This window comes from Vigna unguiculata, chromosome 9, assembly GCF_037176805.1.
Source record: "Vigna unguiculata cultivar grain cowpea cultivar isolate G323 ecotype 2 chromosome 9, ASM3717680v1, whole genome shotgun sequence".
NCBI classification, from domain to species: domain Eukaryota; kingdom Viridiplantae; phylum Streptophyta; class Magnoliopsida; order Fabales; family Fabaceae; genus Vigna; species Vigna unguiculata.
This window is the reverse complement of record NC_140800.1, coordinates 20,599,421-20,671,509: the sequence shown is the minus strand read 5'-3', so window position 1 is coordinate 20,671,509 and position 72,089 is coordinate 20,599,421. Positions and strand designations below refer to the sequence as shown.

At 38.9% G+C, this 72,089-nt stretch overlaps 2 protein-coding genes across 2 annotated transcripts; one reads left to right on the top strand and one right to left on the bottom strand.

Annotated features, from left to right (window-relative positions):
* Positions 1 to 36,808: 36,808 nt before the first annotated feature.
* On the top strand, positions 36,809 to 37,747 carry LOC146883683 (uncharacterized). Its single transcript, XM_085666698.1, has one exon. The coding sequence runs from the start codon at positions 36,809 to 36,811 to the stop codon at positions 37,745 to 37,747; it is 939 nt and encodes a 312-aa protein (XP_085522824.1).
* A 4,364-nt stretch (positions 37,748 to 42,111) lies between these two features.
* Positions 42,112 to 42,765, bottom strand: LOC114163538 (uncharacterized). The gene is made up of 2 exons (XM_028047842.1): positions 42,407 to 42,765; positions 42,112 to 42,301 (listed from the first exon to the last, which is right to left on the bottom strand). Exons 1-2 carry the CDS (start codon positions 42,763 to 42,765, stop codon positions 42,112 to 42,114), a joined length of 549 nt encoding a protein of 182 aa, XP_027903643.1.
* Positions 42,766 to 72,089: the final 29,324 nt, after the last annotated feature.

The window sequence follows — 72,089 nt, the reverse complement described above, 5'->3', positions numbered from 1 at the left end:
CAAGTTGATAAAATTGACCCGGATTGGCCCGAGTCATGCACTATGCAAGTCCACCTGAAAGTGTTTCCCTGTGTGTTTTTTTTTTTCCTATTCTTGTTTTGGAGAAAGATTTCAAGAAAGAAATGAATTAAGATGTCGTTGGGTCTACTCCCAGGAAAGAGAGGTGCGTCACAGTGGACAACTTAAATACCAAGTCTTTCCTAGACAGAGTTTTCCAAACTAGTGTCAAAAATTTCTTAAAAGAAATTCTTAATCAAAACAAAAATAGAACTTTGCTTGGAATATATTAACAGAAAACTAGATACTACAAAATAACAAACTATATCAAACGTATATGCGTAAAATAAATAAAAATAAAAAATAAAAATAAAATAAAATAAAATAAAATAAAATAAAATAAATAAATAAAAACAGAATCAAAATAAAAGAAATACTAACCGTACTCCCCGGCAACGGCGCCAAATTTGATATCGCTGTCGTTAGGCGATCAAATTACCACTACTTTAGCAACTTCAGTATTGCCAGTTTGTAGTGAAGAAAATAGTTAGGGTTAAGATAACCCTGAGTCGTCTCACAACGAATACGGAATTGATCTCAAATATTTGATTCTCAAAAATGCAATTTAAAACTAGCAACTATAAAAATAGGGGGGGTTTTGATATGCAAAGAAAATGACACGGAAGATTGTAAACACAGTAATAGTAAATAGGTCAATTCCACTGCTTTTTCTAAATAAGATTCTTCATTGGTTATCTAGAGATTATTATTAAATTAATTATTGTTGTTGATTTACAAATAAATCAATGTAAAGACTCAATTCATTTGTTGGCATCCTCACTTTTAATCAAATTACAGTCTCAATTAAAAGTGAGAATTGTTAGATTGTCCATAGTAAATTTAATCAAAGTACAGTCTCAATTAATTTTACTATGCCTAATCATGTCTATTCCTTTGTTTCTTTACCAAATAGAAAACTTAATTAATCAAAGTAAAGTCTTGACTAATTTTAGTTAAAGTAATTACCTCTAATCAAATTAAAGTCTCAATTATTGGCAAAAACTTATTTAATCAAATGAAAGTTTCTAAACAAAATCAAAGTAAAGTCTCAATTTAATTTAAAAACCTTTTAACTCATATGATTAGCATGTATGTAGATTTAAAATCATTATTTTCTATTCGATTAAGAAGCAAAGGACATAGATAAACAAAAACCACAACAATAATAAAAATAACAAAACATATAAATTCATCTAACCTCAGAATCCATTTAAGAAATTACAGTGGAATCAACCCTAAAAGCTTAGCCCTCCATGGCTTTGATGGAATACATGATAATATGATGAAGGAAAGAAAATAAAAGAAGAGAATGAGAGATGTGGTGGAGATGGTATCTGCCAAAACCAGAGAGTTCTAAGTGTTTAAGCTGTAAGTCGTGTAAAAATTGTAAGTCACCCTTTCTGCTCCCTTAAGTCTCTTTATATAGGCTTCCACTAGACTTTGGGCTTTATCTGTCAGTTGCTAAAATCATTTATTTTTATTTAATTAATTAGCAACTTAATTCCTGTCCAATTTCCAATTCTGCCCTTCTTATTTAACCATATTTACAGTTTTGACCAGAGTTGACTGTCCTATCAGATGCTGACACGTGGCGCAGAGTGCACTTTCTCTCTCCAGACTAGGGTTTGTTGCGTTTAGGGTTTCATGGAGGCTTGTGGATGACGGCGCGGCTGCTCCTCCTTCTCCGGCGACGAAGGCGTGGTGGTGAAGGTTTGTGGACGCTGCTGGTGCGAAAATGGTTGCTGCCATGGTTCGTTCTCGTTCATGGTGGCGTGGACGGCGCTACAATGCGTGAAGGAAGAAGATGCGCTGTGGTCGTGAATCCGAAGGTTGTTGCTGTTTTGGAGATGGTTCGACGGAGGTTTGCTCGTCGCTGCTGCTGCGTCTCATTCACGGCGCGGTGGTGCGGTTCTCAGCGTCTTGGCTGCTCAAACAGTTGCAGAAACGTTGCTGGTCACGGTGGGTGCTGCTGGCTCGCGGTGGTTTCCGGCTTGGTGCTGTTGCGGGAAAGATGGAGGAGTAAGCTGGGAACTCGCGGTGGTGGCGAGAACGGTGGCGCGCTGTTGCAGTTCTGTGTGGAGATGGTGGTGGTTGCTGTCGTGGTTGCTGGTGCGTCGCCGGCGAGGTGAGGAGGTGCGGCGGCGGCTGCCATGGTGGTGGAAGGAGAAAAGAAAATTAGGGTTAGGGTTTCATGAGTGAGATGGAGGAGATGATGACGTGGTAACATCTGATTGGTTAATTTGGTGAGGGTAGGATTATGACACGTGGCAGCTTATGGTTGGCTAATTTTAAAAGGTGAGGATTGCCACATGGCATGATCTGGTTGAGTGGAGTTTAAGTGGTAGGAGGGGTGCAACTTAGTGAAAACTGGGGGTGCAGAACAGGTTTTTGTGGTCCACTTTAAAAGGAGTGTGCAAGTAAAAACTGGGGGTGCATTTAGCTCCTGATTTATTCTTTTTCAGAATTTCTTGATTTTGGACTTATTTTGTAACTTTGAATATTTTAAAATCACACTATTAATTGACCAAAAATAAATTCCAGCTGCATTAACAAACGTTAGAATATCCAATAATATTTTATGCAACTAAAATCAATTTTTACGCCACTTTTACCAAACTTACTCAATAAATCCAATAATCACAAATCCTAATTAAATCAATCTTTAAGCACAGAAAAATCAATTAAATCCCCAAATTTAAATATTAAATGAGGGCAAAAATTTGAAGTCATCAAGAGCTAAACCCATTTTTGTTGGGGTTAGATGTAGCTACTGCACTCTTATGTAATTGTAATGCTTTGAATTTATAAATGCCTCTTTCATTGAATGCTAGTCTTCTTGTTTCTTCACTTAATGCTTGCATTGATTTATCCATCCCTTGCATGATTTTTGGTTCATTGGGTGTGGAAATATCTTTTGAATGGGGCTTGTACCTAGGAATGGGGCTTGACCCATTGATTGTCTTAAACCTTAGTGCATAAAGCAAATTTGCTTATCAAGAGTTCAAGGAATTGACTTTTAATAAGGGAATTTAGGCTCAATCCATTAAGGAATTAAGGTTTGAGTAAAATTGTGGGTTGGCATTAGCATATTAATGAAGAGGATGTCAAGTTCTAGTTGCATGAGAGCATAGTTGGTGAATTCTAACCCCGGCAGTATCAAGTCATATCATTTCTAATCTTTTCCATTCACTGAGTGCCTTTAACTTCCAAAGTTCAATTTTAATCATTTATGCAAAATTTAATTTCATACATTGAAACTCAAAATATGAATTTATTCATTAGTTTAAATTAGTCACTAATTACACAATTATTTAGTATACACGAGTCTCTTTGGAAACGATATCCCGATCTTACTACTTGCGCGACTTGGTACACTTGCCAAAGTCTTAACAAGTTTTTGGCGCTGTTGCTAGGGACCCGTGTCTAATACTAGACTATTGTGTGATTTTTGACTTATTTAAACTAAATTCTTTTGTTCATATTTATTGCTTTCAGTTTACTTATAGATACACATTATTTTGGCTAACTTGTAGTTCGAGCTTGTTTTTGTGGTTGCTCTATAGTTTATGCAGGGTAGGATCCGTACAAGGAGGAATGCATCTTCAGGACCACTCCTTGCTGATCTTGAGATAGAGAAAACTGTTCGTAGAAACAATAGTTCCACGAGGAGAATACGAGCTCAAGCACAACAAGTTTTCCATCACTCTTCTGCTTCAAACACTCTTTCGTCTACTCCTCAGAATCTTGATTTTTATCTAAAAGAAGAAATGGTAGACAATCCTCATGGTGATGGTAGAGGTCGTGAAAGACACACTTTGGAAGATTATGCAGCGTTCACAGGCCATATTAACTTCAACAGTATTGCTAGGCCAACCGTCAATGCCACCAACATGGAGATGAAGCTAGCTCTTATTCATCTGGTGTAGAGTAATCAGTTCAATGGCCTGTCTCATGAGAATCCCTACACTCATCTGGCCACATTCTTAGAGATATACAATACTGTGAAGATCCATCAAGTTCCTGATGAAGCCATACACTTGAGTCTCTTCACATTCTCACTAGCAGGACCTGTAAAAGCTTGTCTAAACTCCTTTCCTGAAAATAGCCTCACTAATTGGGATGATGTGGTTGCAAAGTTTTGAGCAAATATTTTCCCCAGTCCAAGGTTAATAAGGGAAAACAGGAAATCTCAGCATTTTAACAAGATATGGATGAGTCCTTAGGCCAAGCATGGGATAGATTCAAGGGATTGCTGAGGAAAACTCCCATTCATGGGTTTGATCAACCTACACAGCTCACTCTTTCCTTAGCAGGCCTTAAATCCCAATCAAAGTTGATGTTAGATGCTTGTGCCAGTGGGAGTATCAAGTAGAAGACGCCAAAGGAAGCTTATGAGTTAATAGGGAATATGGCAGCTAATGATAATGAAGCCTATATTGAGAGAGCCCATTCTCAAAAGAAGGGTATTCTAGAGCTTCAATCTCAAGATGCTCTATTGGCTCAAAACAAGATTATGACTCAGCAGCTGGAGACCCTCATGAAGAAACTGTCACAACTTCCTTAAGAGCTCCAAAATGCCTATATAGCTCAACTCCAACAAGTGCAAAGTTGTGAGTTATGTGGAGGAAACCATACCAATTGGCAGTGTGCTATGCAAAGCACATCTCCGGAGGAAGTTAGTTATATGGGCAACCAAGGTCGATCAGGGAACTATAATCAAGGATGGAGACCTCACCAAGACATGGGCCAAGCATGACCTTCCAATAGGCCCCCACATCAACAAACTTACCAACATCCTTCTTTGTCTGATAGAACATCCAAGCTTGAAGACATGATGCGGCAATTCATGCAAATGTCAATTCAAAATCAGAAGAACACCAATGCCTCAATTAAAAACTTGGAGGTACAAGTGGGGCAATTGGCCAAGCAAGTGGCGAATCAATAAAGTAGTTCATTTTCTGCCAACACCGAACCAATCCCAAAGAGCAATGCAAAGCGGTGGTCACAATGAGTGGTAAAGAAGTGGGGTTGAATGCTAAAGGAAGTGATGAAGCCAAAGCCAAGCCCAATGATAGAGGAGAAGAAAACGATGAGGAAATTGTTGTAGAAGAGGAAGAGAATAAAAGTGAAAATAGATAAAATGAGAAAAAGAAGGAAGTGACAATAAAACCACCACCAGTGAAGACTCTCCTATATCTTCTTAAGCCTTCTAAGAAAGATAAAGAAAGGAAATTTGCAAGGTTTCTAGACATTTTCAAGAGGCTTCAAATCAATATTCCCTTCTTAGAAGCCTTGGAGCAAATGCAAACCTATGAGAAGTTTATGAAGGAAATCCTCACAAAGAAGAGAAGATTTATTGAAGAGGAAACCATAGAACTAGAGGTTGGATGCAGTGCTATCATTCAGAAGATGTTGCCTCCAAAATTTGAAGATCCTGGCAGCTTTACACTTCTAGTCACAATTGGGAGCCTAGCTGTGGGGAAGGCCTTACTTGATTTGGGTGCTAGCATCAACTTGATGCCTCTTTCTATGCTCAAGAAGATTGGGGAGTTGGAAATCAAGCCCACTCGAATGACATTGCAATTGGCAGATAGGTCAATCAAATACAAGAGTGCTAATTGATGTTGAAGTTCCTCTCATATTGGGGAGGCCATTTATGAAGACTACAAGAGTGCTAATTGATGTTGATGAGGGCAAACTCACTGTGAGAGTTCAAGATGAAGAAGTGAACGTATATGTCTTTGAAGCAATGTCTTACCCAAAAGATATTGGAGGATGCTTCAGAGTTGATATGCTTGATGAAGTGCTCATGAGCTCCAAGAAAGATCTACACGCCTCATCCCCTTTAGAGAAAGCTCTAATTGATGCATTTGAGACTCTCAACGATGAGGAGGAGAAAGAGATTGATGAGTGCTTAGCCAATCTTGATGCTTTGAAGGAAATCCCTCCTCATGAGATAAAGATTGAGGATTTGAAGGGTGAAAATAAAGTCACAGAGGCAAAAGTGGAGTTGAAGATGTTGCCCTCACATTTGAAGTATGTCTTTCTTGAAGGGGGTAGCAAAAAACCTGTGATCATCAATAACTCCTTATCACCCTCAGAAGAAGAAAAGTTGATTAAGGTGTTAAAAGTCAACTCAGGAGCCATTGGTTGGTCCATATCTGATCTGAAGGGAATCAGTCCCTCCTACTGCATGCATAGAATCTTCATGGAGGAGGATTTCAAGCCAGTGGCACAAATCCTGTGATGAAATAGGAGGTGAGAAAGGAGGTTTTGAAACTTCTAGATGCTGGGATTATCTACCCAATCTCTTATAGTGCATGGGTGAGTCCAGTGCAAGTGGTTCCCAAGAAAGGCAGCATGATAGTGGTTCGTAATGATAAGAATGAGTTGATACCCACACGAACCGTGACCGGCTGAAGGATGTGCATAGACTATAGAAAGCTGAACAAGGCCACAAAGAAGGATCACTTCCCTCTTCCTTTCATAGATCAAATGTTAGAGAGATTGGCGAGTCAAGCTTTCTATTGCTTTTTGGATGGCTATTCTGGTTATAACCAGATTGTGGTGGACCCTAAAGACCAAGAGAAGACCGCCTTCACTTGCCCTTTTGGTATTTATGCCTACAGAAAGATGCCATTTGGGCTTTGCAATGCACCAGCCACGTTTCAACGATGCATGTTGGCTATTTTCTCTGACCTTGTGGAAAAGTTCATAGAGGTCTTCATGGATGACTTCTCGGTGTTTAGAAGTCATTCGATCTTTGCTTGGCAAATTTGGAAGTTGTGCTTAAGAGATGTGTTGAAACCAATCTCATTCTCAATTGGGAGAAATGCCATTTCATGGTGACTGAAGGGATTGTCTTGGGCCATAAAATATCTTCCAAGTGCATTGAAGTGGACAAAGCAAAGGTGGATGTCATTGAGAAACTCCCACCACCAACAAATGTGAAGGGAATCCGGAGCTTTCTTCGACATGCGGGTTTCTACCGACGCTTCATCAATGATTTCTCCAAGATAGCCAAGCCATTGAGCAACTTGCTCAACAAGGATATTTCCTTTAATTTTGATGTTGAATGTTTAAATGCTTTCAATCTTTTGAAAACCAGCCTAAACTCCGCACCCATAATCATTGCACCTAATTGGGAACTTGATTTTGAACTTATGTGTGATGAAAGTGATTATGCGGTTGGGGCTGTTTTGGGGCAAAGAAAGAATAAAATTTTTCATTCCATACACTATGCTAGTAAAGTCCTTAATGAACATCAAGTGAATTGTGCAACTATTGAAAAGGAGTTACTAGCAATAGTGTATGCCTTGGAAAAGTTTCGTTCTTATCTCATTGGTTATAGAGTAGTGGTTTACACTGATCATGCTGTAATAAAATACTTGCTCACTAAACCTGATTCTAAACCTAGACTCATTAGGATTTTGTTGTTGCAAGAATTTGATCTTGAGATTAAGGACAAGAAGGGTTGTGAAAATCAAGTGGCAGACCATCTGTCAAAACTGGTGAATGAAGAGGTGACCACACTAGAGAAGGAAGTGTTAGAAGAATTCCCAGATGAGAAGCTGCTTCTAGTGTCTAATAGACCTTGGTTTGCAGAAATGGCAAACTTTAAGGTTGCTCAAGTTGTTCCTGAGGATATGAGTTGGCATCAACAATAGAAGTTGTTCAGGGAAGCAAAATACTATATGTGGGATGATCTTCACCTTTTCAAGATTGGGGCAGATAATCTGTTAAGGAGATGTGTGTCTGAAGAGGAGGCAAGAAGTATCTTGTGGCACTGCCCCAATTCACCCTATGGAGGACACTACAATGGAGAAAGAACAACTGCAAAGGTTCTACAATTTGGGTTCTATTGGCCGAGCATTTTCAAGGATTCTCATGCACATGTGAAACACTGTGACAAGTGCCAAAGAACAGGGAGTATCTCCAGAAGGAATGAAATGCCATTGCAAAACATACTGGAGGTTGACTTACCTTCCTCATTTTCTAAGGAGTATATCTTGTTGTTTGTGGATAATGTTAGCAAACGGGTGGAAGTTGTTGCCACACCCACAAATTATGCTAAGACAGTCATCAAATTTCTTAAGAAGAACATATTCTCTAGATTTGGTGATGAAGGCGTGACCACCTCCTTAGAAGCTCCCTCAAGAAGGATCACTAGAAGCATGTATAGAGGGGAGTCTTTTATTCCATCACCTTTATCTTCTAGTTGACTTATTTTGGTTGACTTGTTGACTTTGATCCAAAGTTGACCTTTGACCAAGATTAGATTAACTTAAACCAACATGCTAATCCTTGTTTGTCTTGTTTTGTAGGTAATTAAGAGAAAGTAGAGCATGGCTAGGTGGCACTTGGTGATTGGAGCACTTGGATGAAGTGGAAGAGAGAGGAAAGCAAAAAGCATAAAGCAAAAGCAAAAGTAGACATGTACCTTGTCTCCTTTTGCCTTTGTGGTTTATGCCTTAGAAGGTCACTTGGTCTCCTTCCTCTTTTGGCCTAGAATCCTCATGGGAATGCCTCCACCAATCATCTCCCTTCACTTGGCCAAGATTCACTCTCACATTAGGTTTAGGCTTTGCTAGTTAATCCTTTTTCATGTTTTTGTATTTGCTAAAGGACCCCTATGAACTCCTATTTAAAGGGTGCTCCTTGTCTTGTAAAAGGGTTGATCATTTTGTTATAAACTTTGTGCATTCAACCACCAATTTTTGTGAGCTCTCCTTCCTAGAAGTGAACTCACCTTTGCCTTATCTTGCTTGCAAGTGGCGGCACCATCACTCATCTCTAGCGCTTGGTTGGCTTAGATCCCCCCCTATGAGTGGCGTGCTTCTTCCATTCTTCATCTTCTATGCTTTCCAACAAAAAAAGAATTAACGCATTTGGAGTTCTGTGGAGAGAGTTATGATCAAATGAGTGAGCAAAGGTCAGAGCTGCCGAGAATACGAAAAACAACGTTTTCAGGTTATGTTGTGGCAATTTTGGCTTCGGTTTTGTGACTCTTTTGCTCCTAAATGTGGTTGGATAACATGTCTTTGGATGCTTGAGTCTCTTGTCATATGCTTCTTTGAGTTTTCTTGTTCTTGCTTCTAAGTATTTGAGCTATTGCGTGAGATCTATGCCTTTTGTTGTTGTATGCTCCTTGAAATTGATTTTGACCTAATTTTTTTGGGAACTAAGTGTTCAAGACACCCTAAAATATCCTTCTCATCATCTTAAGTACCTAGTTTTGAAAAGAAAAATTATTTTCATGACCAAAAACAGTTTGGCCGAGAGGTAATGTGTTGCTTGGTGAATCCATTTGGCCATTTTTACTAGGTGTTATGCTACCAAATTTTATACTTGGATTTTGGGTGATATTGGCAAATTAGTTCCATGCTTTAACTTGGTTATGATCTTTCTTGGTGTATGTATAATTTGAGGTATAATCTTGGCTTGTTCAAATGCTTTCCATAGAGTCTTTGAAAGTGCTTTTCATTGCTTTAGTCTTGTTCAAGTTTTGTCTTTAAAAACAAGTTTCCTTAGAAGTTAAACTTTCTTGTTTTTTGAGCTTTGCTTGCTTGTCTTTAGGTAATCTTTGCTTTGTCTTAGTAGTTTTCTTTTCCTTGTCTTCCTAGAGTGTTGTGGTCGAGCCACTTGTTTGAGCTTTGAAAAGGTTTTCATCTCTTTAAAGGTATTTTCACTTGTTTGGAAGGTTTTTGAGTGCTAGCCTTGCTTGTGTGCTTTGGGAGTGTGATCAAAAACACTTGGGTGCTTGAGAAGACCACACTTGGTCTCGGGTTTGGAATTTTTTTGTTAGCTAACCTCTTCCTTGTCTCGGTTTTTTGTGAGTATTTGGTGTAGGAACATGAATATGGATCCAATCTTGGAGGTAGAAGAAGAGGAGGAGTCGGTCTCACCTTATTCCCCTCCCATGGTGACTCCTATGGCCCAAGAAAGTGAACAAATGACCCTTGCCAACATCTTACATGAGATGGAAGTGAGTAGGAGAGAAACTTTTGACTAATTGAGGGCGGATAGGAGGCAAAGTGAGATCTTCCTACAAGAGCACATCCAAAGACTTGAGCTTAGGGAAGATGAGAGGAGAAGGAGGAGGTCCTCTTCCGAGGACTCTAGCCATGGTGGAAGAAGAAGAAGGCACGACTATGATGGTGGTGGAAGGCGCAATCAACTCCCACAAAGAGAACCTCCACCAATCAAGATTCCAAAGTTCAAGGGGGAGAATGACCCAAACCTCTACATAGAGTGGGAGCAAAAAGTGGACCAAATCTTCAACATTCATTTAGTTGGTGATCAAGAACAAGTAGATTTAGTAGTTTTAGAATTTGAAGATTATGCCATGACATGGTTGCATCAATTGTGTATGGACAATATTAACCAAGAGCCACCCGCGGCCTCTTGGATGGATATTAAGACTTTGATGCGCGCTAGATTTGTTCCTTCCTACTATAGGAGAGAGACTCTTTTGAAGCTCCAAAGGCTTCAACAAGGGTCTATGTGTGTGAATGAATATTTTAAAATGATGGAGTCCATGCTTCTCAAAGTAGGACTCCAATTTGAAAGTGAAGAAGAAAAGGTAGCTAGATTTGTGAGTGGTCTTAGAAGAGAAGTTCAAGATGTAGTTGAGTTGTATGAGTATTCCACCCTTGAAAAAATTTTACACTTGGCCTTAAAAGTTGAAAGTCAATTGAAAAAGAAACAAGAGGACAAGAGGAATACTTCACACAATGAATACTACTCTAGAACTTGGAAAGGAAAAGAATGAAAGGATGAGAAACCACCTTCCAAAGACCACCCACCTAGGACTAATTCGTCTAGAACCTCCCATGAAAGTGCAAACTCTTCTCAAAGTTCAAGAACCAGTTCCATCAAATTGATGAAGGCATGACCACCTCCTTAGAAGCTCCATCAAGAAGGATCACTAGAAGCATGTCTAGAGGGGAGTCTTCTATTCCATCACCTTTATCTTTGTTTTGCATTACTTTAGTTTGAATTTCCTAAGTTGGTTTCTAGTTGATTTATTTTGGTTGACTTCTTGACTTTGATCCAAAGTTGACCTTTGACCAAGATTAGATTAACTTAAACCAACATGCTAATCCTTGTTTGTCTTGTTTTGTAGGTAATTAAGAGAAAGTAGAGCATGGCTAGGTGGCACTTGGTGATTGGAGCACTTGGATGAAGTGGAAGAGAGAGGAAAGCAAAAAGCATAAAGCAAAAGCAAAAGTAGACATGTACCTTGTCTCCTTTTGCCTTTGTGGTTTATGCCTTAGAAGGTCACTTGGTCTCCTTCCTCTTTTGGCCTAGAATCCTCACGGGAATGCCTCCACCAATCATCTCCCTTCACTTGGCCAAGACTCACTCTCACATTAGGTTTAGGGTTTGCTAGTTAATCCTTTTTCATGTTTTTGTATTTGCTAAAGGACCCCTATGAACTCCTATTTAAAGGGTGCTCCTTGTCTTGTAAAAGGGTTGATCATTTTGTTATAAACTTTGTGCATTCAACCACCAATTTTCGTGAGCTCTCCTTCCTAGAAGTGAACTCACCTTTGCCTTATCTTGCTTGCAAGTGGCGGCACCATCACTCATCTTTAGGGCTTGGTTGGCTTAGATCCCCCCCTATGAGTGGCGTGCTTCTTCCATTCTTCATCTTCTATGCTTTCCATTTTTATTGTTTCTTCTTTCATTTTTCTCTTTAGTGTTGTTATTGCCGTGTGTGTTTAAGCTTGAATCCAACTCTCTTCTTCCTTTCATGAGCTTGAGAAATGAACCTTCACATCTAGATAGCATGCTATCTTAATGTCCAGTGGGAATTTTCAAAAAGCTTTCTTAAACAACTTCACCATATTCATAACTCTAAAAGGAAACAAGATAATCCTTCATCACAAATGTTTTAAGTGTTTGGGCTATGGTCACATTGCTTCAAATTGCCCAACAAAGAGGAACATGATCTTGAACCCTAAAGGAGAGGTTGAAAGTGAACATTCTTCTTCCCCCTCCCCTAAAGGTTCTTCCTCCCACACTTCTTCCCAATCTTCAAGTGAGGATGAAATCAAACCTAATGAAGGAGGTTTGTTGGTGGTTAGGCGCATGCTAGGCCAAGTGCCTAAAGAATTTGAAAACCAAAGAGAAAATATTTTTCACTCAAGGTGCCAAATCAACAACAAAACTTGCTCCCTCATAATTGATAGTGGAAGTTGTGTTAATGTGGCTAGCACAAGGGTTGTGGACAAGCTTGGCTTGAAAACCATCCCTCATTCCAAGCCCTATAAGCTTTCTTGGCTTAGTGAGGAAGGTGAGATTAAAGTGGACAAACAAGTCCTTATTAACTTCTCCATTGGAAACTACAAAGATGAGGTATTATGTGACTTAGTGCCCATGGAAGCAACCCACATTTTATTAGGAAGGCCATGGCAATTTGATAGGAAAGCTTTTCATGATGGCCATGCCAACAAATTTACATTTAGCTTCCAAGGCAAAAAGATCACATTACTACCTCTTTCACCAAGAGAAGTCAATGAGGACCAATTGCAAATGATAAAGAAAAGAAAAGAAGAGAAGGCACAAAAGAAGGCGTAAGGGCATGGCAATGAGTCCAAGAAGAGCATGATCACCCTCAAAGGGGTGAAGAAGGTAATGCTTGCCCAAAAACCCATCTTCCTAGCTTATCCTAGTGAATCTTCCCCCTCCTTCCAAAACCCTCACTTTAGATGTCCCTTAGACTTGTCATTAGTCTTAGATGAGTTCAAAGATGTTTTTCAAGAACCTCCAAAGGGTCTCCCACCCCTAAGAGGTATAGAACACCAAATTGATTTCATACAAGGCTCATATTTGCCTAATAGGCCAGCCTATAGGACTAGTCCCGAGGAGGCTAAGGAAATTCAAAAACAAGTGAATGAGTTGTTAGAAAAGGGGTGGGTGCAACATAGCATGAGTCCTTGTGCAATGCCCGTGATTCTTGTCCCCAAAAAGGATGGAATATGGAGAATGTGCATAGATTGTAGGGCTATCAACAACATAACCGTCAAGTATAGGCATCCTATTCCTAGATTAGATGATTTGATTGATGAGTTACATGGTGTAACCATATTTTCCAAAATAGACTTGAAGAGTGGGTACAATCAAATTAGAATCAAAGAAGGTGATGAATGGAAAACCTCTTTCAAGACTAAGTTTGGATTATATGAGTGGTTAGTCATGCCTTTTGGCTTGACCAATGCACCTAGTACATTCATGAGACTCATGCACCATTTTCTTAGAGAGTTCTTAGGGAAGTTTGTTGTGGTGTACTTTGATGACATTCTCATTTATAGTATGTCTCAAGATGACCACTTGCATCATTTAAGGAGTGTGTTAGAGACCTTAAGGAAAGCATCTTTGTATGCTAACATGGAGAAATGTATGTTTGGGATGGATCATGTGATCTTCCTAGGTTTCAAAATAAATCAACATGGGGTCCATGTGGACCAAGAAAAAGTGATGGCCATCAAGGGTTGGCCTCCCCCAAAGAATGGTTTAAGAATTCGTGGTCGAATTCTCTCCAAGAAGGGGAGGATGATGAAGGCGTGACCACCTCCTTAGAAGCTCCCTCAAGAAGGATCACTAGAAGCATGTCTAGAGGGGAGTCTTCTATTCCATCACCTTTATCTTTGTTTTGCATTACTTTAGTTTGAATTCCCTAAGTTGGTTTCTAGTTGACTTATTTTGGTTGACTTGTTGACTTTGATCCAAAGTTGACCTTTGACCAAGATTAGATTAACTTAAACCAACATGCTAATCCTTGTTTGTGTTGTTTTGTAGGTAATTAAGAGAAAGTAGAGCATGGCTAGGTGGCACTTGGTGATTGGAGCACTTGCATGAAGTGGAAGAGAGAGGAAAGCAAAAAGCATAAAGCAAAAGCAAAAGTAGACATGTACCTTGTCTCCTTTTGCCTTTGTGGTTTATGCCTTAGAAGGTCACTTGGTCTCCTTCCTCTTTTGGCCTAGAATCCTCATGGGAATGCCTCCACCAATCATCTCCCTTCACTTGGCCAAGACTCACTCTCACATTAGGTTTAGGCTTTGCTAGTTAATCATTTTTCATGTTTTTGTATTTGCTAAAGGACCCCTATGAACTCCTATTTAAAGGGTGCTCCTTGTCTTGTAAAAGGGTTGATCATTTTGTTATAAACTTTGTGCATTCAACCACCAATTTTCGTGAGCTCTCCTTCCTAGAAGTGAACTCACCTTTGCCTTATCTTGCTTGCAAGTGGCGGCACCATCACTCATCTCTAGGGCTTGGTTGGCTTAGATCCCCCCCTATGAGTGGCGTGCTTCTTCCATTCTTCATCTTCTATGCTTTCCATTTTTATTGTTTCTTCTTTCATTTTGCTCTTTAGTGTTGTTATTGCCGTGTGTGTTTAAGCTTGAATCCAACTCTCTTCTTCCTTTCATGAGCTTGAGAAATGAACCTTCACATCTAGATAGCATGCTATCTTAATGTCCAGTGGGAATTTTCGAAAAGCTTTCTTAAACAACTTCACCATATTCATAACTCTAAAAAGGAACAAGATAATCCTTTATCATTTGGTGTCCCAAGAGTCTTGATAAGTGATGGAGGTTCTCACTTCTGCAACACTCAGTTGAAGAAAGTCTTAGAGCACTACAATGTCAAACACAAAGTTCTCTCTCCCTACCATCCTCAATCAAATGAACAAGCAGAGGTGTCAAACAAAGAAATCAAGAGGATCCTTGAGAAGACAACTTCTTCCTCAAGAAAGGATTGGTCTATCAAGTTAGACGATGCTTTGTGGGCCTATCCGACGACATTCAAGACTCCAATTGGGTTGACTCTATTCCAATTGGTATATGGGAAGGATTGTCATCTCCCGGTGGAGTTGGAGCACAAGGCCTATTGGGCCATGAAGTTCTTAAATTTTGATCCATCCTTGTCAGGGGAGAAGAGGAAGCTACAACTTCATGAGTTGGGAGAGATGCGACTCAATGCCTATGAGTCCTCCAAGAGCTACAAAGAGAAAGTGAAAGCCTATCATGATAGGAAGTTGGTGAAAAGAGATTTCAAACCCAACAAGTACTTTTGTTCAACTCAAGATTCAAATTATTTCCAGGGAAGCTGAAATCCAAGTGGTCAGGCCCATTTACCATCAAAGAGGTGAAAGCTTATGGGGCAATTGAAATTGAAGACCCATCCTCACAAAGGAGTTGGGTGGTGAATGGCCAAAGGCTAAAGCCTTATTTGGGTGGTGAAGTTTTTTGGATGACCAGCGTCATGCACCTTAGTGAAGCTTAGAGTCCTTACCCGTCAAGCTCGTGACGTTAAACAAGTGCTTCCTAGGAGGCAACCCAGCGTTCTAAACTCTTTCTCTTATTTCAATTTACTGCTTTAAGTCTTGTTGTGAAAATTTGTGTGTTTGTGAAATTTGGTATTTAAGTTGAGCATGTTTTTCTCTCTGATTTAGGTCATTGTGCACCAAACCTTTGATGTTGTTAATGTGGTTTTAGGATGTGTTTTAAGTTAGTTTGATGAGTTCAAATTTTTGCCCTCATTTAATATTTAAATTTGGGGATTTAATTGAATTTTCAGTGCTTAAAGATTGATTTAATTAGGATTTGTGATTATTGGATTTATTGAGTACGTTTGGTAAAAATGGCGTAAAAATTGATTTTAGTTGCATAAAATATTATTGGATATTCTAACGTTTGTTAATGCAGCGGGAATTTATTTTTGGTCATTAATAGTGCGATTTTGAAATATTCAAAGTTACAAAATAAGTCCAAAATCAGGAAATTCTGGAAAAGAATAAATCAGGAGCTAAATGCACCCTCAGATTTTATTTGCACACTCCTCCTGCAAGTGGACCACAAAAATCTGTTCTGCACCCCTAGTTTTACTAAGTTGCACCCCTCCTACCACTTAAACTCCACTCAACCAGATTATGCCATGTGGCAATCCCCACCTTTCAAATCAGGCCAACCATATGCTCACACATGTCATAATCCTCCATTCACCAAATTGACCAATCAAATCTTGCCACGTCATCATCTCCTCTATCTCACACATGAAACCCTAACCCTAATTTTCCTCCTCTTCTACCATCACCATTGCAGCCGCCACCCTAGCCACTAATCTTGCCGCCGGCCACCGCTTTGCATCACCATCACGCCATCTCGTCGCCGACCACCACCGCACCTCTTCGTTCGCATAGCAGCAGCCACCGTCAACTCGCCGGAGAAAGTTTCCACCTTCGCGCCTCCACCCTCTCCGTCCACAACAGCAGTCATGGCAGCTCCCTTCCATTCTTCACTATCAACAGCACCGCAACATCACCACTGAACCTGCTACAGAACCAGCACCTGCAACGCGCATCCAACCTCCGCCACCGTGAGATATCTTCAACCTCCATCTCCACCGCACCAGTAGATCTACGTCAGCCATCTCCGTCAGTCACCGCGCAGCAGCAACGAGCGCGCCACTTCGTCACGAACACCACCACCTCGAGCCACCCTCATTCTCGTCCATTCCTCGCGCGCCTGCATCTGCTCCATTCCCGCAACCTTCACGTCGCAGCATCTTCTCCGCAACGCAGCTACAGCGCGCCACACACACAGATCTGCACGAACCAGCAGCCACAATGAAGCACGCAAATGGAACAGTTGCAGTAACCACCATCTTCTCTTCACGGACCATGACGCAGCAGAACCACCACGCCGGAAACGAAACGCACCAACAGCGGCGACACGACCGTCATCCATTGACACAGCCACGCCGGAGCAACCGCCATTGCCGTCAGCCGCGCAGCCAAGGAAGAAACATGGAGGCAGAAACCCTAATTCTGGAGAGAGACACTCTGCGCCACGTGTCAGGCTACTATTGGACAGTCCAATTGGTCAATTGGTCAACTCTGGTCAACTGGTCAAAGTCAACAGTCAACTCTGGTCAAAATTGCAAAAATGGTTAAATAAGAGGGGCAGAATTGGAAATTGGACAGAAACTAAGTTGCTAATTAATTAAATAAAAATAAAAGATTTTAGCGACTAACGAATAAAGCCCAAAGTCCAGTGGAAACTTATATAAAGAGACTTAAGGGAGTAGAAGCGGGGACTTAAGACTGACAACTTAGACACTTAGAACTCTCTGGTTTTGGCAGATACCGTTTCCACCACATCTCTCATTCTTTCTTTTATTTTCTTTCCTTCATATCATCATGTATTCCATCAAAGCCATGGAGGGCTGAGCTTTTAGGGTTGATTCCACTGTAATTTCTTAAATGGATTCTGAGGTTAGATGAATTTATGTGTTTGTTATTTTGATTATTGTTGTGGTTTTTGTTTATCTATGTCCTTTGCTTCTTAATCGAATAGAAAATAATGATTTTAAATCTACATGCATGCTAATCATATGAGTTAAAAGGTTTTTTAAATTAAATTGAGACTTTACTTTGATTTTATTTAGAAACTTTCATTTGATTAAATAAGTTTTTGCCAATAATTGAGACTTTACTTTGATTAGTGGTAATTACTTTAACTAAAATTAGTCAAGACTTTACTTTGATTAATTAAGTTTTCTATTTGATGAAGAAATAAAAGAATAGACATGATTAGGCATAGTAAAATTAATTGAGACTGTACTTTGATTGAATTTACTATGGACAATCTAACAATTCTCACTTTTAATTGAGACTGTACTTTGATTAAAAGTGAGGTTGCCAACAAATGAATTGAGTCTTTACATTGATTGATTTGTAAATCAACAACAATAATTAATTTAACAATAATTTCTAGATAACCAATGAAGAATCTTATTTAGAAAAAGCAGTGGAATTGACCTATTTACTATTACTGTGTTTACAATCTTCCGTGTCATTTTCTTTGCACATCAAAATCCCCCTATTTTTATAGTTGCTAGTTTTAATTGCATTTTTAAGAATAAAATATTTGAGATCAATTCCGTATTCGTTCTGAGACGACTCAGGGTTATCTTAACCCTAACTATTTTGTTCACCACTAACTCGCAATACTAAAGTTGCTAAAGTAGTGGTAATTTGATCGCCTAACGATAGCGATATCAAATTTGGCGCCGTTGCCGGGGAGTACGGTTAGTATTTCTTTTATTTTGATTCTATTTTGATTTATTTATTTTATTTTATTTTATTTTATTTTTATTTTTATTTATTTATTTATTTTACGCATATACGTTTAATAGAGTTTGTTATTTTGTAGTCTTTAGTTTTCTTTTAATATATTCCAAGTAAAGTTCTATTTTTGTTTTGATTAAGAATTTCTTTTAAGAAATTTTTTTAGACTAGTTTGGAAAACTCTGTCTAGGAAAGACTTGGTATTTAAGTTGTCCACTGTGACGCACCTCTCTTTCCTGGGAGTAGACCCAACGACATCTTAACTTATTTCTTTCTTGAAATCTTTCTCCAAAACAAGAATAGGAAGAAGAAAAAAAAAACACACAGGGAAACACTTTCAGGTGGACTGCATAGTGCATGACTCGGGCCAATCCGGGTCAATTTTATCAACTTGATTCAAAACTTGAAAGGAACTTGCGTAAATCACGTAGGAGACTTGAACTCAGGTGTTCTACTGAAGGAGCACCATCATCATCTGAACCTACCACTGAAAGTGTACCGCTAGAATCACCTCCAGTGATTAACATATCTTCTGATCCATCACCTGAACCAAAAATTCAAGAAGATAGAATGGAAGAAAAACGATAAGAGAATTGGCTTCACCGGATGCAGCAATTACACAAAATATGTGCATCCAATATCCAGATGGAGAATGTGAGCTTAAGTCTAGGTTAATCCATCTTTTACCCAAATTCCATGGATTAGCAGGAGAAGACCCGTACCATCATTTGAAGGAATTTCATGTTGTTTGTTCATCCATGTGACCTACAACAGTGACAGAGGAACATATCAAGCTTAAGGTTTTTCCATTCTCATTGCAAGATGCCGCTAAGAATTGGTTATACTGCCTTCCTCCATGATCCATCAATACTTGGGAGACTCTGAAAAGATTATTTCTGGAAAAGTTTTTTCCAGCATCTAGAGTTGCTGCTATTCGCAAAGATATTTATGAGATAAGGCAACAAGAAAGAGAAAGTCTTCACGAGTATTGGGAAAGATTCAAAAAGTTATGTGCTTCATGTCCTCATCACCAAATAAACGAGCATCTCCTCATTCAGTACTTTTATGAGGGATTGAGTATCATGGATAGACAAATGATAGATGCTGCAAGTGGAGGGTCATTGGTGGACAAAATGCCAACAAATGTAAGACAATTGATTGAAACTATGGCGTCGAACCATCAACAATTTTCCACAAGGAGTAATTCTATAACTCTATTGAAGGGAACCCATGGAGTAGAAGCTTCATATGTTACAGATCACAAGAAAATAGAAGGGAAGTTGGATGACTTAGCGGCCATGGTAAGGACCTTGACAGACTTACAGAAAAAGCCTATCCCTTCTACTTTATGTGGAATTTGTGCTTCTACTAATCATCCCACAGAGGCTTGTTCTATGTTAAAAGAGACAGGGACGTTAGACAATGAACAACCTCAGGCATATGCTGCAAACATCTATGGCAATAATAGACCACCTCGGCAGCAATACAACCATGATTTGTCCTCCAACAAGTACAACCCAGATTGGAAGGAATATCCTAGCCGAAAATGGGGAAATCAACAGCCTCAACACCAACAAGTCTATGTTCCACCTCAACAGAGGCAACAACCACAACCAGCTGCAACCTCTGGTGAATCAAACATGGAAGCAATGATGAAAATGATGGCTGACATGATGAAGGGACAAATCAATGAGTTGAAATAGACAATGGAAGCAACCAATCAAAATTTGCAAAACCAGATTGGACAAATGGCAAATGAGTTAAATCAGACGAAGTCTCAACAAGGCTCGAGCAATTTGCCTGCACAAACTGTAATAAACCCGTGAAATGTAAGTGCTATTACTTTAAGATCGGGTAAGCAAATACAAGGTCTTGGGGATGCCCAAGACGATGAAGATAAGGACAATGAAGTTGTACCTAATGATGAAAGAGGAAGATCAGATGAAGCAACACAAGCAACATCTGAAATGCCTGCACCCAGTGATAACTCCAGGTTGGTATCCCCTAATACTTCCTCTGAAAATTCTTCTCCTTATTCTCCTCCTCCTCCCTATCCAAACCGTTTGAAACCAAAAACTAAAAAGATGGAGGAGTTAGACAAAGAAATCTTGAATACTTTCAAGAAAGTGGAGATAAACATCCCTTTGTTGGATGTTGTAAGACAAATTCCTAAATACGCCAAGTTTCTCAAAGAATTATGTACACATAAAAGGCGTATTATGGACAAAGAGGTAGTGAGCATGGGAAGAAATGTCTCTAGCTTAATTAAGAAGCCTGCAGTCAGAATGCCGCAAAAGTGTAAGGATCCAGGTATGTTTTCTGTTCCCTGCATTATAGGAAGTACTAAGTTTGATAATGCTATGTTAGATTTAGGAGCTTCCATTAATGGAATGCCTTTATCTATTTTTACTTCACTTCATCTTAGACCTCTTAAGTCTACTTGTGTGGTCATTCAATTGGCAAACCGTAGCAAAGTTAACCCTGCAGGTGTGCTAGAAGATGTGCTTGTCCGTGTGGACAAGTTAATTTTTCCTGCAGATTTCTACATCTTGGACATGAAGGATGATGAAGGAATGAGTTCAACCACAATTATCTTGGGAAGACCATTCATGATGACAGCACGTACCAAGATTGACGTGCATGCAGGATCCTTGACTATAGGGATAGGAGATAAGAAGGTACAGTTCAATGTGCTAGAAGCCATGAAGCACCCAATTGAAGACCATTCTTTGTTTTGTATTAATTTATTGAGTAATGTAGTGAACAATTATGCTTTTGGACTTTTGGACGTTTTATCTGGTTTTTCTTCTTCTTTGGATTTTTCTTTTTTCAAATATTTCGGGCTCAATTTTAGACGAAAGAGAAAATTGTAAAACAGGTGATATTGAGGACGCGGTGTCACTATTTGATACCTTTGTGGCGTCCGAGTGTGATGCTGAGGTGGCTGGAATTACCTTAGGCAGTAAAATGTTGCCATGTGTGGAACAGCCACCCACTTTGGAGTTGAAACCTTTACCATCTCATTTGAAATATGTTTATCTTGAGAGGGATGGGAAACTCCCTGTTATTAGATCTGCCTTGCTTACTGACGAGCAGGAACAAAAGCTATTGCAGGTTATCAAAGATCACAAGCGAGCAATAGGCTGGACTTTGGCAGATATTCCTAGTATTAGTCCTTCTTTCTGCATGCACAGAATACTCTTGGAGGAGGATGCTAAGCCAGTAAGGCAACCTCAGAGGAGATTGAATCCTCAGCTGATGGAGGTTGTGAAGAAAGAAGTCACCAAGTTGCTACAAGCAGGTATTATATATCGTATTTTTGACAACACTTGGGTGAGTCCTGTACATGTGGTCCCCAAGAAATCTGGGATCACCGTGGTCAAGAATGAGAAGAACGAGTTGGTTCCTACTCGTATTCAGAATAGTTGGAGGGTCTGTATTGATTATAGAAGACTAAACCAGGCCACCAGGAAGGACCACTTTCCTTTACCATTCATGGACCAGATGTTAGATCGATTGGCAGGTAAGTCTCATTACATATGCTTATAGGAAAATGCCATTTAGCCTTTGCAATGCTCCTGGAACATTTCAACGATGTATGATGAGTATTTTTACATATTTGTTGGAGCATTGTATTAAGGTTTTTATGGATGATTTTAGTGTATATGGTTCATCTTTTGATCACTGCTTGTCTAATCTTGCTAGAGTCTTGGAGAGATGTGAAGAAACTAACCTTGTTCTAAATTTTGAAAAATGTCATTTTATGGTGGAACAAGGTATAGTTTTAGGTCACGTTGTTTCCAAGAATGGTATATCTGTAGATCCTGCTAAAATTGTTATTATTTCATAATTGCCTTACCCCTCTTCTGTGAAAGAGGTTCGATCTTTTCTTGGACATGCAGGATTTTACAGGAGGTTTATCAAGGACTTCAGCAAGATAGCCAACCCTCTCTCCAACTTGTTGCAAAAGGATGTAGTATTTGACTTTGGAGAAAGGTGCAAAGATGCGTTTGATACATTGAAAAAGGCGCTTACCACCACTCCTATCATCCAGCCACCTGACTGGACATTACCATTCGAGCTGATGTGTGATGCATCAAACTTTGCAGTAGGAGCGGTGCTTGCACAAAAAGATGGGAAGCTATCACATGTGATATATTATGCTTCCAGAACGTTGGACACATCGCAGGCTAACTACACCACGACTGAGAAGGAATTATTGGCTGTTGTGTTTGCCTTGGACAAATTCAGACCGTATATACTTGGTTCCAAGGTAATTGTTTATACTGATCATGCATCATTAAAATTCCTTTTGAAGAAAGCAGATTTGAAACCAAGGTTGATCAGATGGATGCTACTGCTCCAAGAGTTTGACATTGAGATTCTATTCAGAAGTGGGGCACATAACTTAGTAGCTGATCATCTTAGCAGGATTGAAAATGGAGAAGATAACATTCCTATTAAGGATGACTTTCCTGATGAAGTCCTCCTAGCATTGACAGCTGTGAAAGGTATGTTTCCTGAACCTTGGTTTGTTGACATTGTTAACTATTTGGTTGTTTTTGCTATTCCTCCTTCCTTCTCCAAATATGAAAGAACCAAGCTAAAAAGCGAGGCAAAGTACTATATCTGGGAAGACCCAATCTTATGGCGCATTGGTAGTGACCAAGTCATAAGGAGGTGTGTTCCAGATATCGAGATACCTCATGTGCTTGAGTTATGTCATTCGTCTCCTTTTGGTGGACATTATGGCACACAAAGAACAGGTAGCAAGGTGTTGGATTGTGGATTATATTGGCCTACTATCTTTAAAGATGCACAGAGGGTATATGAAAATTGTGAGCAGTGCCAAAGGGCAGCCAGATCCATTACAAGAAGGGATGAAATGCCTTAACAACCCATGCTATATTGTGAGGTATTTGATATTTGGGGTATTGATTTTATGGGTCCTTTTCCTCCTTCTTTTGGGTTTTCATATATTTTGCTTGTTGTAGACTATGTCTCCAAATGGGTGGAAGCCATAGCTACAAGGACTAATGATTCTCGAGTTGTTATGAGTTTTGTCAGGTCTAGCATTTTCTGCAGATTTGGGATACCACGAGCCATCATCAGTGACCAGGGGACTCATTTCTGTAATAGGCTACTTGAGAACATGTTGAAGAAGTATGGGGTGACACATCGCATTGCTACACCATATTACCCCCAAACTAATGGGCAAGCAGAGATCTCTAATAGGGAGATTAAAAAGATACTAGAGAAAGTAGTGAAGCCTAGTCGAAAGGATTGGGCCACAAGATTGGATGATCCACTTTGGGCACACAGGACAGCCTACAAAGCACCTATAGGTATGTCGCCCTTCAGGGTGGTTTTTGGAAAGGCTTGTCATCTACCTGTGGAGATTGAAAATCGGGCCTATTGGGTCGTGAAAGCATGCAACTTGGATTTGGAAGAAGCAGGAAATGAGCAAAAACTTCAGTTGCAAGAACTAGAGGAGATTAGGCTTGCAGCCTATGAAAATTCAAAGTTCTACAAAGAGAAAACCAAGAAGTTCCATGACCAAAAGCTTGTGGCTAGAAAGGATTTCAAGGTAGGCCAGAAGGTGTTACTATACAAATCCAAGCTTGGTCACATGAGTGGTAAGTTACGTTCTACTTGGGAAGGACCACACATTATTACGGAAGTCTTCCCTTATGGAGCAGTGGAGATCAAGGAAGAATCCTCAGCAAGAACTTTTAAAGTTAATGGGCATCGTCTTCGGATATTCAATGAAAATCAAGATATGCTGAATAAGACGATGGATGGGATGAACTTGACTTCTCCCTCATACCTTCCACCTTGAGGAGGTAAGTACACTTCATACTTTTTCTTTGCATTTTATACATATTGAATACATTGAGGACAATGCATGGATAAAGTGTGGGGGTGTGTGGAGATTTCCCCCTTTTCTGATTTTGTTTTCTATTTGTTTTGTTTTTCCTTTTCTATTTTGTTTTCTGTTTGTTTTTATTAAAAAAAAAGCTTCTGCTTTCAATAAAACATATTGACATTGGAATTTTGGATTTGATTTACTAATTGGAACGATCATAATTCTGGGAAAATAAAAGTCATGTGCTATGAGTGGATTGTCTGTGAGTTACTAATTGAGTTGATTTGAGAGTTTCTGGAATAAATCTTTTGTGAAAGAGTTTTTGACCTTGTGAGTTTTGAGCTTTATTGTAAGGATGAACTACCGTGTGTCATTCCTATTTTTCTTGTGTGATTTGCTCATGTCTTGTTGGTACTCAAATGTTTAGCTTGATTCTGTTGTTTTGCATCTTAGGTGAACATGCATGATTTGATATGACTGTGGCATTTCTTGTTTTTAGCTACTTGGCCAAATAAGCTAACCATGACATTGATCCATTGGCAGCCCCTTGAGCTTAAACCTCTTTTTCTAGTTTTGAGCATATTGTTAAACCTTAAAAAGAAAAAGACCATGTTTGTCCTTACCTTAGGGAGAAAGAAGGAGCTAGTGGATTATGTTGAGATTGGTTGAGGAATAAAGTGTGGGGGTGTGTATTTCCCCCACAAAGTTGTAAAAATGGCAAAAGGAAAATAATTGTTGATGACAGAGTGTTGAAATGAAAAATGATTGCTGTCTGAAAAAAAAAAGAGCAACAAAGGATAAAAGAGAAAAAAAAACAAAGAAAAAAAAGGGATTGTTTCTGAAACTATGCTCCATAACTCTTTCTTCCTTACTATTTCAAAAACACACAAATCCTAAAGTTTTTCCTACCTTTGCCTTGGCCTCATTATAACCTGTTAAAAGTCCTCGTGATTTTTGAATGCATGTTTTCTGAAAGCTGTGAATATTAGAGTCTTGCTAAGCATTGAGAGTGTTTACTTGCATGGGTATTTTGAGTGAAAACACAAGCCAAAACACTTGAGCGAATCTTGGTGAGAAAATATATATTTAACTTGAGTGTTTCTCTTTCATAGTTGATTATCTTGTAAACTCAAAAGATTAACTCATGTGTGAAAAACAGAATTTTATCCATTTGTTTGTGCATGACAACATGATTTCTAGAAGATTGATCTGTTTCCATTTGTATTCATTTCTTTAATCCACTAAAAATATGGAATAAAAGACCTCAGAATAAAGTTTTGAAATTGTTTAATTTTGCCCAGGAGTGCAAAAGGATAAGTGTGGGTGTGTGATGAGTTCAAATTTTTGCCCTCATTTAATATTTAAATTTGGGGATTTAATTGAACTTTTAGTGCTTAAAGATTGATTTAATTAGGATTTGTGATTATTGGATTTATTGAGTACGTTTGGTAAAAATGGCGTAAAAATTGATTTTAGTTGCATAAAATATTATTGGATATTCTAACGTTTGTTAATGCAGCTGAAATTTATTTTTGGTCATTAATAGTGTGATTTTGAAATATTCAAAGTTACAAAATAAGTCCAAATTCAGGAAATTCTGGAAAAGAATAAATCAGGAGATAAATGCACCCCCAGATTTTATTTGCACACTCCTCCTGCAAGTGGACCACAAAAATCTGTTCTGCACCCCAGTTTTACTAAGTTGCACCCCTCCTACCACTTAAACTCCACTCAACCAGATTATGCCATGTGGCAATCCCCACCTTTCAAATCAGGCCAACCATATGCTGACACGTGTCATAATCCTCCACTCACCAAATTGACCAATCAAATCTTGCCACGTCATCATCTCCTCCATCTCACACATGAAACCCTAACCCTAATTTTCGTCCTCTCCTACCATCACCATGGTAGCCGCCACCCTAGCCACCAATCTCGCCGTCGGCCACCGCATTGCATCACCATCACGCCATCTCGTCGCCGACCACCACCGCACCTCTTCGTTCGCACAGCAGCAGCCACCGTCAACTCGCCGAAGAACGTTTCCACCTTCGCGCCTCCACCATCTCCGTCCGCAACAGTAGTCATGGCAGCTCCCTTCCATTCTTCACCATCAACAGCACCGCAACATCACCACTGAACCTGCAACAGATCCAGCACCTGCAACGCGCATCCAACCTGCGCCACCGTGAGCCATCTTCAACCTCCATCTCCGCCGCACCAGTAGATCTGCGTCAGCCATCTCCGTCAGCCACCGCGCAGCAGCAACGAGCGCGCCACTTCGTCACGAACACCACCACCGCGAGCCACCCTCATTCTCATCCATTCCTCGCGCGCCTGCACCTGCTCCATTCCCGCAACCTTCACGTCGTAGCATCTTCTCCGCAACGCAGCTACAACGCGCCACACACACAGATCTGCGCGAACCAGCAGCCACAACGAAGCACGCAAACGGAACAGTTGCAGCAACCACCATCTTCTCTTCACAGACCATGACGCAGCAGAACCACCACGCCGGAAACGAAACGCACCAACAGCGGCAGCACGACTGTCATCCATTAACGTAGCGACGCTGGAGCAGCCGCCATTGCCGTCAGCCGCGCAGCCAAGGAAGAAACATGGAGGCAGAAACCCTAATTCTGGAGAGAGACACTCTACCCCACGTGTCAGGCTACTATTGGACAGTCCAATTGGTCAACTGGTCAACTCTGGTCAACTGGTCAAAGTCAATAGTCAACTCTGGTCAAAACTGCAAAAATGGTTAAATAAGAGGGGCAGAATTGGAAATTGGACAGAAACTAAGTTGTTAATTAATTAAATAAAAATAAAAGATTTTAGCGACTGACAGATAAAGCCCAAAGTCCAGTGAAAGCCTATATAAAGAGACTTAAGGGAGCAGAAGCGGGGACTTAAGACTGACAGCTTAGACACTTAGAACTCTCTAGTTTTGGCAAATACCGTCTCCACCACATCTCTCATTCTTTATTTTATTTTCTTTCCTTCATATCATCATGTATTCCATCAAAGCCATGGAGGGCTAAGCTTTTAGGGTTGATTCCACTGTAATTTCTTAAATGGATTCTGAGGTTAGATGAATTTATGTGTTTGTTATTTTGATTATTGTTGTGGTTTTTTGTTTATCTATGTCCTTTGCTTCTTAATCGAATAGAAAATAATTATTTTAAATCTACATGCATGCTAATCATATGAGTTAAAAGGTTTTTAAATTAAATTGAGACTTTACTTTGATTTTATTTAGAAACTTTCATTTGATTAAATAAGTTTTTGCCAATAATTAAGACTTTACTTTGATTAGTGGTAATTACTTTAACTAAAATTAGTCAAGACTTTACTTTGATTAATTAAGTTTTCTATTTGATGAAGAAATAAAGGAATAGACATGATTAGGCATAGTAAAATTAATTGAGACTGTACTTTGATTGAATTTACTATGAACAATCTAACAATTCTCACTTTTAATTGATACAGTACTTTGATTAAAAGTGAGGATGCCAACAAATGAATTGAGTCTTTACATTGATTGATTTGTAAATCAACAACAATAATTAATTTAACAATAATTTCTAGATAACCAATGAAGAATCTTATTTAGAAAAAGTAGTGGAATTGACCTATTTACTATTACTGTGTTTACAATCTTCCGTGTCATTTTCTTTGCACATCAAAATCCCCCTATTTTTATAGTTGCTAGTTTTAATTGCATTTTTAAGAATCAAATATTTGAGATCAATTCCGTATTTGTTGTGAGACGACTCAGGGTTATCTTAACCCTAACTATTTTGTTCACTACTAACTGGCAATACTGAAGTTGCTAAAGTAGTGGTAATTTGATCGCCTAACGACAGCGAGATCATAGTCTTATCTTGGTTTTTGTTTGAATACATGTTTGCATGAGTATTGAGTGCCAAGGTTCAAAGGTTGAAAGAAAAAACATAGAAATCAAAACTCTGTAGCTTCAACGCCCAACCTTGAGTTCTGGCGCTCAGCCTCAGTGCGAAAAATACACCTCTACAGCTTCAACGCTCAACGCCAAACCAGAAAGATTGAAGGATTATCTTGTTTTCTTTTAGAGTTATGAATATGATGAAGTTGTTTAAGAAATCTTTTTGAAAATTCTCACTGGACATTAAGATAGCAAGCTATCTAGATGTGAAGGTTCATTTCTCAAGCTCATGAAAGGAAAAAGAGAGTTGGATTCAAGCTTAAACTCACACGACATTAACAACACTTAAAGAACCAAAATGAAAGAAGAAACATTAAAAATGAAAAGCATAGAAGATGAAGCATGGAAGAAGCACGCCACTCATAGGGGGGGATCTAAGCTAACCAAGCCCTAGAGATGAGTGATGTTGTCGCCACTTGCAAGCAAGATAAGGCAAAGGTGAGTTCACTTCTAGGAAGGAGAGCTCACAAAAATTTAATGGTTGAAACACAATAGTTTAGAAACAAAATGATCAATCCTTTTACAAGATAAGGAGAACCCTTTAAATAGGAGTTCATAGGGGTCCTTTAGCAAATACAAAAACATGAAAAATGATTAACTAGCAAACCCTAAGTGAAGGGAGATGATTGGTGGAGGCATTCCCATGAGGATTCTAGGCCAAAATAGGAAGGAGACCAAGTGACCTTCTAAGGCATAAACCACAAAGGCAAAAGGAGACAAGGTACATGTCTACTTTTGCTTTTGCTTTATGCTTTTTGCTTTCCTCTCTCTTCCACTTCATCCAAGTGCTCCAATCACCAAGTGCCACCTAGCCATGCTCTACTTTCTCTTAATTACCTACAAAACAAGACAAACAAGGATTAGCATGTTGGTTTAAGTTAATCTAATCTTGGTCAAAGGTCAACTTTGGATCAAAGTCAACAAGTCAACCAAAATAAGTCAACTAGAAACCAACTTAGGGAATTCAAACTAAAGTAATGCAAAACAAAGATAAAGGTGATGGAATAGAAGACTTCCCTCTAGACATGCTTCTAGTGATCCTTCTTGAGGGAGCTTCTAAGGAGGTTAATCACGCCTTCATGATCCTCCCCTTCTTGGAGAGAATTCGACCACAAATTCTTAAACCCTACATCAAAAGGAGAAAGGCACAAACATTGAATGAATTACTTATGTTGTAGCTTGGGGGTAAGTCTAACTCATAAGCATTGTTGTTAATTCTCCTAATGACTTGAAAGGGGTCATCCCCTCTAGGGAGGAGCTTAGACTTCTTTTGAGTAGGGAATCTCTCCTTTCTCAAGTGAAGCCAAACCCAATCTCCCTCTTGGAAGATGACTTTCTTTCTTCCCTTATTACCATCCTCTTGTTGTTTCTTAACTCTTCTCTCAATGTTTTCCTTGACTTGTGAATGCAAGTCTTGGATGTACTTGGCTTTGGCCTCACCATCTTGGCAAGTCCATGCCTCATGACTGGGAAGGGGAAGGAGGTCTAAGGGAGTTAGGGGATTGAACCCATACACAACCTCAAAAGGGGAATGAGAAGTAGTGGAATGCACAACCCTATTATAGGCAAACTCTATGCGGGGAAGAAGTTCCTCCGACTCTTTAATGTTTTGCACTATCATACATCTTAGCATTTGCCCTAGGGTTCTATTAACCACCTCGGTTTGGCCATCACTTTGGGGATGGCAAGTGGTGGAGAAAAGAAGCTTCGTGCCAAGTTTACCCCACAAGGTTCTCCAAAAATGGCTTAGGAACTTGGAGTCCCTATCACTTACAATAGACCTAGGTAGGCCATGTACTCTTACCACTTCCTTGAAAACAAGATTTGCAATATAAGTTGCATCATCAATCTTATGGCAAGGAATGAAATGGGCCATCTTAGAGAACCTATCCACCACTACAAAAATGGAATCCCTACCTTTTTTGGTCCTTGGGAGGCCTAAGACAAAATCCATAGATATGTCAACCCAAGGCTTGGAAGGGATAGGCAAGGGAGTGTAAAGACCATGGGGTTGGACTCTAGACTTGGCTTTCATGCATGCTATGCAACTTTTGCAATGCCTATCTACATGTTTCCTCATGTGAGGCCAATAGAAGTGTTCTTTCAAGACTTCCAAATCTTGTTTGGCCCAAAATGCCCCATTAATCCTTCTTCATGTGCCTCTCTAATGAGTGAGGCTCTTAAGGATCCTTGGGGAATGCAAAGTCTCTTACCTTTGAAAAGATATTGATTGAGAAGGTAAAAGTCTTTGTAAGCCCCTTGGTGGCACTCACTAAGAATGGAGGAGAAATAAACATCCATTGGATACAATTCCTTAATATGATCAAAACTAAGAAATTTAGTTTCAAGAATTGAAATAAGGGAATGCCTTCTTGAAAGAGCATCCGCCACAATGTTAGCCTTTCCTTACTTATGTTTGATCACATATGGGAATTGCTCTAAGAACTCTACCCACCTAGCATGTCTCTTGTTTAACTTGCCTTGGCTGTTCAAAAATTTGAGTGACTCATGGTCATTATGTATCACAAACTCCTTTGAAAGAAGATAGTGTTGCCAAGTTTGCAAAGCTCTCACAAGAGCATAAAGCTCTTTGTCATAGGTGGAGTAGTTGATGTGACTCCCTTTGAGTTTCTCACTAAAATAGGCTATGGGGTGCCCTTCTTGGAGAAGCACAACCCTAATGTCTACATTGGATGCATCACACTTAATTTCAAAAGTTTTGGAGAAGTTAGGGAGGGCTAAGAGTGGTGCATTGATCAATTTTTGTTTTAAAGTTTCAAAAGCCTTTTCTTGATCTTTACACCACTTATAGACCACACCTTTCTTGACCAATTCATTGAGAGGGGCGACTATGGTGCTAAAGTTTGGCACAAACCTCCTATAAAAACTAGCCAACCCATGGAAAGACCTAAGCTCACTTACATTCTTTGGGGGAGGCCAATCCTTGATGGCCATCACTTTTTCTTGGTCCACATGGACCCCATGTTGATTTATTTTGAAACCTAGGAAGATCACATGATCCATCCCAAACACACATTTCTCCATGTTAGCATACAAGGATGCCTTCCTTAAGGTCTGTAACACACTCTTTAAATTATGCAAGTGGTCATCTTGAGACATACTATAAATGAGAATGTCATCAAAGTACACCACAACAAACTTTCCTAAGAACTCTCTAAGAACATGGTGCATGAGTCTCATGAATGTACTAGGTGCATTGGTCAAGCCAAAAGGCATGACTAACCACTCATATAATCCAAACTTAGTCTTGAAAGAGGTTTTCCATTCATCACCTTCTTTGATTCTAATTTGATTGTACCCAATCTTCAAGTCTATTTTGGAAAATATGGTTTCACCATGTAACTCATCAATCAAATCATCTAATCTAGGAATAGGATGCCTATACTTGATGGTTATGTTGTTGATAGCCCTACAATTTATGCACATTCTCCATGTTCCATCCTTTTTTGGGACAAGAATCATAGGCATTGGACAAGGACTCATGCTATGTTGCACCCACCCCTTTTCTAACAACTCATTCACTTGTTTTTGAATTTCCTTAGCCTCCTCGAAACTAGTCCTATAGGCTGGCCTATTAGGCAAAGATGAGCCTTGTATGAAATCAATTTGGTGTTCTATACCTCTTAGGGGTGAGAGACCCTTTAGAGGTTCTTGAAAAACATCTTTGAACTCATCTAAGACTAATGACAAGTCTAAGGGACATCTAGAGTGAGGGTTTTGGAAGGAGGGTGAAGATTCACTAGGATAAGCTAGGAAGATGGGTTTTTGGGCAAGCATTACCTTCTTCACCCCTTTGAGGGTGATCATGCTCTTCTTGGACTCATTGCCATGCCCTTGTGCCTTCTTTTGCGCCTTCTCTTCTTTTCTTTTCTTTATCATTTGCATTTGGTCCTCATTGACTTCTCTTGGTGAAAGAGGTAGTAATGTGATCTTTTTCCCTTGGAAGCTAAAGGTAAATTTGCTGGCATGACCATCATGAAAAGCTTTCCTATCAAATTGCCATGGCCTTCCTAATAAAATGTGGGTTGCTTCCATGGGCACTAAGTCACACAATACCTCATCTTTGTAGTTTCCAATGGAGAAGTTAATAAGGACTTGTTTGTCCACTTTAATCTCACATTCCTCACTAAGCCAAGAAAGCTTATAGGGCTTGGCATGAGGGATGGTTTTCAAGCCAAGCTTGTCAACAACCCTTGTGCTAGCCACATTAACACAACTTCCACTATCAATTATGAGGGAGCAAGTTTTGTTATTGATTTGGCACCTTGAGTGAAAAATATTTTCTCTTTGGTTTTCAAATTCTTTAGGCACTTGGCCTAGCATGCGCCTAACCACTAACAAACCTCCTTCATTAGGTTTGATTTCATCCTCACTTGAAGATTGGGAAGAAGTGTGGGAGGAAGAACTTTTAGGGGAGGGGGGAGAAGAATGTTCACTTTCAACCTCTCCTTTAGGGTTCAAGACCATGTTCCTCTTTGTTGGGCAATTTGAAGCAATGTGACCATAGCCCAAACACTTAAAACATTTGATGGAACTAGTTCTTGAACTTTGAGAAGAGTTTGCACTTTCATGGGAGGTTCTAGACGAATTAGTCCTAGGTGGGTGGTCTTTGGAAGGTGGTTTCTCATCCTTTCTTTCCTTTCCTTTCCAAGTTCTAGAGTAGTATTCATTGTATGAAGTATTCCTCTTGGCCTCTTGTTTCTTTTTCAATTGACTTTCAACTTTTAAGGCCAAGTGTAAAATTTTGTCAAAAGTGGAATACTCATACAACTCAACTACATCTTGAACTTCTCTTCTAAGACCACTCACAAATCTAGCTACCTTTTCTTCTTCACTTTCAAATTGGAGTCCTACTTTGAGAAGCATGGACTCCATCATTTTAAAATATTCATTCACACACATAGACCCTTGTTGAAGCCTTTGGAGCTTCAAAAGAGTCTCCCTCCTATAGTAGGAAGGAACAAATCTATCGTGCATCAAAGTTTTAATGTCCATCCAAGAGGTCGCGAATGGATCATGGTTAATATTTTCCATACACAATTGGTGCCACCATGTCATGGCATAATCTTCAAATTCTAAAACTACTATATCTACTTGTTCTTGATCACTACTTGTTCTTCAGATTCCAAAGTTCAAATTCCCCTTGAACTTTGGAATCTTGATTGGTGGAGGTTGTCTTTGTGGGAGTTGATTGCGCCTTCCACCACCATCATAGCCGTGTCTTCTTCTTCTTCCACCATGGCTAGAGTCCTCGGAAGAGGACCTCCTCCTTCTCCTCTCATCTTCCCTAAGCTCAATTCTTTGGATGTGCTCTTGTAGGAAGATCTCACTTTGCCTCCTATCCGCCATCAATTGGTCAAAAGTTTCTCTCCTACTCACTTCCATCTCACGTAAGATGTTGGCAAGGGTCATTTGTTCACTTTCTTGAGCCATAGGAGTCACCATGGGAGGGGAATAAGGTGAGGCCGACTCCTCCTCTTCTTCTACCTCCAAGATTGGATCCATATTCATGTTCCTACACCAAAAACCAAGACAAGGAAGAGGTTAGCTAACAAACAATTCCAAACCCGAGACCAAGTGTGGTCTTCTCAAGCACCCAAGTGTTTTTGATCACACTCCTAAAGCACACAAGCAAGGCTAGCACTCAAAAACCTTCCAAAAAAGTGAAAACACCTTTAACGAGATGAAAACCTTTTCAAAGCTCAAACAAGTGGCTCGGCAACAACACTCTAGGAAGACAAGGAAAACAAAACTACTAAGACAAAACAAAGATTACCTAAAGACAAGCAAGCAAAGCTAAAAAAAAAAACAAGAAAGTTTAACTTCTAAGGAAACCTATTTTTAAAGACAAAACTTGAAAAAGACTAAAACAATGAAAAGCACTTTTAAGGACTCTATGGAAAGCATTTGAACAAGCCAAGATTATACCTCAAATTATGCATACACCATGAAAGATCATAACCAAGTCAAAGCATGGAACTAATTTGCCAATATCACGCAAAATCCAAGTATAAATTTTGGTAGCATAACACCTAATAAAAATGGCCAAATGGATTTACCAAGCATTGTAAAAGCTCTCGGCCAAACTGTTTTTGGTCTTGAAAACACTTTTTCTTTTCAAAACTAGGTACTTAAAATGATGAGAAGGATGTTTTAGGGTGTCTTGAACACTTAGTTCCTTAAAATTAGGTCAAAATTAATTTCAAGGAGCATAAAACAACACAAGGCATAGACACATTTAAGTACTCAACATGACATACACAAAGACACAAACATGTAGCTATCATGCATTTAAACTCATGGATTTGAGGCTCAAAGAGTAAGCATCAAAAGACATGTTATCCAACCACATTTAGGAGCAAAAGAGTCACAAAACCGAAGCCAAAATTGCCACAACATAACCTGAAAACGTTGTTTTTCGTATTCTCGGCAGCTTTGACCTTTGCTCACTCATTTGATCATAACTCTCTCCACAGAACTCCAAATGCGTTAATTCGTTTTTTGTTGGAAACTAGACTCACAGAGATTTCTTTTGATATAAAGAACGTTAATTTTGGACCACTGAGCTAGCTGCAATATGTTTTTCAAAAGCGCACACGTTGCTGCCAGCACTGTTTTTATGTGGACAATTCAAAGATAGCTACACAAGACAAGGTTAGAACATGAAAACACCATATTCAAGGACAACCAAAGCTCTAGATACCAAATGATGAAGGATTATCTTGTTTTCATTTAGAGTTATGAATATGATGAAGTTGTTTAAGAAAGCTTTTTGAAAATTCGCACTAGACATTAAGATAGCAAGCTATCTAGATGTGAAGGTTCATTTCTCAAGCTCATAAAAGGAAGAAGAGAGTTGGATTCAAGCTTCAACTCACACGACATTAACAACACTTAAAGAACCAAAATGAAAGATGAAACATTAAAAATGAAGAGCATAGAAGATGAAGCATGGAAGAAGCACGCCACTCATAGGGGGGATCTAAGCCAACCAAGCCCTAAAGATGAGTGATGGTGCCGCCACTTGCAAGCAAGATAAGGCAAAGGTGAGTTCACTTCTAGGAAGGAGAGCTCACGAAAATTGGTGGTTGAATGCACAAAGTTTATAACAAAATGATCAACCCTTTTACAAGACAAGGAGCACCCTTTAAATAGGAGTTCATAGGGGTCCTTTAGCAAATACAAAAACATGAAAAAGGATTAACTAGCAAACTCTAAACCTAATGTGAGAGTGAGTCTTGGCCAAGTGAAGGGAGATGATTGGTGGAGGCATTCCCATGAGGATTCTAGGCCAAAAGAGGAAGGAGACCAAGTGACCTTCTAAGGCATAAACCACAAAGGCAAAAGGAAACAAGGTACATGTCTACTTTTGCTTTTGCTTTTTGCTTTTTGCTTTTTGCTTTCCTCTCTCTTGCACTTCATCCAAGTGCTCCAATCACCAAGTGCCACCTATCCATGCTCTACTTTCTCTTAATTACCTACAAAACAAGACAAACAAGGATTAGCATGTTGGTTTAAGTTAATCTAATCTTGGTCAAAGGTCAACTTTGGATCAAAGTCAACAAGTCAACCAAAATAAGTCAACTAGAAACCAACTTAGGGAATTCAAACTAAAGTAATGCAAAACAAAGATAAAGGTGATGGAATAGAAGACTCCCCTCTAGACATGCTTCTAGTGATCCTACTTGAGGGAGCTTTTAAGGAGGTGGTCAAGCCTTCATCATCTGCCATTTTCGTATTCCCTCACTCGCGCACTCATCTTTATCAACACCTCAACCTCCCCTCTATCTTTCCCTCACTTTCAATCACTACACGAACTCGAGCCCATTGCCAACCACTCAAGCCGCAGTCCACCACTTAACCTCATCCTTCCACCCTACTCTCTAACCGCCACACTCAACCACGCATTTTCGAGCCATCCTCTCTCTCTCGCGCGGGCTGAGCACGTTCTAGGAGCAAGCTCCATTTTCTTGCAACCTCTCGAACCTAGGCACTCCTATCTCGTGCATTCATTCAAGTAATATTCCCTGTGTTGATTTCTCTATGTTTTATTGTTATGAATTATGCTATTGTTGCAGGCATGGGATTATTACGCCATTTTGCTGAATCTAAATTGTGTGTTGATGTTGAGATGGGGATATACACCAATCTTGTCACTGAGCTGCTTTGTTTGATGTTCACTATTTAGTTTTCATTCACATGTACTCTTGTTCTGCCATTGATTGTGATTTAGCCGTGCTTTTCTTGTGAAAATGTGAGGGCTGGGTCATTCTTGGACCAATTTTAGTGTACTACAGCGCTGGCAACACCATTTTGATTTCACTAAAGCTGTTCCTCATGCCCTATTTTGTGAATATGTGTTGGCTGCTAAAATTTTAGACCATATTTTTGTGTTACTGTAGTGTTGTTAGCCAATGGTATCCTGTTAGGGTCCTGATTTTGGTGCCCATTCAGTGCTAGTGGTTCAGTTTGTGCTAACCTTGGCTGGTTTTGTTGAGTCTTGTTTTGTGAGGTACCAAAGATACTCGTGTTTTGTGATCTTTGTTGATTCATTATCTAGTTCATGTTGCTAGCCTTAGTGTTGATTGAGTATGGATTGGGTGGAACTTTGAGATGCAATTGTTGTGTATTTATTTTTCAGCCCTTCCACTACAATGTCTTGACTTGTTTAACTACAACATAGTCACTTTTTGAGTGCATTTTTCTGTTAAGTTGCTAACCTTGAGCCACCACCATACCTTTTTGTGAATATCTATTTTGTAGGATGTCATCTTCATCAGCTCCTAAGCGCCACAAGGCAACTGCTGACCAAACCTCCCAAGGCCAAAAGAGGAAGGAAAAATTCTATTCTCATCGCTTCCTCACCAAGGAGCATGAGGAAAATTATGCCTTGGTTCAAAACCGAAGGCTTTTGATGGAGAAGCCTCTTGGCCTGTTACTTGGCGAAGTGCCCGAGTTCTTAGAAGAATTTCTCCGCAGAGGGTGGAATAATTTGGGATTGTATCCAGCTCTGGCAAGCATAGCTATAGTGAAGGAGTTCTATGCTAATGCAAAGAAAATCCATGATGAAGATCCCTTCCTTAGCTATGTTAGAGGAAGACGCGTCCCGTTTGATGTCGAAACTATAAACACATTCCTGGGAACGGACTGGTCATTGGGCAACACACTTTGCCAATATGCCCAATTAGTCAATGCTGGTGTTGACTATAGAGAGATTGAGCAGATTTTATGCATACCTGAGGGAACATTTGAATTGAACAAGAACCAACAGCCCATCAAAATCCTACGATCAAATCTCACTTCAAGGAGTAAGATGTGGCTGACACTTATACATGCCAATATGACCCCATGCTCACACGTCTCGGACATCACCATGAGCCGGTCCATTATCCTCTATGCCATTCTCACTGGTAGATCATTGAATGTGGGCAGACTCATTGCAAACGAAATTCACCAATGTGCCCATGCTGCCAAGCCTAAAGTTCCTCTTGGGCACCCCTGTTTAATCACTCATTTATGCGAGTTGGCTGGGGTTGACACCTCCACTCCACCTTTTGAGAGGCCCCATGCACCGATCGATAAGGGCTACTACACACAACATTGCTTGCCAGTCGAAGGGGGGGACCTACTGCATCACCATCACCACCACCACTCAATCCTGGCCAACAACTGGCTCCACCTCCCCCTGATGCATGGTAGATGATGTAGTTGCAGATGCAATCCCTAGACCTCAAGCTAAATGCCCTCCATGCATGCGCTACATCTTTTATCTGCTGAGGAAGTCGAGGCTAGAGTCGCATGGCTTAGGGACCAGGCCAACCCTTCTAGAGGAGGAGGAGTGACTTCCTCTACTGCTGATGAGGAGGAGACTGGTGATGAAGAGGAGGGGTCTGATGATGATTCTTTCGACAGGAGTGAGGATAGCGTCTCATGAGATGCTGGGAGCTGAGAGATGACTCTTTTTTTTGCAGGACTTGTTTTGTGAATAGTCCTAATTTTCAATATTGCTTTTAGAATTTTAAATTTCAGTTTTAACTTTCATTTGATAGTTGTTGAATTCTGTAGCTTGGTTGGTGAACTAATCTTTTGCATTGACTTGGTACTTTTGATGATCATCTTTTGTGCTTGTTATGAAATGGTGTTGAATTTGCTTGTGAGCATGAGCTTGTGGTTGTTCACATTTTGATATAGTGATGCTTGATTTTAATTATGATCAATGATTTTGGCATTTGTTGACAACTGTGGAACCCAAAATACCCTATGAGAGGTTGTGCCCTAGAGTTGATTTGTGTGGATGCTATCACTATGAACTCATAATTGATTTTGCTTGAGTTCATTTGCTAATCATTTACTTGCATGCTACAGATGATCAAGGTCGTCTTTCTTTTTCCTGTTATATAATTGAGCCAATCCTTTTCAAGTTGATTTCTTGTGCAAACCCTTTGAGTCTTCTTTGATCCTTAAGGACAAAATGTGTCATTCCTTGAACCTTGAGCATAATGAAGATTTTGACTACCTTACTTTGAGTTTGAGAGAGCAAATGATTGTTAGTCATGAGTATGGTTCAAGTTTGGGGAATTATTGTTGAAATAAGGAAGCATGAGAAAATTTGTAAAGTTGTTGGTTCATTTCAAAAAAAAAAAAAAGAAGAGAAAACTGCTGCAAAGAATAAAAAAAGTGGTGCAAGCAAGTTGGAAATTGGTTTCATTTGTTCAATAGAGAAAGGAGAAAAATACTTTCATGATTTGATTAGTTGCTCTCTTAGCTCAAGGTATTTTTGTTATCCTGAAAAACCAAATTTCCTTCTTAGCCTAGCCACGATACAAGCCATAAAAGCCCTTGTGATGATAGCATGCTTGTGAAAGTTTTAGCCATTTTGAACAAAAAACAAAAATTAAATTGTGTGACATTGTGATGGTGGAGAGAATGTTGTTTATATCCATACACCAGTGGGATTGAGTGAAACACTTGTTCTTGTGAGAAGTGGTTCCCATGAATCAAGGAAACATATTTCCACGATTGTTGATCCCTTATAAACTTTTGCATGCACTTGTGAAGCTTTTGTTTTGTGAGCACCATAGCTTTAGCTTGCCTGGCTAATGAAACACATGTGCTTTCAAATAAGAGCAAGCACAATTGACATCTATTTTGGTTGTTTAACTATGTTCTCTTAAGTTGCTAGATCATTGCAATTGTGTTGTTCATCTAGGCCAAGTTACCTTTTTGCTTGAGGACAAGCAAGGTTTTAAGTTTGGGGGAGTTGATAATGTAGATTTTTACGATAATCTAGGTTATCTTTTGCTAACAAAATCAACTCCTCTTGAGCTTCTTACCTACTTAATCCTCACTTTTACTTTGCTTTTGTGAATAAATACAATATGGGTTACATAGATCTAATTATACCACTAATCCCCATTTTTGTGTCCAATTTAATGATAGGAAGCTTTTATCTCAAGTCAAAGGAGTTGTCAACAAGAGAAGAAAGAAGAAAAAAGCCAAAATTGAAGATATGAACATAGCAAAATTCAAGGCTGAGTGCCTGAAATCAAGGTTGAGCGTCATTCTTCTCGCAGTTTTTGGCGCTGAGTGCCAGAATCCAGCGTTGAGTGCTGATTGGCTCGCATTTTTGGACGCTAAGCGGTGCGTAGAGAGCTAAACTCATTTTTGTTGGGGTTAGATGTAGCTACTGCACTCTTATGTAATTGCAATGCTTTGAATTTATAAATGCCTCTTTCATTGAATGTTAGTCTTCTTGTTTCTTCACTTAATGCTTGCATTGATTTAGCCATCCATTGCATGATTTTTGGTTCATTGGGTGTGGAAATATCTTTTGAAACCTTAATTTGGAACAAAAAAACTCAATGGAGCTTGTACCTAGGAATGGGGCTTGACCCATTGGTTGTCTTAAACCTTAGTGCATAAAGCAAATTTGCTTATCAAGAGTTCAAGGAATTGACTTTTAATAAGGGAATTTAGGCTCAATCCATTAAGGAATTAGGGTTTGAGTAAAATTGTGGGTTGGCATTAGCATATTAATGAAGAGGATGTCAAATTGTAGTTGCATGAGAGCATAGTTGGTGAATTCTAACCTCGACAATATCAAGTCATATCATTTCTAATCTTTTCCATTCACTAAGTGCCTTTAACTTCCAAGGTTCAATTTTAATCATTTATGCAAAATTTAATTTCATACATTGAAACTCAAAATATGAATTTATTCATTAGTTTAAATTAGTCAATAATTACACAATTATTTAGTATACACGAGTCTCTTGGGAAATGATATCCCGGTCTTACCGGTTACTACTTGCACGACTTGGTACACTTGCCAAAGTCTTAATAGCACGCACGTCCGCAAGAGATCCTCAAGAGACTGGATGGTTCTCTCGGACTGCCCATCAGTCTGAGGGTGATAAGTGGAGCTCATAGCCAATCTACTAGCCATAGCATCCTGTAACGTCTACCAGAAGCGGGAGGTGAATCGTGGGTCTCTATCAAAGACTATACTCGACGGTACACCGTGCAACCTCACAATCTCACTAATATACAACTGTGCCAGCTTCGCCATGGACATCCTCAAGTTTACTACTAGGAAGTGGTCACTCTTGGTTAGACAGTCTACTATAACCCATATAGCATCATGGCTCCTCACGGTCCGTGGTAAATGGGGGACAAAGTCCATAGCAATGCTATCCCATTTCCACTCGGGTATCTCAAGCTGCTGAAGCATCCCTCCCGGTCTCTAATGCTCTACCTTAGCCTTCTGACAGGTTAAGCACGATGACACATATTGAGCAACATCTTGCTTCATGTCCGACCACCAGAATGATTCCTTCAGGTCATGATACATTTTAGTCATGCCTGGGTGCATGCTAAAACGACTCTTGTGCCCTTCCTCAAAAATCATACCTTTCAGCTCTAAGTCTTCAAGTATGCAAACCCTGCCTCTAAATCTCTGCACCCCATCACCTCTCATCATGAAATCCTTGGCCTTCTCAGTGCAAAGCAACTCTACCATCCTTTGTAGCTTGGGGTCCGATGGCTGTTTCTCCTTTATCAGAGTAAGGAAATCACTAGACACCGTGAGATGGTTACATCTACTGACTCCCTCCTCTAAAGGCACCTACAACCGCATATCTCTGAACTTCTCCACCAAGTCTAACTCCTTGACCATCATATGAGATGCGTGAACCGCCTTTCTGCTTAAGGCGTCAGCCACCACATTCGCCTTTCACGGATGGTACAACAGCTCGAAATCAAAATCTTTCAGGAACTCCATCCACTGCCTTTTCCTAATGTTTAACTCCTTCTGGTCAAACAGGTACTTCAAGCTCTTATGGTCACTGAAAACCTGGAACTGTGCACCATATAGATAGTGTCTCCAGATCTTCAGTGCAAACACCACCGCTGCTAACTCCAAGTCATGCGTGGGGTAGTTCTTCTCATGATTCTTCAACTGCCGTGAGGCGTATGCCACCACTCTCCGGTCTTGCATCAGAACACATCCCAACCCCTGATGGGAAGCATCACAGTAAACCTCAAAGGGTTTACCGATATCGGGAATCAGTAACACTAGGGCGCTAGTCAACTTTTGCTTTAGCTCTAGGAAGCTCTCTTCACACCGGTCGGTCTAAGCAAAAGGTTGGTCTTTATGAGTTAGCTGAGTCTAGGGTGCCACTATCTTGGAGAATCCCTCAATGAATCTCCTATAGTAACCCGCCAGCCCCACAAAGCTCCTTATCTCAGTCACTGACTTAGGGCATTCCCATTTTAGCACAGCTTCCACCTTAGATGGATCCACTGATATGCCCTGAGTTGAGATCATGTGCCCCAAGAACTGAACTGAAGTCATCCAGAACTCACATTTTGACCGCTTTGCATACAACTGCTTCTCTCTCAGTATGCTCAGAACTATTTTCAGATGCTCTGCATGCTCCTCATGAGTTCGGGAGTATATCAAGATGTCATCTATTAAAACCACCACGAACTTGTCTAGGAATGGCCTGAAGATTCTGTTCATGTAATCCATGAACAAGGCGGGGGCGTTAGTCACACCAAACGACATCACTACATACTCATAGTGCCCGCACCTGGACTGAAAGCGGTCTTTTGCACATCATCAGACTTGACTAAAATATGATGGTATCCTGATCTCAAATCAGTCTTGGAGAACATTGCAGCACTGTGCAACTGATCCATCAAGTCGTCAATTCTGGGCAGAGGGTACTTGTTCTTGATGGTTAACTTATTCAGTTGCCTGTAATCCACGCAGAGTCTAGAATGGTCGTCTTTCTTTTTAACCAGTAACACTAGCGCTCCCTAAGGCGATACACTAGGCCTGATAAACTATTTTTCTAGCAACTCTTCAATTTGTTTCTTCAACTCCACTAGCTCAGCAGGAGCCATTCTGTAAGGTGCTATAGACACTGGTCCTTCTCCCGACACCAGATCAATCGAGAACTCAATCTCCCTAGTAGGGGGTAAGCTAGGGACGTCCTCGAGAAACACATATGAGAAATCCCCTACCACAGGTGTCTCCAAGGGTCCGCTTTCAGTCTCAACGGACAATTGAGTCAGAATCAAGAAGCATTGAGATCCTTCCTTCATTGCCTTCTCCACCTGTTGTGAGAACATCAACAGGTCTTCATCTTCCAAGCTAAGAAACAACACCTTTCTCTCGTTGCAGTCAATGAGAATGTGATTGGCAGATAGCCAATCCATTCCCAATATTACATCTAGCCCCACCAAGGGTAAACAAATGAGGTTTACCCTGTACTTGCGCCCCTCAACCTCGATCTTACACCTAGCACACACGGTCGAGGTTCTGACTAACCTAGAAGCAGGTGTGGACACCACCAGGTCATACTGGAGCTCCTTCACCGGAAGGCCCAACTCTACCACTCTAGATTTCGACACAAAGGAATGTGTTTCTCCCGAATCAAACAGAACATGTAAGCTCCTACCAGCTATCACACAAGACCTGATGATGAGGTTACCAGATCTAGCTACCTCGGCACCCGTCACAGTGTACACCCGACCAGATGCCTACGGTCTCGCAACTCCTCTCGTCTGATGTGGCTGAGGCTGTGGTGAAGGCCTCGACATTGTGCTCCTACCAGTTGGGCAATCCTTGATGAAGTGGCCTTCCTGGCCGTATCTATGGCATGTCCTCCTGCCAGAGAGCTGGGGGCAGGCGCTCCTCAGATGGGTCCCCTGTAATGAAAGCACTGTGGCCTAGAAGGCTGAGATTGCTGAGGCTGATGTGAGAACCTCCTAGGCCCTTGAGACTGAGGCCTAGAGTATGGCTTCCTCCTATCGTCATGTCTGCTCGTGGACCTAGATGGTCCTCCCACCTTCTGTTGAGACCTCTGCTGAGCTTCAACTTCAGCCTTAAGTTTCTCCATTACTATTGCCTTCTCTACCAAGGCAGGGAATTCCTCGATAGAGTGCGGAGCCACCATGAGTTTGAGGTCACCCCTCAACCCATTCTCAAACTTTCTACATTGCCAGTCTTCTGCCATCTTCTGGGTGTGAAATCTGCCAAAGTGTTTAAACTTTTACAGTGTACTCCGACACTGACATGTCTCCTTGCATCAGCTGCAAGAACTCAACCTCCTTTGCATACCTCACACTATCTGGGAAGTACTCAGCATAGAACTTCTTCTTAAACAGTTCCCATGTGATGGTCTCTTGGCTGTCCTCCAACATCATCTTCATGCTGGACCACCAATGCACGACCTCTCCAGCAAGAAGATACTCAGTGTATGCTAGCCTGTTCTTTGCAGGACATCTCTTTGCATCATAGATTCGTTCCATGTCCCACATCCACTAATCAGCTACATCTGGGCTAAATTTGCCATCAAAGCGGGATGGATGGTGTTGTAGGAAATCCTCCAAACTCCACTCTTGCACTCGTGGTAGTGAAGCTTGGGAAGAACCAACGGTTGAGCGGTTTTCTCCAATCTGATGTAGGGCTTCCAAGGGCCTCTGCTGAGTCGCCTCTGCTGCTAGTCTTGCAGACTCCATCTGTTGCAAGGCTAGGTTTTATTGATTCACCGTGTTAGCATTCTGCTATTGCATAGCTGCAATCATCGCCTCAATTACTCCCACCAAATGAGGATTATCTGGGTTTGGAATAGGAGGAGGAGGCCTAGGTGCCATAGCTCTGACCACACAAAGAAAGGAACCATTAGATTAGACAACAGGTACCACAACCATGCCAAAAACGTTACGAGGAACACACAACAGAAACTAAGCAAGCTCACACGTACAGATCCTAAAGGAACCACTACTCTGATACCAAAAATGTAACATCCCATTTTAATAGTTTTTATGCTATCAAACAAAATATTAAATTATGATAATTCAGAAGCAGATGATAGTAATAGGCCAGTATAAGGTAACAATACAGTCATCCCCAAAATAACTATACATACACCCTATACTAAGCAAAAGGGGTTACAAAACACCCAAAACATCTAAGCGGAACAAAAGGTGGCAACTACCGCTAGAAGCATCCAAACACCACTCAACTCCTGTCCAGGAGGGGTGTATCCTCACCTGCACCTTTAACTACTCACGCCATTCAATAAGGACGATCATTGCAAAAATAGAAGACACACAAAACACACATATACAAGAAGGGTAAGCTAACTTAATTAAGAATAAATCATGCAATTTAATAGTTAAGCATCAATCAGGGTTGATCACACAATTATCAGAATCATCCAAATCACCACAACCATAACACAATATCACCATTCTAGACTCGATATCCAGATTATGTAAGTGACATTGGAGCTCTCGGTGGCTTGCACTTGTGACAGTTCCCAAACTCTGTAGAGTTTTTGATGAAGGATTATCTTGTCTTTTTTTTTAAGATTATTGAATATGGTGTGAGTTGATTAAGAAAGCTAAGCGAAATCCCCACTGGACATTAAGATAGAAAGCTATCTAGATGTGAAGGTTCCTTTCACAAAGCTCAAGAGAAGAAGATGATGGATTGATTCAAAACAAAAAGGAAATGGAAAGCACATAAACCATAGAAAACCAAGAACAATTAAAGGAAGAAGAAAACATAAAATGAAAAGGAAAGAAATGGTAAAAATGTGAGAAGCACGCCACTACAAGGCTAGGCTAGAAGCCATGGCAACCTTGAAGATGAGTGGATGTGTGCCGCCACTTGCTATGCAAGATAAGGCTTAAAAGTATTCACTCCCAAGGGAGGAAACTCTCACAAATGGTTGAGACACAAGAGTGTTTTTACTTCAAAATGTTCAACCCTTTTACATGTTTAGGAGCACCCCTTATATAGAAGAGTTTAGGGGCCTCTAAGCAAATAAAAGATACCTAAGGATGTCTCTACAAAAACCTAACCCTAGCTTCTAGAAACTAGGTCAAATAAGGTTTCAAAAATGAAAGACAAAAGAGCCAACTATGGTGTGTGCAAGGCTAATTTCGTTCTAGCACAAAAGGAGACAAAGAATGTGTCTCATATGTCTCTTAAAAGTGGCCAAAGTGTGCTAAAAACAAAGGAGACCAAAGGTACATAGGTACACTTGCTTCATGGCTTTTACTTTATGCTTTATGCCTTTGCTTTACTCTCTCCTCCACATCATTTATGCTCCCCAATCACCATGCACCACCTAGTATTGCTTTCTTACTCCTAATTAACGTACAAAGCAAATAAACATAGATTAGCATGTTGGCTTAAGTCAAGTCAACTATAGTCAACAAGTCAAACCTAGTCAAAGGTCAACAAGTCAACTAAAGTTGATTCAACTAAGTCAACTTAGGGAATCAAAAATAACAAATACAGATGAAAGGGATGAAGGATTAGTGAACTTCCTTTCTAAACATGCTTAGTCTTCTTAAGCATGTGCCTCCATCCTTGGTTGGGGTTAATCCTTCATCATCCTCTCCTCCTTGGAGAGAATTTGACCACAAATTCTTGAAGCCTTTGTAGATGGAGCTTGACTTGATTTGGGGAAGGTTTTACGCCTTCCTTTTATGAGCTCTTGTTCCATCTTTTCTAAGGGTACTACCCCTAGCTTTGGTTAGGCCATCCCTCTTTTCTAGACCACTCTTCTTCTCATGCTTGTGCATTGGGTCTTCCTTTTGAGCCTTGCAAGAGAAGGAAGAATGGTGATGTTCATCTTGCTTTGGAAATCTTTTTTTAGAGGCAAGTACCACTTTAGAGGTAACTTGCTCTTTTTCTTTTTCATCTTTTCTCTTATCTTTCACTTTATTTTGGTCCTCATTTTCTTGATTGGGTGAGAGAGGTAGGAGTGTGAACTTCTTGCCTTGGAAGGAGAAAGCATAGGTGTTAGCATGGCCATCATAAAAGACTTTTCTATCAAATTGTCATGGCCTACCTAACAAAATATGAGTTTCTTCCATAGGCACAACATCACATAACACCTCATCTTTAAAATTTCCAATTGAAAAGTTAATGAGGACTTGTTGAGTTACTTTAATGTCTTCTTTCTTAAGCCATGATAGCTTGTAGGGCTTGGCATGAGGGATAGTTTTCAAGCCAAGCTTGTCCACAACCCTTGTGCTAGCCACATTTACACAACTTCCATTATCTATGAGGAGGGGACATAGTTTGTCTTTAATATGACACCTTGAATGAAAAAGGTTTTGTCTTTGAGAAGGGTCAAGTTCCTTGGAAACTTGTCTTAGTTGGTGCCTTATCATTAACAATCCACCTTCAAGGGGTTTAATCCTTTCACTTGAAGAAGAAGTGTGGGAAGAAGTACTTTTGGGGGTAGGGGGAGAAGAATGTTCACTCTCTACTTCTTTTTTAAGGTTTAAGGCCATGGTTCTTTTGGTGGGACAATTTGAAGCTATGTGCCCATATCCCAAACACTTAAAACATTTTATAGAACTTGTCCTTGTACCTTGAGAAGAATTAGGAGTTTCATTAGAAGGCTTAAACGAATTAGTCCTAGGAGGTGGGTCTTTGGAACTCTTGAGTGGTGATTTATAATGTTTTCTTTCTTTATCTTTCCAAGTACTAGAATGGTAGTCATTGTATGAACCACTCCTCTTGGCCTCTTTTTTCTTTTGCAATTGAGTTTCAACTTTGATGGCCAAATGTAAAACTTTGTCAAGAGAGGAGTACTCATATAACTCTACTAAATCTTGTATGTCCCTCCTTAACCCACTCACAAATCTAGCTACCTTTTCCTCTTCACTTTCAAATTGGAGTCCTACTTTTAGAAGCATGGACTCCATTAACTTGTAATATTCATCCACACACATGGACCCTTGTTGAAGCCTTTGGAGCTTCAAAAGAGTCTCCCTCCTATAGTAGGAAGGAACAAATCTAGCGCGCATCAAATTTTTAAGGTCCCTCCAAGAAGTCGCGAGTGACTCTTGGTTAATATTGTCCATACATAATTGTTGCCACCAAGTCATGGCATAATCCTCAAACTCTAAGACTACCAAATCTACTTGCTTTTGATGACTAACTACATGAATGGCAAAAATGTGGTCAACTTTTTGTTCCCACTCAATGTAGATGTTTGGGTCATTTTCTCCTTTGAACTTAGGAATCTTTGGAGTTTGCTTCTCTTGTGATGGTTTGCGCCTAGAATGCCCTCTTTTCCTAGCCTCTCTTTCTTGCTCCTTAGCTTCAAGCCTTTCAATGTGCTCTTTGATTCTTAGGTCACTTTGCTCCTTGTCTTTTCTCAATTGTTCAAAGGCCTCCTTCCTAGACAACTCCAAATCCCGAAGCAATCTCATCAATGTATTGTTTTTGTTTGGTGTAGGTGCATTTGATGAACTTGCCATGATTCCTACAACAAAAACACTCAAATCCGAGACAAAATAAATGGATTAGAAGTTAGACAACATGAAAATCGAGACCAAATCCAACCCAAATTGTAACCCAAGTGTTTAGATCACTCTCCCAAAGTAACAAGGCGAGGCTAGCACTCAAAATCCACCAAAGGAGTGAAGCAAACACTTTTAAAAACTTGTTCAAAACCTTTCAAATGCAAGACAAGTGATTCGGCCACAACATCCCAAGAGTTTCAAGAAAAGAAAACTACTAAGACAAAACAAAGAACACCTAGTGACAAGCAAGAAAAGCACAAAAACAAGGAAAGCTAAACTTTAAAGAAGAAAAGTTTGAGACAAAACTTTTAGCAAGACTAAAACAAGAAAAGCACATTTCAAAGACTCTATGGAAAGCACTTGACAAGCATCTTCAAGTCTTAAATCATGCATACACCAAGAAAGATCATAACCAAGTTAAAGCATGGAACTAATTTGCCAATATCACCCACTTCTCAAGCATGAAACTAGTTGCATAACACTTAGTGAAAAACACACTTTTAGTTCACCAAGGAGCAAGGTTGCTCTCGGTTTTTAGGCAAAAATTGGTACAAATTTTTCTTCTTTCACAACTAGTTTCATAAAATGGTGAGAAAGAGTTTTGGGTGGCTTGGACACTTAGTTCCTCAAGTTTTAGGCCAAAATCAATTTCATGGAGCATACATCAAGCAAGACATAAAGTGAAAGCAAGATTCAAATACTTGGAAAAACAAGAATAAGAAAACTTCAAGCTAACATATGACATATGACTCAAGCAAAACTTAGGCACATTTAAAGACTCAAACATGTAGCTATCATGCATTTAAACTTTTGGAAATGAAGGTCAATGATTAAGCACACAAAGACATGTTATCCAACAACATTTAGGAGTAAGAAGAGTAACAAAAACAGTAGCCAAAATTGTCCAACATAACCTGAAAAACGTTGATTCGCGGTGATCTTGGCAGCTCTGACCTTTGCTCACTATTTCAATCATAACTCTCTCCACAGAACTCCAAATGCATTGGTTCTTTTTTTGTTAAACACTAGACTAACAGAGCTTTCTTTGGACATCAAGAACGTAATTTTTGGACCACTGAGCAGGTGCAGTTTAATCTTTTAAAATCGTGAACAGTTTCTGCCAGCATTGTTTTTATGTGAACCATTAAAAGATAGCTACACAAGACAAGGTTAGAACATGAAAACACCATATTCAAGGACAACCAAAGCTCTAGATACCAAATGATGAAGGATTATCTTGTCTTTTTTTTTATGATTATTGAATATGGTGTGAGTTGATTAAGAAAGCTAAGCGAAATCCCCACTGGACAATAAGATAGCAAGCTATCTAGATGTGAAGGTTCCTTTCACAAAGCTCAAGAGAAGAAGATGATGGATTGATTCAAAACAAAAAGGAAATGGAAAGCACATAAACCATAGAAAACCAAGAACAATTAAAGGAAGAAGAAAACATAAAATGAAAAGGAAAGAAATGGTAAAAATGTGAGAAGCACGCCACTACAAGGCTAGGCTAGAAGCCATGGCAACCTTGAAGATGAGTGGATGTGTGCCGCCACTTGCTATGCAAGATAAGGCTTAAAAGTATTCACTCCCAAGGGAGGAAACTCTCACAAATGGTTGAGACACAAGAGTGTTTTTACTTTAAAATGTTCAACCCTTTTACATGTTTAGGAGCACCCCTTATATAGAAGAGTTTAGGGGCCTCTAAGCAAATAAAAGATACCTAAGGATGTCTCTACAAAAACCTAACCCCAGCTTCTAGAAACTAGGTCAAATAAGGTTTCAAAAATGAGAGACAAAAGAGCCAACTATGGCGTGTGCAAGGCTAATTTCGTTCTAGCACAAAAGGAGACAAAGAATGTGTCTCATATGTCTCCTAAAAGTGGCCAAAGTGTGCTAAAAACAAAGGAGACCAAAGGTACATAGGTACACTTGCTTCATGGCTTTTACTTTATGCTTTATGCCTTTGCTTTACTCTCTCCTCCACATCATTTATGCTCCCCAATCACCATGCGCCACCTAGCATTGCTTTCTTACTCCTAATTAACCTACAAAGCAAATAAACATAAATTAGCATGTTGGCTTAAGTCAAGTCAACTATAGTCAACAAGTCAAACCTAGTCAAAGGTCAACAAGTCAACTAAAGTTGATTCAACTAAGTCAACTTAGGGAATCAAAAATAACAAATACAAATGAAAGGGATGAAGGATTAGTGAACTTCCTTTCTAAACATGCTTAGTCTTCTTAAGCATGTGCCTCCATCCTTGGTTGGGGTTAATCCTTCATCAGTTTTAGGCACAAGGGGTATTCACCCAACCACTCCCAAGGTAAGTCCCCTTCACGTCTATGATGGATCGAGCCCATAGACTAGGACCTCCTGCTACTCCTCCCGACATAATCCATTATACTTTATTACTGCAGAGAACAAATAAGATGAGTTAGCCACAAGTGTCACCTTACCATGTAGTCCGCTATCTCTTCAGTTGGCCTCTTCCCGGTTGATACATGTCAGCTTGAACCCAGGAGTGGTTACCAGCATAAGAGTCTCCGAAGCTCAAGTAAGTCAAAGCTCTCAAAGGGTCAAATCAGTGATTAATGAATGCGTACCTTTAATTACTGGGGTCCACGCGTATTTATAGAGCATTAATGATGTCTGATTATCTCATGGGCTTGGCCTTGACTTGGGCTCTAGCTTGGGCTATGAATGGGCCTGGGCCCTAACCCAAGCCCTTAAAACCTATTGAACGCAGGGGCTTCTATTTCACTAAGTTTATTGGAGTTGTCGGCCTGGGCTTTAATCTTATCGGGTTTGCTGGAGTAGCCGGCCTAGACCGGCTACCTACCTTGACGATGTGTGTAGGTTAGAAACGATACAAGTTAGGCTGACTCGGCCTAGGCTGAATGCTTGGTTGTCTTAGTACATGCATTGTTTTCTTATTTGTTCGAGTCAGGCTAGGTGTGGTACATACTCTATCTGAGTCTTAATGGTTATTAGGAGCGTCAAGATGCCACCAATATGAGTCCTCATGTCCTTACATTTGCTAAAACCATCTTCCTTAGAATTTCCCTTGAAATACTAACTCCAACACATTCACATACAGACCAATTCCACACAATTTCATCGCATTGACTATCATGCATAAGAATCACATACAAGACTAGCCATTATCACATCAATCCAAATAGTACAGCTTTATTTAATCAAAACAGGGAAGGAACTCAAATTCTGCAATAAATCTCGCTTAAGCTAGATGTTCTCGCCTAAGCTAGAGAGTTGTCTCGCGTAGGCGAGTTGCTCTCGCCTAGGCGAGACCTCTTATAGTGGCAATTCAATAATCCAAAGCGAATTCTTGCTCAGGCTAGGCTAGTTCGCTTAGACGAGAGGGTCTCTCGATCAAGCGACCCCAGTTCGCCTAGGCGAGTCTTCGCGCAATGACAGACGCAATTTTCTAATATTTTCGCTCAAGCGAGAGCTGCTCACCTGGGCGAGATTACTAGGATTTCTCATTTGTTCTTCACATGCAGAACCTCACAAATTCATCCAACACTCAATTTTACACAACAAACAGGTCCAAGCATCAATTAAGCACACGATCATACAATTCAATCACTCAGAAATACAATTTACACGAAAATTGAGTGAGGAGTTAGCTTCCCTTACCTTTTTGCCAAGAATTAGATTGGTGTAGTCAAGTGAATAGCAAGGGAGCAGAATTTTCAGTTTAACCTAAGAGGATCCATCATAAAGACAATGAGAATGAAGAATAACACGATCAGACCCATAATTCAAAGGTTAGCTAGTGAATTCTAGCTGGAATTGAACCCAATTTAAAGATGAAACCTACCTAGGAGAATGGGAGTTGCGGGAGGAATCTGCTGAGGGTCCTGTTGGGTTGGTTCTTCCAGAATCTGAGCATGAAATATTGAGACTGTGAGATGGCAACAAACAGAGAAGGGAGATTGGGAGAAAGTTGGGTTGCAGAGAAGCTGAGAGAGAGAGGGGTAGTGTTGTGTTTCTGTTTAAAGGTAGAAATTGAAAAAAGAAGGGTATCACAAAAATATTTTATCTTAAAAACATAATTTGATAAGTATTAAATGATTTTTAATTGAAATCTTGTGCCATAGAAAAAAAAGGTTATTAAAATATTACTAAAGTATCATTTTATAAAATTTAAAAAATAGAATTAACTAAAAAGCTTATAGTATAATTATATTTCAAAGATGAGAAATATTTAAAAATAGATAAATATTTTAAACAAAAAAATAAAAATAAAAAAGTTATTTATTTTATTTTATTGGATAAAAATTTAAATTTTTTTAATTGAAATCTTGTGACACAGAAAGAAGATACAAAAAAATATTAATAACATGAAGTTTTCTAAAAATCTTAAGGGAGAAATATTAAACAAATAGAAAATTTAAAAATCTTATAATAAAATTATATTAAAAAATGAGAAAAAATTAAAAAATACTGAAGCATTTTCAAAGTTTTTTAAATTCATAATAAAGAAAAACTATCTTTTTTAATTGTTTTGATAAATTTTTTTAGTTTCATAATTGAAATATTATAAAATAAAATAAAATAAGATAATGAAATATTAGTAAAATTATCATTGTTTAAAAAATAAAAAATATAAATATATAGAAACATTGAGAAATATTCAACCATAAATACATATTTAAAAAAGCTTTTTAAATTAAAAATAGAAAAGATTATTATTTTTTATTAAATTTGATAACATTTTAAGTTTTCTAATAGAAATATTATACTACAAGAAAGTCCTAATTACTTATGACTGTCCAATTATTTAAAAGAAATTACTGTAGACGTGGTTAAGCGTATATATTAGTTTTTAAAATCCTATAGTTGATTTGTTTATTGTTAGGTTACGTCAATAATTTTTTAACCTAATTGTACTTACAATTGTGGTAAGTTAGATTATAACACATTCTTTTCAGCTGTTAAAAAAGAAGAACAAAGTTGTGTATCATTTCATTTAAGTTGTTATTTTTTATTACTGGAAAATAATTTGTAATTTTATTAATAATTAAGAAAATATTATAGAATAAAATATTATTATAATAATGGTTGTGGTAATCATAATATATAAAACTTATTCATAAAATAAAATAAAAAATACCAAATTGGATGCATCATTTAATTTAATTTTTCAATGTTTATTACTTGACGTTATTGCATTACATTGATTGAATTTTATTTTCTAGTTATATCTTTTATCTTCTTACATCTTTAAAAGAATAACTTGTTATATCTTGAAAGAAAAAGAAAATCTTTTATCTTAAAAACATAATTTGATAAGTTTTAAATCATTTTTAATTGAAATCTTGTGCTATAAGAAAAAGTTAATAAAATATTACTAAAGTATGATTTTCTAAAATTTAAAAAATAGACTTAACTAAAAAGCTTATCGTATAATTATATTTCAAAAATGAGAAATATTTAAAAAAAGATATATATTTTAAAAATATTTTAAACTAAAAAATAAAAATAAAAAAGTTACTTTTTTATGTTATTGGATAAAAATTTTAATTGTTTTAATTGAAATCTTGTGATATAGAAAGAAGATAAGAAAAAATATTAATAACATCAAGTTTTCTAAAAATCTTACGGGAGAAATATTAAAAAAATAGAAAATTTAAAAATCTTATAATAGAATTATATTAAAAAATGAGACAAATTTAAAAAATACAGAAGCATTTTCAAAATATTTTAAATTCAAAATAAAGAAAAAGTATATTTTTTAATTGTTTTGATAAATTTTTTTAGTTTCATAATTGAAATATAATATTGTGAAACCCCCCTTTTAAAATTTTTCTCTTTGCTCTCTTTGTGGTGAATAGTCAAAAGGGCCAGCCACCTTCACTTCTCTCTTCAACTTTAAACACTCTCAAAGCTCTGCATTCTTAAACAATTTCCTCACCAGTTCTTTGATCTATGATCAGATTTTGGAAGCAATAGCCAAAATGAACCCTCTGCTGCATCCTCCCTCCACTCCTTACCTCCTAGGTATGCTCTTTTCTGTTCTGGCTCAATTCTAGCTCGAATTTACCGTTTAATCTCTGACTTCTGAGTCTAATGGTGAAATTCTCCCTTCTCTACGTCTTGGTGGTAAATCCTCTAGGTCAAATTGAGATTCCTGCCTCCTTGCAACTAGTTTGCCTCCACCAAACTCAATTTCTTAGAAAAAAGGTAAAGGAAGCTAACCTTCGCTAAAATTCGAGTGTATAGTATCCTTGAGTGCTTGAATGGTATGATCCTTGCTTGAATCGTTGTTTGAGAATTTCTTGTTGGTTGGAATTGGATTTTTACCTGATTTTCGTAGCTCTGCATGTGAAAAACAGTGTGGAATCCTGATACTCTCGCTTAGGCGAACAGCTCTCGCTTGAGCGAAAGTATCAAAGAGTTACCCCTGATACTGCACGAGGTCTCGCCTAGGCGAGCTGAAGTCGCCTGAGCGAGAAATCTTCTCGTCTAAGCGGACCAGTTTCGTCTGAGCGAGAACTCGCCCAGAATTTTGGGTTGCCCACTGTATGGGGTCTCGCCCAGGCGAGAGTAGTTCGCCTAAGTGAGACTACTCCCTAGTCTAGGCGAGATTGTCTAGCTTAAGCGAATTTCACTACAGAGTTATGTTCTTTATCTGTTATAGATACTCAAGAGCCTTATTTTAGTGAGATAATGTGATGTTTGCTTATGGTATGCTGGAAAACCGTGGTTTGTGATGTACGCATATAATTGTATGATGAAAGCTTGAGGAATGAAAGTGTGAAGGGGTGTGATGGAACTAGGATTTCAAGGGAAATTCTAGGAGAAGTATGTAGTGTATGTGTAAGCACTTAAGGACTCAGATTTGGTTGGCATCCTGACGCTCCAATAGTCCATTAAGACTCATGTAGAGTATGATGGACTATGTCGTGAGGAGTAGCAGGAGGTCTTAGTCTATGGACCCGATCTGTCATGGACGCGAAGGGGACTTACCTTGGGAGTGGTTAGGTTATAGCCCCTTGAGCCCAAACTCTGCAGAGTTTGGGAACCTTCACAGGTGCAAGCCACCAAGAGATCCAAAGTTGCTTACATAATCCGGATGTTGAGTCTAAGGTTATGTAACTATATTGTTCTGTGTTGGTCACTTAAATACCTATGATAAAGTGAAATTTCCTTACTGATAATTATAATTAAATTGCCTGATATATTTATATTGTTAGCTTACCCTTCTTGTCTTGGTTTGCCTTCTTTGTGTATGTTCTCTTTACGATGATCACCTACATTGTGGTGTGAGCAGGAAAGGATTAAGAAAAGGATACTCCCCTACAGGATCACAGTTGACTTACTGCTATGAGGCGTTTTGTAGACTTCTGTTTTGTGTAACTTTGGATTAAAGTCCCCTTTTGATTTTCTATCCGATCTTTCTCTAGTATAGACCATACTTATGCTTAAAGGTTCATATAGTTACTTGCATGAGTGTATTAAACTCGTGTATGCTTTATTCCAACTATCTGCTTGATAAATCATGATATAATATTTTGTTTAGTAGTTTGAAACTATTAAAATGGGATGTTACAAATATAATAAAAAAATAAGATAATGAAATATTAGTAAAATTATCATTGTCTAAAAAAATAAAAGATATAAATATATAGAAACATTAAGAAATATTCAACCATAAATACATATTTAAAAAAGCATTTTAAATTCAAAATAGAAAAGATTATTATTTTTATTAAATTTGATAACATTTTAAGTTTTCTAATTGAAATATTGTACTACAAGAAAGTCTTGATTACTTATAACTGACCAATTATTTAAAAGAAATGATTGTAGAGGTGGTTAAGCGTATATATTAGTTTTTAAAATGCTATATTTGATTTGTTCATTATTAGGCTACGTAAATAATTTTTTAACCTAATTGTACTCCAATTGTGGTAAGTTAGATTATAACACATTCTTTTCAATTGTTAAAAAAGAAGAACAAAGTGGTGTATCATGTGATATCCCATTTAAATAGATCAATTCTACTAAATAAAAACATCGCATAATTATAGAAATACAAGAGCAATCCGATGAACAGTGGACATAAGAAAATCCACTGTTACAATCATCCAAGAGAGTACTTTTAAAGGAGACTCAGGCACACTACAATGCCATGGACATAACAGGATCCAAAAGTTTAACAGTTTTGCCTAAGATATACTCCTAGAGCAAGGAATTACAATAGGCGCTAAGCCCACAAAACCACTCCTGAGAGTCACATACAACACTCCCACTAGACCGTGTCGCTACCACCATCAGGCCTATCTCCCGCATTATTCCCATCTGCTCCCACCAATAAGGTGATCATCGCAAAAGAGAAAATAGGACAAGAACATACATAAAAATGAAAGGGTAAGCTAGTGTAATTTAAATTTATCATATTATAACAGACAAGTGCTTAAACAGTCCAAGCATGCAACACAATAGGCACAAAGAATCATGTTATAGCAAACAAGTAGGACACTATGACTCAATTATCCGGATAAATATACTAGGATCAGATTCACTGGACGCTTACACTTGTGATGGCCTCTACTGCCTGCAGAGCCATTGCCAATGGGTTTCACCGTACCACACACAAGGTTATCCTTGAAGCATCTAACGCCATTATCCTGCCAAAGACTATGGCCTCCTGCCACTCTCACCACTTGGGTCAGTTTGCTCTACCTGAGACTCACTGACTCATTAGAGTTTCGGGATGCAGTCCTTACTTGAATCCTTATCCTAATATATATACACTACACGCCACCATGAGAGTTCCCCACAAGACTCATGGAATTATGCCTATCTCACACCAAATTCATGTTTCATGGCTTATACACCACCTTTATCTCAAACATCCAATTCTCATGCAAGGTCTCAACCATACAACCCAAAATCCATGTGCTATTCATGCCAACATACCAATTTCAGTTCATATGAATCAAACAACCATACCCATATACATACTTCATGGTTTAAAGAGGCAACTTATGCCAATCATGCAATAAATCACCCAAGCATACAAGGGAACAATGTTAGGACACAATTCAGCACCAGCCTCGCTCAAGCTAGGAGCCCTCGCTCAGGCGAGGGAAGTTGCCTCGCTTAAGCTATAGGCTCTCACTTAGGCGAGACTGCAATAGTGGCCCCTGTGAGATTTCACGAGCTCTCATTTAGGCGAGTCCTTCTTGCTTGAGCGAGACGGGGTGTCGCTCAAAACGCGAATGGGTCGCCTGGGCGAGCGCTCGCTTAGGCGAGAATATTAGTTCTCCCCCACTGTTCCACGTATGCAAGGTAGAAAAACCACACAAAGTAACATCCAGACTACCAGCCAATCATTTACACATGATTAATATACCATTCCAGCACCCAAAACACAGAACAACCCTTAAACATACAAAAATCGCTTTAGAACTTAAAACCTAAATTCCTTTATCTTTTTAGGCGCAAGAGAAGGGAGCAATAACTCAGAGAATGTAACCCAAGCACAACAGCTCCACCAGCTAAGATAGTGAACTGAAACAGAAACCCCAAGACCCAAAACGAGTATAAGAGGATGAAGCTTTAGAACTTAAAACCTAGCTTCCCTTATCTTTTTAGGCGCAAGAGAAGGGAGCAGTAACTCAGAGAATGTAACCCAGGCACAACAGCTCCACCAGCTAAGATAGTGAGCTGAAACAGAAACCCCAAGACCCAAAACGAGTATAAGAGGATGAACTCTAACGCAACTAAAGCGCCCAACTAGAAAGGGAAAGAAAGGCTATGGCAGACATGAGGAGTAACTTACTTGGAGACAGAACCACCGTATCTAGCTCGAAGATGAAACAATCTTTGAGCTCTAGTAGAGCTCTATCTGGAGTCTTAGGTGTTTGAGAGAGGGAGACAGCTTTTTAAAAAGGAGACAAGTGGAATAGTGAGTAGTTGGAAGGGGGTATTGGGGGTCCCTTTCTAGGCTGGCCTTGGGCCTACGAAAAGACCAGGCCCAACAAATTATAAGCTGGAAAAAGGGGGCTCACAATCTCCCCAACAACAAATTTTTTTGTCCCCGAAAAATAAGACTTACCAGAAAAGATGTGGATATGAATTCCTCATGTCCTCCTCTAGCTCCAAAGTAGAGTCAGCTGTCCTCCGGTGTAACACCCCCGGATCCTCTTAGGCTTACCAGGCATCCCACCTGCCACCCTCAAACCGGTTGTGTTAGGTCCGCAGCCCAATACACCCCAACCCATCACCCTTCTCCGTGCATTCATACCCGAGGAGGGGTAGCCAGGGATGTTACAAAAAAGTGCACTTTTTTTGTAACACCCTAGATCCTCTTGGGCTTACCAGGCATCCCACCTGCCACCCTCAAACCTGTTGTGTTAGGTCTGCAGCCCAATACACCCCAACCCATCACCCTTCTCCATCCATTCATATTGGGTGGGTTGTTACTAGTGGGAATCGAACCCCCAACCTGACCTTTAACACCTCTGGCTCACCAGTAGATGCTACCAGTTACTACAGCCCAATGCACCCCAACCCATCACCCTTCTCCGTCCATTCATACTGGGTGGGTTGTTGGTAGTGGGAATCGAACCCCCAACCTGACCTTTAACACCTCTGGCTCACCAGCAGATGCTACCAGCATAACTAGTAGCATATGCTGGTGAGCCAGAGGTGTTAAAGGTCAGGTTGGGGGTTCGATTCCCACTGCCAACAACCCACCCAATATGAATGGATGGAGAAGGGTGATGGGTTGGGGTGCATTGGGCTGTAGTAACCTGACAGCCTCTAGGACCCGAGGAGGGGTAGCCAGGGATGTTACATCCGGTCCCAGATGACCTTTACAAGACTGGTGGCTCTTCCCTTCCACTCCTTAACTTGGCGATCCTCTATAGCCACTGATTGTACCACTACCCGGAGATCCTCCCTAACTTGCACATCCTCCGCCTCCAGCACATGTGACAGGTCAAACACGTACTTTTTCAGTTGGGAGACATGGAAAATTGGGTGGGGATTAGCCAATTGGGGTGGCAATGCAATCTCATAAGCTATAGGCCTTATCCTTCTCAAGATCAGATATGGATCCAAGAACTTAGGAGACAGCTTCCTTGAGCGGATAGCCCTCCCCACATCAGTGGTCCAGGTCACCCTCAAGAATACATGTTCCCCAGCCTCAAACTCTAGGGGTCTTCTCCTCCGATCTGCATATGCTTTCTGCCGATTCTGAGATGCTTGCAACTTATCTCTCACCAACTGCACCTTCTATGTGATCTGTTGCAACAACTTAGGTCCTACCAAAATCGATTCACCATCCTAGTACCAACATAAGGAATCCTACAACTCCTCCCATATAAAGCCTCATAAGGCGCCATCCCTATACTCGCTTGGTAACTGTTGTTATAGGTGAACTCTACCAGCGGCAATACCTCATCCCAACTACCAAGGTGGTCCAAGATACATGTCCTCAACAAGTCCTCCAAGGAATGAATCACCCTCTCAGATTGGCCATCCGTCTAAAGATGATAGGCAAAACTCATCCTCAGCCTGCTACCCATAGCGACCTACAGCATGTGCCAGAACCTCGAAGTGAACTAGGGGTCTCTATCAAACACTATGCTACTAGGCACTCCATGAAGTCTCACTATCTCCCGGATGTAGAGCTGGGCCAACTTGGCCATAGACATTCTAAGATTCACTGCCAAGAAGTGAGCACTCTTTGTCAACTGACCCACCACTACCCATATAGCATCATGTCCTCTCACTGTGCGAGGCAAGTGGGTAACAAAATCCATAGGTATGTTATCCCACTTCCACACGGGAATATCCAAGGGCTGGAGTGTTCCACCGGGTTTCTGATGCTCCACCTTTGCCTTTTGACAAGTCAAATAGGCGGATACGAACTATGCAACCTCCTTCTTCATGCCTTGCCACCAAAAGTTATCCTTGAGGTCTTGGTACATCTTAGTCATGCCAGGGTGCAGACTAAAATGACTCTTGTGTCCCTCCTCAAGAACCAATCTCCTCAACTCAGCATCATCTGGCACAGAGACCCTACCTCTGAAACTCAACACACCATCACTACCCAAGGCGAACTCCTTGGCCTGATCCGATCCTAGTAGCTCTTTCACCTTTTGTAGACTAGCATCCCCCGCTTGCTTTTCCATAATCAAGCCAAGGAAGTCACTAGATATAGTTAAGGTGCTACATCTAATGAATTCTGGTTCCAACTCCACCTGAAGCTTCATGTCTCTGAAACTTTCAAGCAATTCCAACTCTTTAATCATCAAGTGTGCCACATGCACCGTCTTCCTACTCAATGTGTCAGCCACCACATTCGCCTTCCCCGGGTGATAAAGGAGCTCAAAGTCGTATTCCTTTAGGAACTCTATCCACCGCCTCTGCCTCATATTCAACTCCTTTTGATCAAAGAGGTACTTCAAATTCTTGTGGTCTCTAAACACACAGAACTGCGCACCGTACAAGTAGTGCCTCCAAATTTTCAAAGCAAAAACCACTGCCGCTAGTTCTAGATCATGAGTAGGGTAGTTCTTCTCATGAACTTTCAGCTGCCTTGAAGCATAGGCCACCACCTTCCTCTTTTGCATCAAGACGCAACCAAGACCCTGATGAGAGGCATCACAGTAAACCTCAAAGGGTTTACTCACATCCGGAATCACCAACACTGGAGCACTCATCAGTCTTTGCTTAAGCTCCCTGAAGCTCTCTTCACACCTATCAGTCCATGCAAAAGGTTGGTCCTTCCTTGTTAGATGTGTTAGGGGTGCTACTATCTTGGAGAAACCCTCAATAAACCTCCTGTAGTAGCCAGCTAGACCCACAAAGCTTTGAATCTCCGTCATGGACTTGGGACATTCCCACTGTATCACAACCTCCACCTTAGCTGGGTCTACAGCTATACCCTAGGCCGATATCACGTGCCCCAAGAACTGCACTTCCCTTATCCAGAAGTCGCACTTCGACAACTTGGCAAATAGTTGCTTCTCCCTCAGGATACCAAGCACTATCCTCATATGCTCGGTATGCTCCTCATGCGTCCTGGAGTAGATGAGAATGTCGTCTATGAAGACCACGACAAACTTATCTAAAAACGGTCGGAAGATCCGATTCATGTAATCCATGAACAAAGCTGGAGCATTGGTCACACCAAATGGCATAACCACATACTCGTAGTGCCCATATATGGATCTGTAAGCAATCTTCTCAACATCTTCTGCCTTCACCAGAATCTGATGATAACCCGATCGTAGATTAATCTTGGAGAACACTACCGCTCCATGCAGCTGATCCATCAAATCATCTATTCTTGGCAAGGGATACTTGTTTTTGATAGTCATCTTGTTCAATTGCCTATAGTCCACACACAACCTTGAGCTACCATCTTTCTTCTTTACTAGCAAATCAGGCGCTCCCCACGACGAAGCACTTGGCCGTATAAACTGCTTCTCAAGCAATTCCTCTATCTGCCTCTTTAACTCCACCAACTCCGTTGGAGCCATGCGGTAAGGAGCTATCGACACATGACCAACTCCTGGTACCAAGTCTATGGAGAACTCGACTTCTCTCCTAGGGGGTAAACCTGGCATCTCTTCGGGAAACACATCCTCAAATTCCCGGACCACGGGTATCAATGTTATTTTTTCCTCTTTCTCAACTTCCATCCTGGAAAAGATCATATAGCACTATGCGCCGTCCTGGATTTCCTTCATAACCCCATGGGAAGACAACAACTCAGGCTCCTCTGAGTTGGAGAACAACAACTTCTTCTCCTGATAGTCAATGAGAATGCGATTGGCAAAGAGCCAATCCATCCCCAAGATCACATCTAGCCCTTGCAGAAGGAGGCATATGAGATTGACTTTATACATGCGTCCCTCTACTTCCACTGGACACCTAGCACACACTACAGAAGTCCTAACCAACCTAGATGCCAAAGTAGATACCACGAGATCAAACTGTAGTTAACACACCAGCAGACCCAACTCTCGCACACAAGACTCTGACACAAAAGAGTGTGTCGCTCCATAATAAAAAAGCACGCAACAAGACTTGCCAAAAATCACACAATAACCAACGACGAGGTTACTTGAACCCGCTACCTCTGACCCCGTCATCGCATAGACCCTACTTAGGGCCTGAGGCCTGCTGCCTCCCCTCCTCTACTGAGTCTGACTCGGAGTCTGTGATGAAGGTCGTGCCACGGTCCTCCTCAAGGTCGGGCAGTCTTTGCCAAAGTGGCCCTCTCTACCACAATGGTTGCACCTGCGGAACTTGGATAGCTGCGGGCAAAAACTTTTCACATGCGGTCCTCTACAATGATGGCACTGGATCCTGTTGGGCGGGGAAGAAAAGCCTATAGACCCTTGAGGCTGTGGATGAGGCCTAGCATACGACTTCTTCTTCTCCTCAACTCTCAGCCTGGACCCAGATGATCCGCTAACCCTCTGTTGTGGCTGCTGTTGGGCTTCTACCTCTACCTTCATTCGCTCCATGACTCTGGCTTTTTCCACCAAGGCCGAAATGTCCTTAATGGAAAGTGGGGCTACCATCAAGCGAATGTCTCCTTTGAGACCATTCTCAAACTTCCTGCAATGCCACTCCTCATCGAGCGACATGGTGTAGAAACGCCCCAGATGCTTGAACCTCTCGGCGTACTCGGCCACTGACTTGTCCCCCTGTGTCAGCTGGAGGAACTCCACCTCCTTTACGTATCTCACGCTGTCTGGGAAGTATTCTGAAAGAAACCTCCTCTTGAAGGCCTCCCATGTGATCTCCTCATGCCTTTCTTCCATAACCAGCCTCATGCTGGCCCACAAATGCTCAACCTCTCTTGTGAGCATGTAGACAGTGAAAGCAAGTCTGCTCTCATTGGGGCATCTCTTCGCATCAAAGATGTGCTCCATATCCTTCATCCACTAGTCCGCCTGGTCAGGTGATGAAGGATTGACCCCATCCAAGGATGAAGGCACATGCTTAAGAAGACTAAGCATGTTTAGAAAGGAAGTTCACTAATCCTTCATCCCTTTCATTTGTGTTTGTTATTTTTTATTCCCTAAGTTGACTTAGTTGAATCAACTTTAGTTGACTTGTTGACCTTTGACTAGGTTTGACTTGTTGACTATAGTTGACTTGACTTAAGCCAACATGCTAATCTATGTTTATTTGCTTTTTAGGTTAATTAGAAGTAAGAAAGCAATGCTAGGTGGCGCATGGTGATTGGGGAGCATAAATGATGTGGATGAGAGAGTAAAGCAAAGGCATAAAGCATAAAGTAAAAGGCATAAAACAAGTGTACCTATGTACCTTTGGTCTCCTTTGTTTTTAGCACACTTTGGCCACTTTTTGGAGACATATGAGACACATTCTTTGTCTCCTTTTATGCTAGAACAAAATTAGCCTTGCACACACCATAGCTGGCTCTTTTGTCTCTCATTTTTGTAACCTTATTTGACCTAGTTTCTAGTAGCTAGGGTTAGGTTTTTGTAAAGACATCCTTAGGTATCTTTTATTTGCTTAGAGGCCCTTAAACTCTTCTATATAAGGGTTGCTCCTAAACATGTAAAAGGGTTGAACATTTTGAAGTAAAAACACTTTTGTGTCTCAACCATTTGTGAGAGTTTCCTCCCTTGGGAGTGAATACTTTTAAGCCTTATCTTGCATAGCAAGTGGCGACACACATCCACTCATCTTCAAGGTTGCCATGGCTTCTAGCCTAGCCTTGTAGTGGCGTGCTTCTCACATTTTTACCATTTCTTTCCTTTCCATTTTATGTTTTCTTCTTCCTTTAATTGTTCTTGGTATTCTGTGGTTTTTGTGCTTTCCATTTCCTTTTTATTTTGAATCAATCCATCATTTTCTTCTCTTGAGCTTTGTGAAAGGAACCTTCACATCTAGATAGCTTACTATCTTAATGTCTAGTGGGGATTTCACTTAGCTTTCTTAATCAACTCACACCATATTCAATAATCTTAAAAAGGAACAAAATAATCCTTCATCATCAAGACTCGCCTTGCCATCAAACTTGGCAGGTTGGTGCTTCGAGAAATCTTCCAATTTCCATTTAGGGGGTGCAGGTTGGGGACGAGGACCATACATCGGAGCACCAGCTTCATTCTCCTCTAACTGGCGGAGAGCATCCATCTACTGCCTCTGGGCAGCCTTAGAAGCCTGCCTCGCAGCCTCCATCTGCTGCATCACTAGGTGTTGTTGTTCAAGGGAGGCCTTTTGGCGTTGCATAGCCGCCTCATGCTGTTGCAACGTTGCTCTGTTGCGTCAAGGCTGCAGCCATAGCCTCGATTGCCTTAACAAGGTCTTACCCGTCGCCTTGTGGAGGTGTAGGAGGAGCTATACGAGGGGGTGCCATACCACTAGACACACAGAAATAACCATTAGAAACTTGGTTAGACTAGAAACTCATCTAAACACGACAAGAAAGCACAATGAAAGCTAAGCAAACACATAGCACACAGAAACTAAGGAACGAAGGCTCTGATACCATAAAAATGTGACATCCCATTTAAATAGATCAAATCTACTAAATAAAAACATCGCATAATTATAGAAATGCAAGAGCAATCCGATGAACAGTGCATATAAGAAAATCCACTATTACAGTCATCCATGAGAGTACTTTTAAAGGAGACTTAGGCACACTACAATGCCATGGACATATCAGGATCCAAAAGTTTAACAGTTTTGCCAAAATATACTCCTAGAGCAAGGAATTACAATAGGCGCTAAGGCCATAAAACCACTCCTGAGAGTAACATACAACACTCCCACTAGACCGCGCCGCTGCCACCATCAGGCCTATCTCCCGCATTATTCCCATCTGCTCCCACCAATAAGGTGATCATCGCAAAAGAGAAAATAGGACAAGAACATACATAAAAATGAAAGGGTAAGCTAGTGTAATTTAAATTTATCATAGTATAACAGACAAGTGCTTAAACAGTCCAAGCATGCAACATAGTAGGCACAGAGAATCATGTTATAGCAAACAAGTAGGACACTATGACTCAATTATCCGGATAAATATACTAGGATCAGATTCACTAGATGCTTGCACTTGTGGTGGCCTATACTGCTCTGCAGAGCCATTACCAATGGGTTTCACCCTACCACACACAAGGTTAGCCTTCAAGCATCTAAGGCAATTATCCTGCCAAAGACTAAGGCCTCCCGCCACTCTCACCACTTGAGTCAGTTTGCTCTACTTGAGACTCACTGACCCGTTAGAGTTTCAGGATGCAGTCCTTACTTGAATCCTTACCCTAATATATATACACTACACGTCAGTATGAAAGCTCCCCACGAGACTCATGGAATTACGCCTATCTCACACCAAATTCATGTTTCATGCCTTATACACCACCTTTATCTCAAACATCCAATTCTCATGCAAAGTCTCAACCATACAACCCAAAATCCATGTGGTACTCATGCCAACATACCAATTTCAATTCATATGAATCAAAAAACCATACCCATATACATACTTCATGGTTTAAAGAGGCAACTTAAGCCAATCATGCAATAAATCACCCAAGCATACAAGGGAACAATGTTAGAACACAATTCAGCACCAGCTTCGCTCAAGCTAAGAGCCCTCGCTTAGGCGAGGGAAGTTGTCTCGCTTAAGCTACAAGCTCTCGCTTAGGCGAGACTACAACAGTGGCCCCTGTGAGATTTCACGAGCTCTCGCTTAGGTGAGTCCATCTTGCCTGAGCAAGACGGGGTGTCGCTGAAACCTAAATGGGCCGCCTGGGCGAGCACTCGAGGCAGAACCTTAGGCGAGCCTTTGATATTCTCGCCTAGGCGAGACGAACTCGCTTGGGCGAGAATATCAGTTCTCCCCCACTATTCCACGCATGCAAGGCGGAAAAACCACACAAAGTAACCTCCAGACTACCAGCCAACCATCTAAACATGATTAATATACCATTCAAGCACCCGAAACACATAACAACCCTCAAACATACAAAAATCGCTTTATTACTTAAACACCTAGCTTCCCTTACCTTTTTAGGCACAAGAGAAGGGAGCAGTAACTCAGAGAATGTAACCCAGGCACAACAGCTCCACCAGCTAAGATAGTGAGCTGAAACAAAAACCCCAGGACCCAAAACGAGTATAAGAGGATGAACTCTAACGCAACTAAAGCGCCCAACTAGAAAGGGAAAGAAAGGGTATGGCAGACATGAGGAGTAACTTACTAAGAGACAAAACCACCGTATCTAGCTCGAAGATGAAACAATCTTTGTGACCTAGCAGAGCTCTATCTAAAGTCTTGGGTGTTTGAGAGAGGGAGACTGCTTCTGAAAAAGGAGACAAGTGGAATAATGAATAGCTGGAAGGGGGTATTGGGCGTCCCTTTCTGGGCTGGCCTTGGGCCTACAAAAAGACCAGGCCCAACAAATTATAAGCTGGAAAAAAGGGGCTAACATATCATTTCATTTAAATTTTTATTTTTTATTACTTGAAAATAATTTGTAATTTTATTGATAATTAAGAAAATATTATAGAATAAACTATTATTATAATAATGATTGTGGTAATCATAATATATAAAACTTATTCATAAAATAAAATAAAAAATAACAAATTGGATGTATCATTTAATTTAATTTTTCAATGTTTATTACTTGACATTATTGCATTACATTGATTGAATTTTATGTTCTAGTTATATGTTTTATACTTTTACATCTTTAAAAGAATAACTTGTTATATCTTGAAAGAAAAAGAATATCTTTTATCTTAAAAACATAATTTGATAAGTTTTAAATGATTTTTAATTGAAATGTTGTGCTAATAAAAAAAAAGTTAATAAAATATTACTAAAGTATCATTTTCTAAAATTTAAAAATTAGAATTAAGAAATATTTAAAAATAGATAAATATTTTAAAAATATTTTAAACTAAAAAATAAAAATAAAAAAGTTACTTTATCTATTTTATTGAATAAATATTTTAATTGTTTTAATTGAAATCTTGTGATATAGAAAGAAGATAAGAAAAAATATTAATAACATCAAGTTTTCTAAAAATCTTAAGGGAGAAATATTAAAAAAAATAGAAAATTTAAAAATCTTATCATAGAATTATATTAAAAAATGAGAAAAATTAAAAAATACAAAAACATTTTCAAACTATTTTAAATTCAAAATAAAGAAAAAGTATGTTTTTTAATTGTTTTGATAAATTTTTTTGGTTTCATAATTGAAATATAGTATAATAAAAAAATAAGATAATGAAATATTAGTAAAATTATCATTGTCTAAAAAATAAAAAATATAAATATATAGAAACATCGAGAAATATTCAACCATAAATACATATTTAAAAAAGTATTTTGAATTAAAAATAGAAAAGATTATTATTTTTTATTAAATTTGATAACATTTTAAGTGTTCTAATTGAAATATTGTACTACAAGAAAGTCCTAATTACTTATGATTGACTAATTATTTAAAAGACACTACTGTAGAGGTGGTGGTGAAGCGTATATATTAGTTTTTAAAATGCTATATTTGATTTATTCATTGTTAGGCTACGTCAATAATTTTTTAATCTAATTGTACTTCAATTGTGGTAAGTTAGATTATAACACATTCTTTTCAATTGTTAAAAAAGAAGAACAAAGTGGTGTATCATTTTATTTAAATTTTTATTTTTTATTACATGAAAATAATTTGTAATTTTATTGATAATTAAGAAAATATTATAGAATAAAATATTATTATAATAACGATTGTGGTAATCATAATATATAAAACTTATTCATAAAATAAAATAAAAAATACCAAATTGGATGTATCATTTAATTTAATTTTTCAATATTTATTACTTGACGTTATTGCATTACATTGATTGAATTTTATGTTCTAGTTATATCTTTTATCTTTTTACATCTTTAAAAGAATAACTTGTTATAACTTGAAAGAAAAAGTAAAACTTTTATCTTAAAAACATAATTTTTAATTGAAATCTTGTGCTATAAAAAAAAGTTAATAAAATAATACTAAAGTATCATTTTCTAAAATTTAAAAAATAGAATTAACTAAAAAGTTTGTAGTATAATTATATTTCAAAAACGAAAAATATTTAAAAATAGATAAATATTTTAAAAATATTTTAAACTAAAAAATAAAGTTACTTTTTTTATTTTATTGGATAAAAATTGAAATTGTTTTAATTGAAATCTTGTGACATAGAAAAAAGATAAGAAAAAATATTAATAACATCAAGTTTTCTAAAAATCTTATGGGAGAAATATTAAAAAAATAGAAAATTTAAAAATGTTATAATAGAATTATATTAAAAAATGAGAAAAAAATTAAAAAATACATAAGCATTTTCAAAGTATTTTAAATTCAAAATAAAGAAAAAGTATATTTTTTAATTTTTTTATAATTTTTTTTAGTTTCATAATTGAAATATAATATAATAAAAAAAAAATAAGATAATGAAATATTAGTAAAATTATCATTGTCTTAAAAATAAAAAATATAAGTATATAGAAACATTGAGAAATATTCAACAATAAATACATATTTAAAAAAGCATTTTAAATTAAAAATAGAAAAGCTTATTATTTTTTATTAAATTTGATAACATTTTAAGTTTTCTAATTGAAATATTGTACTAGAAGAAAGTCCTAATTACTTATGACTGACCAATTATTTAAAAGAAATTACTGTAGGGGTGGTTAAGCGTATATATTAGTTTTTAAAATGCTATATTTGATTTGTTCATTACGTCAATAATTTTTTAACCTAATTGTACTTCAATTGTGGTAAGTTAGATTATAACACATTCTTTTCAATTGTTGAAAGAGAATAACAAAGTGGTGTATCATTTCATTTAAATTTTTATTTTTTATTACTTGAAAATAATTTGTAATTTTGTTGATAATTAAGAAAATATTGTAGAATATGTGAGAACCCCCTCTCTGCCACCCACTTCACTAAAAACAGCCCACACTCTCCCCTAATACTCTCTCCTTCCCTTTTTCTTTCTCTACCTTCTCTCTACCAGAAATCACCCAAAATTCACTGCAGTAGGTCTAAAATCCTTCTTATTGTTGCAGAATTTGGGACTGAAGCTAGATCAGAACCACTTCCCCAAGCTGAGCCTTCCTTCCCTACGTGTAAGTCAACCTGTACTCCTCCCTTGTCTTCTGATTTTAGAATTTTAGGTAATTCCATCATTCTGGGTTGTGGTAGGATCTGTTCTCACCATTGGCAATTGTAATTCAGTGCCTTCGGTTGGGAGATTGAGGTGTTCTCTTGGTTGAAGAGTCTTTGCTTGTGAAAATTCCAAAGGTAAGGGGAGCTAGCTAATTCTTAGTCAAAATCGTTTAAAATTTGTTTTGATGAGTCTGAACCGCATGTTTAAGCATTTAATTGATGATTGAATTGCATGATTTCCGTTTATGATGATCTTGTGATAAACCTGGACTCTTGCATTTCGGAACAAACTCGCAATCTAGTATTTTCGCCTGGGCAAGTGGCTCTCGCCTGAGTGAAAACACCAGGAAAGCCACCCCTGTTCCTGCGCGAAGTCTCGCCTAGGCGAGCTAGGGTCGCTTAAGCGAGAGCTACCCTCGTCTAAGCGAACCAGCCTAGCCTGAGCGAGAGTTCGCCCAGGTTTTTAATTTTGCCATTGTTAGAGCCTCGCCCTGGCGAGATTGACTCGCCTAAGCGAGACAACCTCTCGCCTAGGCTAGATTTTCTAGCTTGAGCGAGCGCCACTACAGTGGATTGCTTGGAGCCCTATTTTAAGGAGTGAAGTGATATGAATTATATTAATTTAGTGTAGTTGATCTCCTTATGTTTGGAATGTTTTTTTTTATATATGTAGTGAGTATTGAAAAGTTAATGAATATGAATTATGAGAAGTTGTGTTTGGAATGGAATTTCAAGGGAAATTCATGAGAGCTTGTTAGTGTGTAAGGACATGAGGAATCTGTATTGGATGGTATCCTGAAACTCTAATAATCATTCACGCTCATGTAGAGTAGAATGGATTATGTCGTGAGGAGTAGCAGGAGGTCCTAGTCTTTGGATTTGATTGAGTCTTAGACACGAAGGGGACTTACCCTGTGAGTGGTTGGGTGATAATTGCTTGTGTCCAAACTCTGCAAAGTTTGGGAAGCTTCACAGGTGCAAGCCACCAAGAGCTCAATGTCGCTTACACAATCCGGATATCGAGTCTAGAATTATATATATAATTGTGATATGTTTTTGATTGATCATTTTGATATGAATTGTATGATTCCTCTTGATTTTAGTTAGCTCACCCTTCTTGTTTATGTCTGTTTTTCCTTATGCTTTCTGCTTGCTATGATCACCTGCTGTTGGTGTGAGCAGGGCCGAGTCCAGATGAAGATGCCCCTCTCCCTAATAGGAATTGATTGGTCGTTTAGCGGTTTCGTGGTAGTTCTCGTAGTTTAGATACTATGGAGTTTTGAGATGTTTCGTTTATGTTTGAGTACCTATGTTCTTCATCAGGAATTCATAGGATATGTTTTGGATGACTGTACCAGCTGTATATTCTATATGTCTGTTCTCCTTACTATCTGCTGTGCTTAATCATAATATAATGTTTTATTTGATCGCGTGAAAAAGTATTAAATGGGATGTTCCAGAATAAAATATTATTATAATAATGGTTGTGGTAATCATAATATATAAAACTTATTCATAAAATAAATTAAAAAAATACCAAATTGGATGTATCATTTAATTTAATTTTTCAATGTTTATTACTCGACATTATTGCATTACATTGATTGAATTTTATGTTCTAGTTATATCTTTTATCTTTTTACATCTTTAAAAGAATAACTTGTTATATCTTAAAAGAAAAAGAAAATCTTTTATCATAAAAACATAATTTGATCAGTTTTAAATGATTTTTAATTGAAATCTTTGCTACAGAAAAAAAAGACTTAATAAAATATTACCAAAGTATCATTTTCTAAAATTGAAAAAATATGAATTAACCAAATAGCTTATAGTATAATTATATTTCAAAAATGAGAAATATTTAAAAATAGATAAATATTTTTAAAATATTTTAAACTAAAAAATAAAAATAAAAAAGTTACTTTTTTTATTTTATTGGATAAAAATTTAAATTGTTTTAATTGAAATCTTGTGATATAAAAAGAAGATAAGAAAAAATATTAATAACATCAAGTTTTCTAAAAATCTTAAGGGAGAAATTTAAAAAAAATAAAAAATTTAAAAATCTTATAATAGAATTATATTTAAAAATGAGAAAAAATTAAAAAATACACAAGCATTTTCAAAGTATTTTAATTTCAAAATAAAGAAAAAGTATCTTTTTTAATTGTTTTGATAAATGTTTTTAGTTTCATAATTGAAATATAATATAATAAAAAAAAGATAATGAAATATTAGTAAAATTATCATTGTCTAAAAAATAAAAAATATAAATATATAGATACATTGAGAAATATTCAACCATAAATACATATTTAAAAAAACATTTTAAATTAAGAATAGAAAATATTATTATATTTTATTAAATTTGATAACATTCTAAGTTTTCTAATTGAAATATTGTACTACAAGAAAGTCCTAATTACTTATGATTGACCAATTATTTGAAAGAAATTACTGTAGAGGTGGTTAAGCGTATATATTAGTTCTTAAAATGCTATATTTGATTTGTTCATTCACTACAAAAATAATTATTTTTAGTGGGGGTTATATTTAATGTTTCTAGGGGTTTTAACCCCCACTAATGGCTTTACCAGGGGTTTACAATTCCTTAGAAAAGCCAGCGTGACTAACAGATTACTAGGGGGTTTTAGCAACCCCTGGTAAAGCGCAACTTACCTGGGGTTTTTAAACCCCCGCTACTGCTTGGGGTTTTTGAAACCCCCATTGCTGCCTGGGGTTTTTGAAACCCCCACTACTGCCTGGGGTTTTTGAAACCCCCACTACTGCATAGGGTTACAAACCCCTACTACTTCCTGGGGTTTTTGAAACCCCCACTATTGCCTAGGATTTGAAAACCCAATACTGTTAGCAATGGTTATGACATTTAATTGTACCATAGTGTGTTTCATTAATTTTATTTTCTTTTTTAAATGAGTCATGTAATTATTTCTTAATTTTTAAAATCTATTACTATGTGA

Excerpts from the sequence above, each read along its gene's own strand:
- LOC146883683 (XM_085666698.1), top strand. The coding sequence starts at position 36,809 with ATGTCATCTTCATCAGCTCCTAAGCGCCACAAGGCAACTGCTGACCAA.
- LOC114163538 (XM_028047842.1), bottom strand. The coding sequence starts at position 42,765 with ATGGATTGGCTATCTGCCAATCACATTCTCATTGACTGCAACGAGAGA. Across the intron at positions 42,302-42,406 it reads TTGAAGAAACAAATTGAAGA|GCAACTGAATAAGTTAACCA; the intron begins GTTGCTAGAAAA and ends CGTGGATTACAG.